This window comes from Pholcus phalangioides, unplaced genomic scaffold (genome assembly GCF_987345545.1).
Source record: "Pholcus phalangioides strain wild (caught in Gottingen) unplaced genomic scaffold, Ppha-v1.0 ptg000012l_1, whole genome shotgun sequence".
Taxonomy (NCBI): Eukaryota; Metazoa; Arthropoda; class Arachnida; order Araneae; family Pholcidae; genus Pholcus; species Pholcus phalangioides.
In genome coordinates this window covers 11,096,576-11,154,008 of record NW_028301605.1, presented here as the reverse complement: position 1 = coordinate 11,154,008, position 57,433 = coordinate 11,096,576, and the positions used below count along the sequence as shown (strand labels likewise).

Here is a 57,433-nt window from a genome sequence, read left to right as displayed (position 1 = left end):
CGAGGGACCAGGTGAGAGTGAGAGCAACTAAAAATATGCCCAAAGCCTGCAAACATGTGAGTGACCGAAACAAAGAATAAGCGTATGAATGACCGAAAGAGTATGGGCATAAGCAGAGGTGGATTTAACGGCGGTCGCACCGGGCGCGCGCCCGAGGCCTCAAAACACCCAAACTTCACTTTTTTCTAATTTAGGGGGCACAATATTTTCTTTTGCGCCCGGGGCCTAAACCGACTATAATCCGCCACTGGGCATAAGAGAGAAAAAAAGTGACCTTGAGAGCGAGGGCCAGGTCAATAAGCATAGGCGGAGATAGACTTGGAAGTCTGGGGGGGGGGGGCACGATGATGTCAATTCATACATATATATATATTAGATCAGTCGACTCCACCTTTGACTCTTTCTGTCACTCGCTTGGGCGGAGATGCGGGGGGCAATGCCCCCACGCATCTCCGCCCATGTCAGTAAGCGACAGAAAATGACAAAAAAAAAAAAAAGTGTGCAAGCGAGTGACAGAAAGAGTGGTTTAAAAACAGAAGCATACTTCCCGGGGTGGGGCTAAGCGGGCTCTTTTGCGAGCTTTGCCCGTTGTGAGACAGGTTTTACAGACAAGGGTGGGGCTTCAGCTTAGCACTGCCGTTACGTAGCGCTAAGCCCTGCGGTCGAAGGCTATGGATCTGTATCTATAGCAGAAACTACATGATGGACAATAAGAGGGTTGGCACCACTCCTCAAACATGGCTCTCGATTCGGGAATTATTTCCGTCTCGCCCAGTCAGATGCCCGAGGGCAATTAGAGGAATTAGTGTTGTAGAAAATTAGACTGGAATGGGAGAAGGACTAGGTCGGTCCCGAGCGTTCTGGGGAATTTATATAGCTACTAGAGAAAAAAACCCGCACATGTAACTTTGTAAACATTACTACAGTATGGGACACTTCTAATAGATTGTTGCATACCGAAAAATGCATTGTATATCTTGTGTATCTAACGCAATGGTTCTCAACCTTGTTTTGTCCATGGCCACCTTTCAACCATTTCTCATTCCTATGGCTCCCTCTTGCGAACATGAATAATTTTCTACCCCCCCCCCCCCGCCCGTTTTTCCATTAGAAGATAGTTATTCAAAAATTGTCTGAAGTATATAAATATGTTTGAATTTAATTTGATTAATTTTTAATTTATGAAAATAACTAAAGAGCAAAATAAGCGTAATAGAATACAGTAAAAAAATAGAATAAATTATTTCCAATCAATGTAAATTCTGCGCTTGAAGATGACACAAAGTCATCAAGTTAATGTACTGGATGAAATTTGTATTATTTCAAAATAGTTTATTTTTGTGATTATGGTTTCGTTGAGAAAATGTCCGTTGTAGCTTCCAAAATACGCATTCTTGTAGTGATAAAAATCGCAAAAAGTGGTAGCAAGCAGTTTTATTAATTTTATTCTCTTCATGCGGATAAAAGTAGTATATAATGAGGGAGTAGCCACACACAAATGAATCACAATTGAAAAATTCAACCTTTCACATCGTTTTCAATAATGTATCAAGGATATAGGTCCATGTTGTAGCCATACTATGAATTTAAAAAAATGAACTAAAATACGTGTGAAATTTTTTTAAATATTTGTTTGAAACATGCATTCCAGAGAAATCATATGCGCAGTCACAGGGTCGAATCAACCATTAAGCAAAATAAGCACGTGCTTAGGGCATCAGTACTAAAAGGGCACCACCAAAAAGATATCATATGGTATTTTTTTTTAATGCACGGATTTTTTTCAACATCCATCATCCGATAGAAGATCCTAAAATTATAAGAACACTTGATTGTATAGTTGAAGATCATTATCACAAGGGATGGCACGAAAGATGAGAATCTAATAATATTGCAAACTAGACTTCACATTATTGCCAAGTTTTTCGATTAGCTTTTCGCAATTTTCATAAAGTATGCCCAGGGCTGTCTTAACATCATCATACGCCCACATACAAAGCGATTTTTCTGAGAGAGGCACTACTACCTATAGCTAAAAATTCTTACCTACCTACCTATTTGGATATTTACTCTTGAAAATCGGAACCAGATCTAATTGTCACTTGGTTGCCAGAAGTGACCAGATGGGCCCCATGCAGCAAATCAAGTTCTACAGAATAAGGACATGATTTTTGTGGGTCATTAGTGGATCAACTGTGTAGTTTGATCTATAGAAGTAAAAGAGATGCTACCAGGTGTAAATTAGAAACTTGACAATGTATCTAAAAAGAAAAAATACCCAATATATATAACGGTGAATCGTCAGAAATAAGATACCTGTTGGCAGGGCCGCAACTGGATACTTGGTTAGCCGGGGCAACTACTCATTTAGGCAACCCCCCCCCCCCGTAATGCTGAAGGATAGGTTGAATGGTTGAATTTGCGCCCCCTTTTATAATGCGCCTGGGGCACCAGCCTCACCTGCTCCCCCCCCCCCCCCCCACTAGTTGCGGCCCTGCCTATTGGTAATATTATGGCCATTATAAGATTCAATGGTTTCTCCTTGGAGTGTTGGTACAGCCTTTATCCATCAACCGTTCGTCGTTAGTGATATGGTTCTAATTTTAAAAATTCTCAAAATATGACCAAAAATCACCCTGTACGAGTTTTGAGGATGAAAGTACAGTGTTCGCAAAATAAAAAATGTTAATTTTTGTACGATCTCCCCCCCCCCTCTAATTTCCAATCAGACAGTTTTTGTTCTTTCTCTTCTGAGCCCAACAAACAAATCACATGTTTTTAACTGCATTATTCCCTGAGATATGTAGTTGTTCCCGACTTACAAACTTTTCGAGTTGCGAACATAAATCGTGGGGGGGGAATTTTTTTTCAGAGAACGCATTTTATTACTCTCATTTTTTTTTCATTATTTCAGGAACGCGTTGATGGTCTGGATCGTAATCAAACACGATCCGTTGAGAGGGAATGACATTTAAACTAATTTTACAAAATTCATAGATTATTAATAATAATTAGCGCGTGGTCCACCTGCTGACACTTCATCGTGGCTCGAATCATATTGAACAGACATAAAATTTTGTCATACTTTTAAAGCGCTTCATCATCTCTTTATCAAATATACGTTGCAATTCGATAACTGATCATTTTTCGAATTTTTTATTGCTATTTTTGTGTAATTAATGTAAATTAATAGAAGTAAAGGAACCAAGTACTGGAATTCCATGACCCCCACAAGAGTAGGGCTGATAGGCAGGATCGTCGTAATAGCATCATAAGTCCTCCCCCCCCCCCCCGAGCCAAGGGATTTTTTGGAGGCCTTACCTGGAAAATTCTCGAAAAATTCAACTACGTCTCGTTTTTCTTAGGCACCAATTCTCTCGAGGACCTTCGGGCATTGCCCGGAGTGGGGGAAGCATGCGTTAAGACGGCACTGCCTAAAGTTCGCACCAGGTGCCCTCCTTTTTCAGTTTTGAATCTGATAACCCTATCTGAAGACCACATAATCCGTGTTTTCACTTATTTGTTCGATCATCCATATTGTCCGAATGTTTTTGTGGAAAGAAATAATTATTATTTCTACATAAAACTGATTATTGCAAATGTACGAAGTTTGTTACCGAAATTTTCGTCTCATAAAAAAATTTTATGCCAAAAAATAACAAAAATAACTCTTCCCGATCTCTCTTTCATCATCTCATGAGTTGCCTGAAATTTCGAGATTAAATGGCAGCACCAACAGTATATAAATCAAGCCTCTGGAGAGAGTATGACGTCAGTGGTCTCCGCCTTGGCAGTACTGTGAGAACGGTGTCCCCCAACATCTTTCGTCGGAACATCACGTGACTCGGTGAAAACAAACATGACACCCCCCCCCCCCCGTTATTTTCTTATGGCATAAATAGGAGTTTGAAACAATAAATTAAAAAATAATTTCAGCTTGTAATAGGCACCAATAGGCAGGGCCGCTTAATGTAAGAGATAACTACAGCATTGATAAAAGTGATAATTCCAAAATTAATGAAAGATATAATAATGAAATTAATGAAAGAGATAATAATAAAATTAATGAAAGAGATAATTCCAGAATTAATGAGATATAATTTCAGAATCAATGACAGAAATAATTCCAACATTAATAAAAGAAATAATTCCAGCATTAATAAAAGAAATAATTTCAGCATTAATAAAAGAAATAATTTCAGCATTAATGGAAGAAACAAATCCAGAATTGATGAAAGAAATAATAATTATTAAAGGAAATAATTCCAGAATTGACGAAAGAAAATTCAAGAATTAATGAAGGAAAATCCAGAATTGATGAAGGAAAAATCCAGAATTGATGAAGAAAAATTCAAGCAATTATGAAAGAAATTATTCCACATTAATGAAAGGAATGATTCCAGTATTAATGAAATAAATAATTTAATCTCCCCCCCCCCCGTTATTTTCTTATGGCATAAATAAGGGTTTAAAAGAATGAATGAAAAAATAATTTCAGCTTGGACAAGATAATTCCAAAATTAATGAAAGTTATAATTTCAGCATTTAAGAAAGATAATGTCAGCATTAATGGAAGAAAATATTCTAGAATTAATGTAAGAGATAATTACAGCATTGATAAAAGTGATAATTCCAAAATTAGTGAAAGAATTAATGAAAGCGACAATAATAAAATTAATGAAAGAGACAATTCCAGAATTCATGAGATATAATTCCAGAATGAAGGAAAGAGATCATTCCAAAATTAATGAAAAAGAGATAATTCCAAAATTAATGAAAAAGATAATTCCAAAATTAATGAAAGAGATAATTCCAAAATTAATGAAAGAGACAATTCCAGAATTCATGAGATATAATAATTAATAAAGGAAATGAAATTCCAGAATTAATGAAAGAATATTCAAAAAATAATGAAGGAAAAAATCAAGAAATTATGAAAGAAATGAGATTCCGGTATTAAATGAAAATAATTTCATCTTTTTTCATCTCTCTTTAGATGAGTTCTTCTCTCTATCCTTTTTTTAAATCTTTAAAACCCAATATTTAGAGACCGAACTATACATTTCTATGTGCAAATTGCCAGGCGGGAAGTTTGTTTTCACCGAGGCACGCGATTTCCTTCCATTTGATGTCGCTGCAGTCGCGGTGGCTGGATGCTCCCTCCTGTAATATATAATCTCTGTCGTCTGCTTCTCTCCAGGTTACTTGTTTTGGGCGTCTCCTTGTGTCCTGAAAAAATAACTGAACTGGCAGTTCGAACTTCCAGTTCTGTTTGTGAGCTTTAGCTTGTAGGGAACCGACTTCTTCTCTGTCGTCTGCTCATTAAGAGGCTCTTTGTTTTGGACATCTCCTCATGCTCAAATAAAATAACCGAACTTATAGTTTGAATTTCCAGTTCAGTTCACGAGCTTCGTTTATAAGGAACTGAGCGGAATAAAGAATATAGTTTTTTTAATTTAAACTTCATCACCACATGAATCGCTTTTAAATTCGACATTAGATGGCAGCACATTACTATAAAGTGCAGCGTGGAAAAATTCACTTTTTACGACCTTACCTGTCGTTTGCTTGTGTGGAGGACCTTTATTTTGAATGTCTCTTTGGGTCTTGAAAAAATTACTGAACTGGAATTTTGATCTTTCAGGCCAGTTTATAACCTTTGTTTATAAGGAGCGTAGCTGAATGAAGAATTTAGTGTTTTATACCAGAGCTTCGTCCACTGAGCTATAAGTAAAAGCTTTACTTATAGCTCAGTGGCTTCGTCATAAGGCACTTCTGATTTTGAAAGTAGGTAGTAGCACCAACAATATTTTTTAAAATGAATTTCTTAAAGTATTAAATTAGTAGAAAATTTTAAAATTGTTAGTGCCATTGTGAATTCGCGGCAAATGCTACAAGGGAAAGAAAGTATGAAAGAACATCATAGTGAAAATTCCTGGATGTTCTGAATGCAGTGCCAAGGATATAGGTGAGTGGCTGGTATGATTCTTTGGACCCTCAATTCCAAATTGAGAGTGACGATGGACTCAAAGTGTGAGAGACGTACACATTGCTGACCCAAAAGATAATGACTACATTTCTACTCAACCAGATATGGGACTGTCACCTAATAAGGCATTCCAAGGGCCTTGACACAGAGCTAAAATGGAAGGCGCGGCAATGTGATGGAGACTATCTACAGCAGGAGTCTTCAACCTTTCTGGAATTGCGAGCACTAACATACCCACCATTAAACGAAAAACACTTCTTGAGGCAACTTTGGCATACGCATGCTTGAAATCCGCATAACTGTAATCCTTGAATACAATTTTTAAAGTGTGTTTAATCGAAACATTATGTGCTCATGAGAATGAAATCAGACACGAGCACTGAGCACTTTTGGTGCTTGTAAGGAACAGGTTAAAGATGGCTAATCTACAACTACTCATCTTCAAGTTGATGCGAGACTTGGCTGCACAGAAACGAGTAGAAACAGCGAAACAACATTGTATCAAGCAATGATATATTTTACTACAGTATGCAAGTACAAAATATGAAAAAAAGAGAAGTTTCCAGAGTCATTAAATTACATTACATACTAAAACAAAATTTGTTTCTTTTTACTAAAAAATAACCTGAATTATCCAATTATCTGGATGGAGTCTGGTCCCAAATGATATGGATAATTTAAGTTCTCAATATTTTAAAATTCATTTTAACTTTAATATCATGAGAGTGTAACTCAGGGGTCTTCAACCTTTTTCTAGTTGCTAGCACTGCCTGTATCCATCATCAAAAGAAGAGCTTTTTACACGATATTTAATTGCAACATTGATCACGCGCTCACGAGCATGAAATCAAATGCAAGCATCAAGCACTCTGGATGCTTCAGGGAGCCCCGTGGTGCTCGTGAGCAACAGGTTGATGATGCCTGGTGTAACTGATGGGTGCATAAAATCTGGCCGACAAGCCCATCTGGTTAATTTGAGAATTTTATCCAGCCGGTAGAGCAATTTCAAAAAACAAAATGATTTCAAAATACGCTCCTAAACGTGTCATTAAGCATAATATACAGAACCATTGATCCTCAAAGCATACTTTGAATTAAGAAAAGTATTCAAATAACTTGTAGACCTCAGATATACACATCATTCACATTGCAAAGAGTTGTATAGTTATTAAAATAAAATAAAAATTACCTTTTTATACGGACACCCTGTGCTCAAGAACCCAATTACAAAGTCCTGTCTCTCATAATGAAAAACAAAAAAGATCCCATGATTCCAAGTGCAATATTCACTGAGATCACTGCTGAATTTATAAAATGGAAAGAAGTAGGGAAAGACCAAGATAAATAAGGGAAAAAGAATTGTTCCCTTTGTTTTCCTGATTTTTTCCAACTTTCCTCTTATTTTCAAATTCTAATATCTCAACAAATATTAAATTTACAAATATGGACGTTTCTTTTGTTGGACAGACACGGCAACTTTCTCATTGGGTTTTTGGGCACAGGGCGTTCGTATAAGCTGATTTTATTTAAATTTTGATAACTATACAACCCCTTGCCATATGAATGACGACTGAGGTCTACACGTCATTTGGATACATTTTCTATTTGGAAGTATGCCTCTAGGATCAACGGTTCTCCAATAAAATGTGGCCTAGGGACTTTCCTTACTATCCTGTATATACGAAATAGAATAATACAATGTGTTATTCAATGGAATGATGACTGTGAAGAATGTATCTCAGGAAATATTAAACAAGTTTGAATTAATTTTATCAATATTTATCATTTATATTTCACCTATGGAGAACTAATTTAGCTATTATAAGGCCCGCCAAAGTTATTTTATACAAAATAGAGGGCTTGTAACAAGGCGCGATTTATCTCCAAAAAATTTACATACCGGCTCGGGCATGCAACTTCAATACATGTCCACATCTCGAATCAATATTTTACATGCCCAAAAAATATTACTAAATATCACTATACTGTATTGACCAATTTCATTGTAAAAATCATTTCCCGCTATTAAAAAATAATGCAAAAAATAGCCTGATGTAATAATTAATATCACATACTCCTCTTTAAAAAAAACAAGCTTAATGAATACACAAATTTTTAATATAAATTATCGGAATCAGCCTTATTGCCAAGATGAAAATCAGTGCAGTTTCCCAATCTTTGTCTCACCCCAACCCTTATCAGAAATATTTTTTCCCTATCACCCTCCTTGTTAAGGCATCCCATTAAACTAAGGGTTGAATTTACCAATTTTTTGACTGTCACTAATTGAAAATCTAAAATTGGCCAAGCATAATTTTTCCTGCTGATTTTGTCTGAAAAGAAGTCTATAAGTTACCATTCCATTCACCCATGGATTCATAGCTGATTCACATTCAAGCACCAGATTTGAGCAGGTATGAAGAATACAGTAGCACCAGGCTGCAAAATATCAAGGGCCGTAAAAGTGAAATAGATTGAAATGAATCGACTACATAATCCATCCTAACTGCTTAAGTTTTAGCTGGAAATCAAATAATAATGATTAGTAGCTCTTAAATAACAATAAATTACAAGCTACCATCTACAAACCTCATTATGCAGCATGCCAGGATGTCTATAATCAAATGTTTTTCTTCTGAATAGGTTATGGAAATATACTTCAAATAGAAAACGTATCCAAATAATGTGTCCATTTTACGTATGTCATTTATATTACAGAGGGCACAAGTAAACTTTTTGGACAAGCTATATATTATAAGCTATAAAAACTCTTATTCACTTTATTAAGCACCTACACAATTACTGTGGTGTCACGGGCATTGACCAAAGCCTTGTGGTAATTTGAGTAACATAAAAAATTAGTCTTTTAAAGCCTTTATTTCAAATGTTACAAAGAAGAAATGTTAGAAAAACACTTGCATTACCGCTGATAGTCAAAACAAGAGTTTTTAAATTTTTTGGGTTTTTTGTACCCGCAACGGACATGTAGTTGAAGAAAATACATGCCCAGTAAGAATTTTTACATGGCCCAGGCATGCCAGGCAATAGATTTGTCCTCGGCTATTATGCAGCGTTAATGGTGGCAAAGCTTGCCTACTCTCGCTTAGCTCTACCATCTCATTTGTGACTATACATAGGATGCAACTGGTGGTTTGCCCCATAAACTTGCAACATCCTGATCTGCCTGTTATGCAATAACAGGCAGTTCAAGGAGTGTGTTTCCCAAAGTTGATAATATTGTCCCCTGGGGAGATAAAAGTTACAAGTACAACATGGGATCCTATGGGTTCAGTTAGGAAGACGATGAGAAAAAAAAAATTGAGAAAGAGACAATGAAACAAAAATTTTTGGAAGCTCTACTCTAACTCCTACTGCACACTATATTGAACACAGCCAATGTTATCAAGCGATTTCAAGATTGAGAAATGATTCAACTTTGTATCTGTATTCTTGTCCATGTAATTGGGCCCATGAAGTAATTGAAAGATTTGAATCAGCAAAAAAACTGCAGAGTAGGTGAACAAATGTACAAGAAAAAGCATGTCAAAGAAGATCTGACTGATCGGAGAGGATCAATATTTGTATAAAAGAAATCAGGTAGTGTGGTATCGAACTGTGCACTCCATGCAGGATAAAAGTCATTTTAATTACAGGACTAAGACAGCGCACAAAACAAGACAATAATTGTCGATTTTGAAACTGTTCAACGCCCAAGCTTTTGCACATCAAATATCATCATATTGGTGTCCCAGAAAAGTAAAGCTTAGGCAATTTTGCACATTACTCTGACACCAAGTAATATAACATAAAATATGCATATCAAATGAGTTTTCCTTGTTAGTTTTAAGCATACCTTTTGCCCATAATCTAGATTTCTCCCAAGTCGAAGTATGTGTGTATACATGACAAAATAAAATACAACTGATATTGATCATAATGCAGTTGATGACTTTGAATCACTAAAAAAATGAACTAAAAGAGTATAAATTATACATATACATTTATTACGAATATTTATATAAATAACAGTTCAATTGATGAACATGAATAAAAACATGTCTGATTTGTGCATTATGAATCCCAATTGGTTTTCCTTAATTTTTTTTCTCGAATGACTGTCAAAGCTCTTTGAAAAAAGATATCAGAAAATGACACAATTAACATTAACATCAAGAACCATCAGCGATTTGCGAAGGTTGATCGAGAGGGCAGGCTGGATTTTTGATTACCTGCTTCTTCACATCCTCTTCATCTACCAGGCCGAGAACTATACATGCAACTAGGGCAGCAGCTTGTTCAGCATACTTCTTGTTTTTCTCCCTGAGATAAAAATAAGAAATAAACATACATTTCAATGTATGGTACATAATTCAAGCAGTGTGTTACAAGATCCATCAGGGCTATGACAGCATTTTGGAGATAAAATGCTAGTGATTCTCAAACAGTGTTAAAAATAATTTAATAATTAATCTCAATTTTTCATTGCCCATGTGCAAAAAATATATATTTTATTTTTTCATAATTTGGTTGCCAGATAATATATGATGCAACTTATATGAAACCTCCAGGCGAATGTCATGAGAATTCAAAGATATATGCAATATCATGAGTTATAACTTAAGTTACTGACTGAGAGTACCTGGATAAGAAATTTTCCACGAATTAGTATTTAAATTATTTTATGTTATTTGATTATTTAGTTCAATTTCTTCATTTTGACATCTACACATGTATTATATTCAAACATTTCTCTTATATACCATCAGACATGCCTTCACTCATTTAGCTTAATAATTATTTCATAAAGCTGTGGAATTATTTTTGAAATAATCAAATAAAATAAAATAATCAAAATACCAATTTCTGGAAATCACTTAACATCCAGTAACTAAAATTGCAGCTCACAGTACCATGCATATCTTTGTGAATTTTCATGACATTCAATTGGAAGTTGCATTTTATATCTGTGGCAACCAAATTTAAAAAAAAAATACAATAGATATTTCCTACGCATGTGCAATTAAGAATTACTTACTAAACATAGTCATATCTCATTGAATAGTTGATTATCAAATTCTAAATTTCTATACATGGTGTCTCATGTACAGTGCCAGATTTTCTGTCAATTTCATAAAAATTGGTTTTAAACTGTAAGTGTTATAAGCAAAAAACATGTGATGAAAATTGGAGTTTTTATAGAAAACATATCTCTGTGAATATGCACGCTATTCTCATGAAAATGCACAAAAATATAGCATGAAGCCAGTACAATATTTTGTGATTGTCACAAATCATTCAGTTTTTTTATCATGCAGTGTTGATAACTTTTTCCTCATTTAATTTTTTGACCCCCCCCCCCCCCCGAGGCTGACAGCAGGCACCAAACCTGTTGTCTGGGTATCCACTCCTATTAAAAAAAAAAAAAAAAATTTGTACACTATAAACTTACTCAGAAACAAATTTAATAAGTAGCAAAAAGTCTGGATGGGAGGAGGGGGGTGGGGCAGCAGGGCATAGGGTCACAAGAAAAAGATTTGGCCTAAAGTGTACCCATGAGGCAAAGAAAGGTTAAGGAACACTGGGTTGTGAGGGAATGGTGGTTGAATTTCAAACAGTAGGATGTGAAAATTTTCTTTCGAAAGAGCTAATCTTTGCATCATTATCCAATTGTTTGTGCAAGGAATATTTCATCATTTATTGATTGTAATAAACAAAACTACTCACAAACATCTGTTAGAATATTTTCTTCCCTGAACAGTAACGATAGATTGGAACATCTTTTCAAATTGCTCCTGAAAAGTAGAAAGAACAAAAAATTAATGACATTTTGTTTGCACATTAAAATTCACAAAAAGTTTTTATATACACAATTTTTTTCTCTATTATTACTTACTGTTTTATACTGTGGCAACTTCAGCCTATTTGTAACAGTCCACTTGCAAAGGACAGTCTTTGGTAAATCATCCATCACGAAAACTGCCCTGGAGGAATATAATGAAATAAACATATCCATTTTTTATCCATTTACTTTTCAAAATAAGTTTGTTATTTTAAGAATAACATTTATATAATTTTTTTTCCCAAAATAAATTCTTGTTTTGTGCTAGGTTTAGATGGGATAATATATGACAAACTTGTAAGGCACAAATTTCTGTCATACTAGAGTACAGATTCATTCCTGGGAAAAGTATATATATTTTTTTTAACTTTTATTGCTCTACTATGTTAATTTTATGTATGTTTTAGTTTGCATTTGAGCCATAAAATTGAAAAGCGAATCAAATCAATACTATTTGGCTACGGGGATTGATCCCACGATTTTGTACCGAGACTCCCATAATCTTGAGTGCCAGTTTCTGCATTAAAATATCCAACCTTTGTAAATGCATAGAAAGATTTAATCAGAGGAAAAAACATCTTTCTCCCCACCCCCATTAATTTTCTGCATTGTATCATTTTGGGTTTTGATTTGCCACCACCTGAGGAATTACCAACAAAGGGCAATATAGCAAAGAAGTTGGCATTTTCACAAAAAATTTCACCAGGAAACTTGTGCATCCCCTAACAGCCATAATAACTGACAAGCTAATTTATAAATTTTTACACACATATTTTTTAAACCCTTTATTTGGTCATGTTGCTATCTTTTTTGATAGCAACATGACTCATAGCTCATGTTGCTTTTTTGCAACATGAGTTTCTTATATTTTTCTAATAAAAACAGTGCATATTTTCAGCTCGTTTTGCCATTAATGCTTCTAAGAAACTTCTAAACATTTAATTTTTCCTTTTGTGTGCTGTTCATGAGGATTCTATAATTACCAGGGTATCAAAGGTACCTTGTGGGCCCTCTGAGCCAGGGGAGAAATAAAAATGTTTAGGGTCACATTTGAAATACTTATGATGCTTCTAAGTAACTTTTAAACATTCAATTCTTACTTGTCAGCTGTTCCTATAATTACCAGTAGTGTGGCTCAAAAGTACACGCCACTTAATTTTTTACAAGCCAAGCAAGAACGATTTTTAACCCTCACATTTTTGACATATTGCGGTGCATTCTTCAACAAGAAAACATAGAAACTTCGTGAACAGCTCACAAGTAAACATTCAAATTTTTAGAAGTAGCTTAGAAGCATCAATGTCAAAACGAGCTCATAAAATGCCTTTACTTCAGCAATGATAGAAAAGTTGACAAACAATAAATGACATATTTATGTAAATCATATAAATACAGTGTGTTCTCTGAAGTGCCATATTTTTTCTTAAATACTGGCAATTTTTTTTTGTCATGTAATAGCATTCAGGGTACTTTATTTGCTTAATATGAGGGCACCTGATAACTTTTCCCATCTGGATATTTCAATGCTCGTCAATTAAAGAGTTAAGCTCTGATTTGCATGAGCCTATCTTCTTGTTGATCTGTAGAATACTGACGTACCTCTCTAGGCTAATCAAAAGAATTTTTATTAGACAAAGAATGTAGACACTTGTGAAAATCTAAGAGAGAATGGGGGGAAAGTTTTTTTAAACAATCTCTAAAGCAAAAGATAGTGATTCTTCCCCCCTTAAAGTTCAAGTCATCATAAAGTTCAGTGGAGGAAAATGGAAAGATACTGAGCAGCTCTCTCATTTTTAATTTTTGGTAAATTATCTGTGAGTGACATTTCTGTTTCAGAAGCTAATCAATTCCCGACTATACTTAAGTAAATATACTAATTCTCACCTTATGAACTTGACATCCATTTCATTTATATCACTATCAGTCACACGCCGTCTTTTCAGAGATGTTTGTAGTTCCAAGTCTCTTTCATCCAGCCTGGCAAACTTTTCGGCTAAATTTTTCATTTCTGTTTGCTTCTTTTCATAGTAATCACGCAGATTCCAAATATCACTGTGACAAAAAAAGAGAAGAGCTTCACATCACCGTCACCATTGTTTGATTTAATAGTATAATTCTAATTGAACCAGACACTACATCAAAAAAGCAATCAAATTAATTGTATTTAAAGAGTCATCTGGGTACTTTTAGCATCACAGCACAGGGATATGATATTTGTAGACATCATACCAGGATGACCATTGGAATAAAACATGGCCGTAGCATACCTTCTCGGCACCCTGGGGCAGACATTTTTTTGTAGGGGCCCGTAGAAAGGAAAAAATTATGCAAAATAAATGTAAATTTTTTGAGGCCCCCATTCAGCTCAGGGCCTTCATTGCTCCAGCCTAGTTATGGCCCTGGAATAAGAACTCAGTAAATTCTGGTACTTCATTTGGCGCAACATCTTACAGATCTATTACAATGTATATGCACCTAGCAATTACAGATCTTTTAACTCTATCTTACAAATCTGCAATGTGAAAGAAATAAATACAATAGCATCACAGTTTTTCTAAATTCTAATTATATCTTACAAAAAAAATGTCTTTGATAATGTAAGTTTGCCTATGAAATACTGCATTCAACAAAGGAATAATGAAAGGCAGAATATAAAGCCACTTTTTAAACCAAGGGTGCTCAATATTTTAGAAAATGCAGGCCACTTCATTGGTTTGAAAACATGTTGCAGGTCAATTAAGTGATCTGTAAACGTGCCGTGTATCACTGAAGTAATCTATAAATGTGCTGCAGGCTACTTAATTGAAATGAGGATCTGCTGCAGGCTACTTAATTGAAATTAGAATGTCCTGCAGGCTACTTACTTGAAATGAGAATGTGCTGCAGGCTACTTAAGTGATCTGTATCAGTGCCCCAGGTCACTTGAGTGATCTGCAAATGTGGTCTGTGAATGTACGCGAGTCACTGAAGTGATATAGTAATGATTAGTATATAGTAAATGTGTCGCACGCTGTCTAAAGGATGCAAAACTACGCAGCTCACAAACTCTAGTGAAGTAACTGTGTCAAAGTGTAAAATAAGTAAGATAAAATAAAAGTACAATAATAATGAAAGCAAAAACCCTTGGTACAAATAAATTACATTAAAAAGATATATCACAGGCATATGGAATATGAATGACCATAAAATATTTGTGAAGTTGCATACTTCAAAAATCAATCTGAAAATATATAACTACCAAATTACTTCCATCTGCTGTGCAGATAACAATATGCGGCCATAGTCTGTGTCTTGCAAGGATCCCAACATCTGTTGGACACAATATTTGGTATTCCATGTGTTGTTGTCATAATCTATTGCCTAGAAAGAAAAAAAAAAATCACACCATGAAGCAATGACAGTATTTCGGTAGTCATATGAGGATTAACAGATTATTAAATTTGGTATTCACCCAATGAAATCATGCACAGTCATACAGATTCAGTCACCAACACGATTATTCCTTATTGAAGATGATTGAGAGATAATTACATATTTCAAATATGCTACAATAACTTCATCGAGGGGCAATTTCCCTTCTTTCCTGAAAATCGAACAGTTCTTCTCAGCCTGACGAGCTATCATCACTGAAGATGCCCCAGTGTTTAAGCGGAATTTTTCAATGTCTTCGTGACACTCTATTTCACCAGAACCACCACTAAAACAGAAAATGTATGACTTATTTACTGCAGAGTAACACACATATACTATATAAATCATTATAACTACATAAATTAACTATATTTTTAAGAAGGCGCATCCTTTAAAAAATGTTAGTTTGGAAAGAAATACCTACTTTGCTATAACAGGTATTGAAAGAGAATCTGCCACAGTGTGAATGACATGATTCCTGTTTCGATGCTGTGGTCTTTCGGCTTTTGTTCGCCCATGTACAGCAATAGCAGAAACACCAGTGCTTTGCATGAGCTTTGCTAAAGATACAGTTTCCTCAACCTACCGACATAATATCAATAATTAGGAATTTCAAAACACTTCAATCACAATTTTTTCAGACGTACACTGAGAAGCCAGAAAACTGGAACAGAAGATATACTGCAAATAAGGGAGAAATGCAATCAACAAGGTGATCAGCAGCACCTATATAAAACAACAGATAGCAAGGGAAGCCATTAGATCAGTTTCTGCTGCTACAATGGCAAATTATTGTGATTTAAGTGACTTTGAAAGATGGCTTAGTAGTCCACATTTGAGGGAAGAGTTACTAAGTAGAGATGAAATTTTGATTTTTGGGCACTATCGCAAGATTAAGCTGTGAAAATAAGAAAAGCGCACCCCCCCCAAAAAAAAAAAACAACAACCAGATCTCTGACAGAGGTGCTGGTGGAAAAAGACCCTGAAGGAACAGAATCACTGACAACTGAGAATAATTATTTTACCAGATAAACATATAGACCGGCAACACTGCCTCAAATTTCTAGATTTCAATGTCTGGTCATCAATAGGTTTCAGTGTCTGTCACGGTCCCTTCTTGATAAGGGCTTTCAGAGCTGAAGGCCCATTCAAGCACCTTTGACTGCAAGGCATAAAACTATGCATCCTGCCTGAGCTCCCCAGCACCGCTATTTGACTGTTGACGATTGGAAACATGTGGTCTGGTCAGACGAGTCATGTTTTCAACTGTACATGGGTGATGGATGTTGGAGCCCCCCCCCCCCCTAGTTTGCCCATTTATATATATTTTATCCAAGCAACAATAAATGGTTAGGTTTCCTGGAAGCACCCGAGTCTCCTCGGACAATGTGTTTACATTACCTAGTGTGACAGAGCCTGGGTGTATCTTGATTCCTATCACTATCTTGGCCCCACATGTCAACAGAGGACTGTTTAAGCTGATGGAGGCTCTGCAATGGTATCAGGCATACCTAATTATCACAATATTGAATCACAGATAAGGCTAGAGATGAATCTAAAACGTGACCAGTACGTAAACATCCTTTATGATCGCTTACACCCATTAATGTCCCGTGTATTAATGTGATACCACACATTAGGAGTTGCAACCGAGTGGCTCCAGGAACACTCTTCTGACTCCAGCATCCTCAGTTGCCCAACTAAACTTCCAGACATGAACATTATTGAACATATATGGGATACCTCGCAACATGCAAGATCCAACCGAAAGAGATCTCTATCACCTTACACGGTTATGGAATTGTGGATTGCTTTGCAAGAATTATGGTATGAATTGTCTCCAGGACGCCTTCACACATTAGTGAAGTCTATGCCACGTCGCGTTTCAGAAATTCTGCATGCCTGAGGAGGAAAAAGTGGGAGGAACCTTCATGATATTAGGAAGGTGTACAAGTTTTTCTGGCACTTCAATGTACATCTATGGCGGCTTGCATTTTAAAATAGCTAATTTATGCTTTTAAGGTTAACTGAAGGGATGAGCTGAAACTAAAATCACAATGGATAACTCAAAAATATTTCTAAATAATCTATGGTGAAAAACTAAGAACAGAACCATTTTTCTTGACCTGAATCTTCAACTGTTTTTGTCTCTGATGTTTTTTAAGCAGCAAAGCAATCATTTTCTTTCTTGTCGAAATTAGCCTAATTTAATATGTTTCAATTATATACCAAAAGAAAAAAAAATAACAAGTTGTCAAAATGACTCCAGCAGTGAAAGTTTACATGTGTTACTGATACGTAGGCCTACAGCATTTAGCGTGAAAAGAATAAACAAACACGTTTTCACCAAAAATAATAAATCGTGAAAAACTTTTTCCCTAATTACAGGAAACATTTTAAAATCTCTTAAAAGTAGAAAAAAAGAGTAATATATGCAATTAAACTTTGTATATATATTTACCTCAGGCAATACACGCATTTTACAGGTGACTGAACATGACAAACCCTCGACTAGCGCAGTCAAAATTGACCTAACTTTCTCTGGTTGAATGAGTAGAGCAGCTCCCATTCCACCCTAAGGTGGAAGAAAAAACAAGAATATTGTAATACATTGTTATAGTAGGAAATCAAAACACAGTACTGTATTGGTTAATTTTTTCTTTTCAAAAATTTATCAATATCATAATCAATTTATCAAATGAGTTTTCAATAACAGAAAAGAATTGACTTTTTTCAAATAATCTACAGCAGGAAAAGAAAAATTTATTTAAAAAAACATTTACATAACATTTTAGTTGAAACAAATGTTAGGAAACACATGACACTAACGGAACAGATATTTTCTGGATTTTATGCAGAGGTTTACTTGGAAAGAAAAGTCATCTGGTCTCCATCAGGACTTGAACCCAGGTCCACTCGCATTCCGGGCAAGATTGCTACAATCTACACCACTGGAGATATGACCCTGCCTTCCTCATTTCATACATTGTACCACGAGGAGCTTAAGTAGAGGCATTAGTAGCCTCTCTTAACTTCAGCAAATGGCCTCCAAGTGATGTGGTAGAGGTAGATGCTTTTTCTCATCCCAATATATCAAGGAAACAGATATTTTCAGGATTTTATGCCAAGATGAATTTGGAGAGAAAAGTCATCTAGTTTCCGAAAGCAATAGGGCCTGGGATCGAGTCCTGGTGGAAACCAGATGACTTTTCTTTCAGAGTTCATTTCATCATAAAATCCGGAAAATATCTTTGACATATTAGGTGGAGTTGTCTGTCTATATCTGTACCGTCCTACCTGGGAGCCCTTTGCTGCAGTTAAGAGAGGCTACTAATGCTTCTACTTCCGCTTCCTGCCACAGTACATGAAATAAGGAAAGCAGGGCTGTGTCTCCAGTGGTGTAGGTGGTGGTATACTTGCCTGGAATGCAAGATGGCCTAGGTTTGAATCCCACCAGAGACCAGATGACTTTTCTTCCCGAGTTCACCATGGCATAATATCCGTTGTCTTAATATATTGGGCTGGGAAAAAGCTGTTTATCTCTATGTGACACTAAATGGGACAAAACAATTAGTTTAAAGCAGGGGTTCTCAAACTGTGTGTCTCCAACCTTTGTCAGGGGCGCCCCTGACAAAGGTTTATTTTTTTTCAAAAAATATTTTTTATTAAACAGCTTCGGGGAGTTGGCGGAGCTCACGGATGAGCATTAAATAGGGGAAAGGGTCGTCCAGGGCTGAAAAAGTTTGAGAATCCCTGGTTTAAAGCATAAAGTTGTGAAACTTGAATATAAATATAGGAAGAATAGACCTTCAAGGAGAATTCTTTTGGACAGCCCATATTGACATCGATACCCGAGACATCCTTTTCTCTGGAAAAGAAAAAAAAAATCTCACTTAACTTAATTTCATATAGAAAGACATTGACGCAAGGCATAAAACAATCAAACTTACAAAAAACAAATTAATCTTCACATCATCATCAAGACAGTGTCGTGATAACACGCCCTTTAATTATTTAGGGCATCAGATTTGAAATAAGTGGGAGAGTATCAGCAGCAATTGTAAATATTATACTGTTCTGAGACAATATCAACCATATACAGTGGTATAAGATGCCACTTAATAATTTTTATTGGGAGAGTACAATGAAGTATACATGCAGCTAGAGAAATTATTAATGGGAAATTTTTCTACACAAGAAAGAAAATCAAGATTCTGGAAATGAGACTTTCTACACGTAACAGCATCTTAAGCACCAGCGCAGTGCACAGGATGCTCATCTTCCACTATGGAGGTTGCCATAAAGGCCCATGGGTTCGAATCTGGGCACAGTTGCATATTCTATTCTTACACGTTGCTGAATACTACTAACAGTTTAGGACACTGGTGAAAATATCATATTATTTAAACTAAGAGAGAGTAAACAAATTATTGAAAGATGTGATATCATTGCAATTTAATTATGAGCAATACAAGAAGGGTTGTAACTATAAGGATATTTTTTCAAGGACTCTTAAAGACTTGAAAATGAACTTTTTTCGCCAAGGACCATACGAACCGTATTTAATCACATTGTCCCACGGTAACTCAGGTGCCTCTGGAGATTTATTGAATATCAAAATTACATATTGATAACCATTAAACTAGCACTCACACAAATTTTGCTGCTTTCAGAGCCCGTTCCGGACAACACGTTCCCTAAGCAGAACAAAAATTGAGAAAATTCACTGATTGATACTAGAAATTACAGAGAAACATATACAAGAACTCTATATAAAAGTTATCATTTGAAAAATAGTTTTCTGTTTTGCACAATAAAGAAGCATAAGCATTAACATTCAAATGATTAAATTCTGAATTAAACTTTCAAGGCCATAACATAACTGGAATATCTGAAAGTCAAAGAAAAACTATTGCCTTCAACACATTGGTTTTTACTTCATCATTACATTATTATTAGGCAAAGGATAACTATAAATATCTAAGTCAGTGGTTCTTAACCAAGGATCCTTGGAGAAGTTCTGAACTTGGAAGAAAACAATTGTTTTTCCTCCAAGTTCAAAACTTCTCCAAGGAATATTTTTCAGCTTGTAATAATATAAAAACAATAAGTCACAATTATAGAGACTTACTGTTTTCATATTATTACATGCTGAAAAACTATTATACATAGGCCTATGCTTTACCTTATAAAGCCTTGCTTTTCCTGGACTTGGTTTCAATGACATCAAGGGTTCTTGGAAAGCAAAAGGTTAAGAACCCCCAATTTAAGTGAAACTATAAATTCTGTTAAAATAAAAATTTTCATTCTCACCAGTTGAAGTACAACATAATCATGTTCTTTGCTACAGGTGCGAAAAATAACATTTTGATCTTCATCAATGTAATCTATGGTACCAAGTATCCCTAAAAACACATTAAAAAACATAGAATTGATCATGGTAAGTACTAAAATACCGAAATGAAAATATTAAAGAAAATTATGTTTCTTACTGTTTTCAACTCTTTGGCATTTGAGAAGCCGATGATCAATAATCTCCTGCAACGAGATGAATATAGTTGAGTATTATCATTCTTTTCTAATTTAAAATATATATTAATATAGTACTTAGATTCCCAACAAATTCTCAACAAACAATATGAAAGCATAAATACAAAGTACGTAAATGGAATCTTTAACAAAATAGTATCAATATTAAGCCTATAGATCCCAGTTTTACAAAATCAAAGAACCAAAGTCGAAATGCATTTATACAAATCTGTAACAGGGTTTAAGCTACGGTCGTATTTTTTGCAAAATGCGAAAGAAAATTGTAGAGTGTAAAAAAAGTAACAACCACTTTCGCAAAAATGCATACAGGAGGTACGCAATGATTAGACGTCCAACCATCCATCATTACATTAGCATTGCAGCATTTTGCTAAAGCTTATCCCCCAATTTTCGCTTTTTCGCGAAAGGAATTTTTTATCCAGCTTAAACCCTGATCTGTATGAACATGAAAAATTGTTGGCGAAATAAAAAGTTTGTACATGGAGAAAGGCATTTGAAGGAATAGCACAGTCATAGCTCGATTTTCCAATTTATAAACTTACGAACTAATCTTCTGGTCCCGAACAATATACAATTCTTTTAAAAATCTTTCCCATTTACAAACTATTTATTAATTTTTGTCCTTATGGGTCTGTAAAAACAAACCGACTGCACGATGGCCAGATTCTTATGGGAGGGCTATCATCGTATAATCTTGTTTATAATTTTGATTGTCTATTGGCATGTGTCGTTTCGATTTTAATCACTTGTTATATGATTTTAGATTGACGATCATCTTCATAATATATATATATATATATATATATATATTTTTTTTTGGTTGCCTTCGTATGAGGCGACATTTTTTTTTTTTTAAATAATAAAACTTTCCAGATACACCCATCCTCCGGGAACGCTTTGATATCTCTATGAGATGGGAAGCGGGGTGTGTCCGGTCTTCAAAGGTCAAAGCATTTGTAGTAATGTTGCTCTCTGTGACTGGACTTTTTAACAGGGGATATCAGCTCACATTTGCACCCTCGAAGTTGGGAACCACAGAATCGAATATCGCTGATAAATAAAATGTTTGCTCTTTAAAAACAGTGACACCAGCAGTGATAAGGAATTTATAACTGAATTGAGATTGAATTTGAACAAATTATTTTGGAAACTCACGCGACTCAAGTTTTGGCCATGATCTAATGGTTGAAAACCCTTGGTTAAGCAGTAGTTAGTGCATAAATCGGAGCAACGTTTACAATGTCCAAATAAAAATAAAAATGCGTCCACAGATCAGGGTTGTATCCTAGCAATTACACTACTTGATTGTTATGATTATAAACAATTTTTTTGTTCACCCTGTCAAATGTAAGCATGATTCCCTTCAATAGTTACAAATTGCTTTGAACATTAGATGACTGCAACAATTGTTTGAAAGCCAATGAACTTAATACGCTGCAAATATTTCATCAATAAAATTATGCAAGGGTTAGAATATACAATCATATTTTCAAAAATAAACAAATTTGTTTTAGGAAGAGACTATTTCTCGAATTGACACGTGCACTATACGTACCTCTGTATACACAATATCGGCTCCATAGTCCAATGCTAAAAGTCTCATGGGCAGCGTCCCAACTCGTACCATTGGAGCAAGTATGAGTTTGTTCCCAGAGTAACACAACATGATTAGTATTTAATATTTAGCTCAAAAAAAAACTAAATAAAACCAACACGTAACCATCAACACATGCTTAGCTATCCAAAGGCCAGAAAGCAGAACTTACGATTTAGTCGTAACCAAACCGCTTGTGGTCGTAACTTTGCGTTATTATTTTACGAGAATTATTTGTAAATAATCAGGAAAAATTTGGATTAAATGCAAGTGAAATGAATTTCTGAGCATATATGTATAGAAATATGAATATTAAACAAAAATACTAATTACCAAATGATAGTTATTTACACATTTATCAATTTTTTTGAAATTAATTTTATTACTTACTCATAGACATATGGTTAATTTTTTCTACAAATTCGTGGCATCACTTATCGTTGAAGGTTTGTTTATTTGGGGGAAAGTTTTTTTTTCTTTCTCCTCATACCAATGGTCAAGAGATATGAATCTTTGTGTTGCTACACACGCAGTGGGGAAAAAAAACGAGGTAAAAAAAAACTTTATTTCGTATTAAATATTTGAATTTCAATTGAAATTTTCTCTTTAAATACAATGTGAACTTGAATTAGATGTTTTTGAATGACAATGATTGTTCCTACGAAATAATTTAATTAGTTACGCTTTTGATTTGATAACTTTTTGTTTCGTATAGAGAATTATTAATGATGTTGAGTTCCGGTGAAGTTTGGCTAACTTTTAATACATTTGAATACACTTGAAACTTTTTATACGTGAATCTATAATATTACTATAATTCAGCTTAATTAAGTTCAGTTAATTACAAGGAAAACTTCAATGGTAAATGTTCAAACTTGAGTGTTGGGGGGAACCCATCCTCTTTTCTTAAATTTGAGGAATTGTTGTTGTGTTTGTACAGGGAAATGTTTTTTATCATAAATATTGCACTGTATATATATTTTAGGTTTCAATCCATAGCTTATACTTACTGTACACACAGTGATTTTCCCTGTAATATCCAGATAGGCTTTATTATTATTTAGTGTCAAAAACTGACATGCATTATTTATTTTTATACCATACATCAAACATTTCAAAGAAATGTGGTGTGAATCGAAAAGTAATTTTATAATTGTATGTATAATTATGTATAGGGGAAAGACACAGATGTATGATATATTTATTGAAATACAGTGAAACTCTGCTGTATAACGATACCCAAGGGACCAGTGAAACATTATTGCTATAATTAAGCGGAGATGTTGTTTGAAAGATTGAACTGCTCATTAAACACAAAATGTAACAGTTAATTAAGAAGCAGCATTAGCACGGCATCATTTAAAGAAGGCTAGGCAATGACTCTCAGGTACACAGGCCAGTGTGATCTTCAGCGAAACCTCATTCGACATTCTTGCTGCTGCTACCGCAATGCCACTACATGTGCAACATACAGAGGGTAAAGAGATCATTACATTACAGTTATATTTCCAGCAAATATACATATAGATGGAATATATTAACACCATGACAAGTCTATCAGTACCACAGAATAATATTGTTATGTAGGTGATTATTGTTATTGATGAATTCCATGTGCCAAGTTGCCATGGTGACTAGAAAATCGATAATGCTGCCTGAAGTTTCTATATGCTATTTCTGAATTGGAGTCCATGGATAACGCAAAATTTTCTGATTTGATGGCAGTGTTTTTTTTAGCTTAGGAAACGATATAAAATCCTGGAAAAGTAAAAAAGACATCATTTAGGACTGTTTTTCTCCAGCAAAGACCATGTGGAAAAAAATTTAATGAACTACAATTTCATAACAAAATGTAATGGGAGTAAATGAAAGTGATTCTGCGGATACCTTACAAAGTAATCCAGTCCCACAGGTTGAAAAACACTTCTCTAATATGAAACATCTAACAAAATCATGTGAGGAAATTAAATGAATAAGTCATTTTTCCAAAGCAGGTAAGTATATTCTGCATCCATGTAGAAAAAAGTCTTATTTGTATTATGTTGCTGAATAATATCAAGTGTATCTTGCCTTTTTCACCCTGATCACTGAAATTTTACGTCTATATCTATATACCTATAATATCTTTTCATTAAAAATTAGTATTTGCAATTATTTTAATGATATGCAGGGTAGCAACTGGGGGGAAGGGGGAACAGGCAGGTCTGGTGCCCTGGGTGCTGCACTAGACGGGTGGGGCACTGGATTCATCCTTTAACTGCCCCTTCTACATTACAAAATGCACACTTGCTCTGCCTAACAAAGTATCTAGTTTCAATCCTGATGCAATGCATCAGATGAGTCAAGGAAATGTTAGTAATTTATCGGTGATATTTTGAATTTTATTTAATTGAGTTATTTATATAGAATTTTTGATTTTCTTCCAGCTTCTTGGCACATATCAAAGACCTGTCCAAGTGACTTTTTTTTGAATATGTAGATTGACTGACAAATTGCCACCATGGGCAGTTCTTCTAGTAAATTCCGCAGACATCTGTTGAACGGAGATGAATACGCAGCTCTCCAGATTTTTCAGAATACACCTGAATTGAGACAGAGCTTAGATCCGAATAGTTCATATGGTGAGGCATTCCAGCACAACAGTCCACTTCATCTGAGCGCCAAACATGGGATGAAACCATTACTAAGGTAGTGAACGGTTTTCAATTTTCAGTTATATTTTCTAATAGAATGTTTAATAAATGGTGATTAACTCATAGTTATACATATTTGACCGATAACCATTGATTATTACTTCTGGTATTTTTAGAATAATTGCAAATTGAGGTAGCACTTATGTTTTTGAAAATGTTAACTGGAGCTTGTAAAAACATTTAGGTCTAGATGTAGTGGGTTTTTAGTTCTAAAAAAATTATTTTTAACTGATGAGTTTTTGAGAAAATGCTTAGGTTATCCATGAATATTATTGAATTACTTTCAAGTAGTTCTTTGCATCGTATTTGAAGTATTTTTATTTGTGATGAGTAATTAAAGTGATAATTTCTAACAAATATTCGCCAGAATATGTGTTGGTAATTGTAGTCACAAAAGTTTTGACATGGGAGTAATTCGAGTTATGAGCAAAAAACTAATAAAATTCAACTTCTGAGTAAATATTTCATTTGTGAGCTTGGAACATTAAGAAAATTCATATACACTGTGTTTGCAAATATGCTTATGTTAATCTTGAAGATTATCATATTTTTTTCCACTGCATAGCATACATTAATATGATTTTTTTTAAATTCTATCTTTTATGATAAACCTTTTCCAGAATGTTTCTCAATGAATTGGGTGGAAATCCTAACAACAGAAATGCTGCTGGTGAAACATCTCTGCATTTGGCTTGCCAGGGTAAACATATGTGTACTCCATCCACACAAAAGAGAAGGCTGTCATGCATACAGGCAATACTACAATGGAAAGGAATAGATGGGTCAGACAAAGTGGACGTTGCTGCTGTTGACAGTGTAAGTTGATGCCAGATGCGAAATACAGATCAAGCTTTTTTGATCACTTCGACAGCCCAGTTCAGAAAGGCAGCAACTCAGAATTCTATGTTTCAAGATATTTGACATATTTATATTATATTTACGTTTTAAAGATTCACTTTGTATGAAACAATGAGAATCAACTCTGATTTAATTACAGTATAAGCACAATTGCGATTTGTTATGTTGCAATATGTAGAGGTATTTTCCACTGTTGTCATGGTATGCATAACTCAAAGTAATTTTCTGAGTTTTTTTTCTAACTGGGCCACCAATTTGCTTTATCAAATGTCTCATTAAATCTCAAAAATGTATCAGTAGTTCATGAAATGAAGAACATAAAAAAGGGACTAATATTTTAATTTCACTCTTAGTTTTATCGTATTTAAATAGGATCAGATGAATTACTGTAAAACCACTTTTAACAGACACCCCTCAGATGCGGTTCCCCCTCTTTTATGGCCAAATAATACTTTCCCTGTGTATAATAAAAGTATATTTTTCTAACCTGTAATTGATGGTCATCCCTTTTTTACAGACAAAAGTTTTGTCCCACCTGTGTCCACGGAAGAGAGGTTCTACTGTATTTCATTATTTGAACATTATATTGAAGTTGAATAGATGTCTGAATCTGTTTTTTCCCTTTCTCTAAAAATGTTCACTAAAACCATACAATAGTAACTTTGTCTTTAAAGTTAATACTAAAAATAACCATTTTGACATAAATAACGAAAAGAGAGGCAAAGTTCCCTGTAATTTTTATTTTTCCCCGTGTGGTAATAGTATAGCATATCACAAAAAACATTGCTCTTAGGTCAATGTATCACTTTTCATTGAATTGTTAATAATATCACTTTGACTAAAGATTTAATTTTGTGAATGTTAACTTGTGATTGGTTGAAATGTCACACAGAAGATTTATTGATATTTACAATGTAAAACAACGAACAGATTTTTAAAAAATATTAAAGGGTTCAGAAATGAATTTTTGTGTGAAGAATATTAGTTTAGATAAGATTTCTTATTACATTGCAGGAAGGAAATACGGCACTTCACAGAGCTGCACTAACAGGATTGCAAAAGTGTGTTGAGGTGAGTCTTGCATATGACATTTATGCTTGTTTTTCAGTTTGCTAAAAGCATTGTTTTTTAACCCTTTTGGGTACAGAGTTTTCTTTCTTTTTTTGGATTGAAGTAAAATATTTACATGTCCTGATTGCTGTATTCAAGTTGAAACTGTGTGTTACGTATGCTACTTTACTGCACACCAACTCCGGTCGCATATTGCCATATGGCATTATTCAACCAGTGGAGTTACGTGGGAAATGAAGGTGCCATCTATCGGTGGTCATCCCAGGCTCAGTAGGCAAAGAACTTTTACCTGATGTTCTTTGCCTGGATTCAAACCCGTGAACCTTAATGATAACCTTCATAGTGGAAGATGAGCATCTTACCACTGCACCACTCAAGCGCTGTGTTATGCTGGTCAATAGCAGAACGCAACGTTTTTCTCATCATTCTTTGTAATAGTGGACCTCTCAATATAAGAATCTATAGTCCTTTATTATGAGTCACCTAAAATGTGTATGTACCATAATAAAATTTTTGATGTGTGAAAATTTCTTTGAATAATAGTCAAAGAAGTTTTGTGAGGAATATTGTATAAAAATAATCATTTATTATGAAACTTTGAAGAATATTGATTGAAAAATGACCAAACATTATTCATGGACACCTTTCATTCTTCAAAAAATAACTTAATCATTTGGAAAAAATCATTCAATATTATTTTGCAGACTTGATTTCAAAGCATTTTTCTCGATATGAGTTATTAATTCATTACTGAAGTTTAAAGTGTCTGTAAAGGTAATTTCTCGGAGCTCTCTAGTTAAGTTGAGACTCTGGCTATCACTAGAATTTAGAAAAACCTACATGATGAATTAAAGTGTTTTAAGGGTTTTGTATTGGGTTGACAGTCTAAAGAATAATATTCATAGACCCTGATAATATGTAAAAAAGTATATGTTAAAACTTGTGGATTTTTTTCCTTTCAGCTACTGGTTGCACATGGTGCCCCATTGTTCACTGAGAATGAGGATGGTGAAACAGCTTGTGATGTGGCAGAAAAGAGCGGTCATAGAAAGATTGCAGAGTTTCTTGAGTCAAAGATGGTATTCTCAGTAAGTATTACAATTATTTATGACGAAATTTCATGGAAGAATGTGACTAACTAGGTTTGTTCTTCCATTTTTCTTGTTTAGTGTGCAATTATTGCATAAGAGATTGCCTTTTTCAAGTTTGAAGATTTTTGTATTTAATACATGTTGAGTTCTGACACAAATATTGCAGAGGGTGATAGAGCACAATATACAATGGTTATTATGTTAGGATTTTTATATGCCAACACACATCACAAAGAATAACCAGGCAAGGCAAAAGACAGTTGAACAAAAGTAGAATAATTAAGTTTTCTAGAAGGCCCACAATACTGAATGACAGAAAAATGATTCACTTTCTCAAGATTAAGGATATGGGGTGGGGGAGTACACAAAGAAATTGAGTGGGTTGAAGTTTCAACAAAGAAAGTGGGGACAAAAAAACTCATTTTATCATTTAAGCAAAAGTTTTCAAGTTGTTAGACTGGTGAGAATTATTACATAATATTCATATAATACATATTTGTTACATCAAGGTTTTTTGAAGGATAATTTTTCTGTGATCTATATTGAGGCACTTGGTAGCTGTGTAATTACAAGGATGAGTCATTAAGTAAGTCACAAATTGATATGATATATGTTAGAGTTGTAACAAATACTTAAAAAATTTTTTTAATAGATGACAGCACATTATTCATTTCACATCAGCTCGTAGCATTTGCACATATGTGTAATTTAGTTTCAAACTGGTGATGGTTCTAGATGATTGCAGGATAGAGGAACAGTGTGCTATTGTCTGATTTTTGTAGGCAATAAAGCTTGATGCAAAAAATATTCGCAAAGAAATATTTACGGTTTATGGAGGGAAATGTTTATTGCATAAAGCAGTGCACAATTAAGTCAAGAAAATTTCTCAAGGACACTAAAAAAATTTGTGACAAAAATCGAAGAGAGCATCCCATTTTGATTGAAACAGAACCAACATGATGCAACAGGTGAAGTAATTGATTTGGGCTGATCGACATATAGCTTTCCTAACACAGGATACAATTAAAAAATTTGGTTGGAAACTTCTTCAACATCCACTTTACAGCCCCCTAATTTAGCCCCAAACGATTTCCATCTCTTTAGTCCACCAAAAACCATCTTGGAGGCAAACACTTTGCAGATGATGAAGAGGTTCAAGATCAAGTCCTAATGTGGCTTAGACAGCAACCAAAATAATTTTATGCAGCTGGTATTGAAGCACTGATAAAACAATGGGATAAGTGCATAAATACTGGTGGAGAAATAAAAATAGTTTTGAAGTGATTATTAAGTTAATTTTTAATTATCTTTGGTGACTGACTTAGACTTGCCTACATATTATATTCACCTCTGATTTTACTGGTTTGGGTTCAGGAAAAGCATGATAGCATAATTGCTGAGAATTGGCTTTAAACCGTTGGCTGCTGCGTAATTAGTTCTTGTCTGTGTGAATGATTGTGGTACAACAAAAATGATTTGTTAGTAATTGTTTTAAAAACCATGTTCATTCCTCTTTTGCAGACTCAGTCTGCAGAGTCATCGTCCGATTCATATCTATTTGGCGAAACTGAGGTGAGTACTATTCTATTTCTTTTCTCACAACTTTGGTGGTTTTTAAAAAAAATGTCTGACTTTCACAGAGTTCTGGTAAATTGCCTAATTGATTTAATATGAATTCATTACAATTGAAACATACCAATTATATTTTTTCTCCATCATTCAAATCCAATTAAACACAGTCACTGCTCGATTGTATACATATGAACTAGTCTTTTCATCTTAAATATTATGTATAATTTCCCTTTGAACGTCTTTCTCATTTACAAACTAATTGTTCAAGTTCATGAAAATAAGAATAGACTTTATAGCAGTTTTCCAATTTCATTATCTGTCTTAAAAATCATCTAGTATAATACTTGATAATCTTAAAATAATATAATTCATTTTCATCGACAGAGGAAAATTTATGGTTTTGCCTCCTTTCTTCTGTTTTAGTCTTTAATTTTTTTGACCACCCGTTCCCCCTACACTATATTTTGTTAAAATCTCAACATTTTATCAAAGTTATTTGGGTTGCCAATATTTTATTTCTTTATGAGTTTTTGGTTCAATTGTTTTGATGTATTTACAACTCTGATAGTTTATTATTATTTTAGGTTTTCAATGGTCTTCGTGCTCAAGACTTGCAAGAAGCAAAAGACCAGCTTTTAGTAGAAACGTCCGATATGTTGCATGTTCCTTTGTTCACTGCAGAAGTACTGTTGAGAAATCATGGTAAAATGAATAACGTTATTACACAATTTTTCAAGTTAATTTGATGTTCATAACAATCACATGTTCACATAATGGTTTATGTTCACTTTTTTTTTTGATTTCTCATTTAAAATAAGTGTCTTGATGACAAACTATTTAGTTACATCAGAATCTGACACTTCTGCTTGCCATCAACATGTATTACGAAATTTGATTTCATTTTTTTCCCTTTTTCTTGATTCACTCCACCTTGATACTCAATCAAACTACACGTGTGTATTATACATGTTTCATGTTTGTGCATTTTTTAATATTTTTTGCATATTGGCATGTTCAAGCTGAATAATTTCTTGTAATCACACCAATATGGTCCATGAGATCCCACGGTGATTCTGACAGTTATTGATGTGTTGTTATATGTCATGATTTAAAAGAGAGAGAAAAAAAATCTTAAAGGCTTGTGACACATGCATCCTGTTTTAATAATTTAACTCTTGAACTGCGCAATTAATAAATTTGGTTTTTAATCTTGTTTCAGATTTCCCTAATTTGAAATCACAGGTGCATATATTGCCAATACCAAATTATTCTGAGTATTTTATATACAGTAATCCCTTATTATATCACCCATGTTGAACGATGAGGAAAAAGCCTGATATTGAGAGTGTGATGTAACCGACAACTTTTATCTATGTTTTAATAAAAGGTGCAGAATATTCGAGAACATAATATAGCAAAAAGGTTTCAGTATTTAAAATATTATGTAAATTGATTATTTTGTACACTCATTTCAAACCATCTGGCTGCCTAATGATGAGCATACTCATCTTATTACATCGGTCCCATCTTACTATGAGTAAAATATCCTTCATATACACCCTTTGTTTACATATCACAATGAAATTCATTTATTCTACAACAAAATTTAACTCTGATACAGTTAAATGAGCATATTTGTTGCAGATATAAAATGGTGAACTAAACTGTGAAACCTGGGTATAGCAATACTGTCTATAATGATAAAAAAAAACCCTGCCTATAACAATATTTTCTTTGGTCCTGGCAGAAATTCGATAGGAAATAGCACTAATGCTTAAACTGTCTGAAACGATAACTTGTCTATAACAATATTTTTTCTAGGTCTCTACAGTATTGCTATAGACAGTTTTTTCTTTATTTTGAAAATTTTTTTGACATAAATGGAAGGAATTAATATTTATTATTTACTTATATCCTTTGATTACTGTGTAAAAGAATAATTAGACTGATAACTAACGATTATAGCCCTCTCACTAGAACTTTTCCATTCTCTAAATATTTTGCCCCTTCAACATCTCTCTATTTCTTTAAGTCAATAGTTGTTTTATTTAAAAAACATTCTTTACCTCTGAACATTTTTTGTTCTTCTGCAAGAATCAACACCTCTATTTACTCCCTAGAATCTATAAAACAATTGGTAAGAAACACTTTTCATATCTTGTCCAAAATTCTATAACTCTACCTAATCAACTTCTTAACAAGAATACTTCATTACTAGCCTTTAAAAAAAAAGAAAAAAAAAATGCTACCTGTTTTCAATAAATAATATTGAAGAGTTTTTAGGTTAATTTTCCCTTCTATAACTATTTTTCTCTCTTACTATCACACATGGACCTACTTAATATTGAAATGATTTTTTCTACAATCTTAATAATATCACCACATGCCTGCAGCCAACATATGATCTATTAATTCATACTGTGTTTACTTTTGTTTTTTCTTTTCTGTATATACATGTTGTGTTAATTTATTTACTTACATGATTCACATACCAAATTGTAATTTGTGATTACTAGTAAAGGCTATTTGGCTTCTTGGTAATTCCCCTCCCCCTCCCCCCATTTTTCTGTATATTCCACATTTCCCACTAATAAAGTGTTAATATTGTGGGGAATATTACACAATGTATTATCAGTTTTTCCACCAGTGAATTTTTTTTTGAGTAAGAAAAATTAATTTTCATACATTTTTTTTTTTCAAATAACAGAATGGTCTAGACAAAGTCTATTAGAAAGTTGGATGAACAATCCTGTTGAATGTTGTGAAGAAGCTGGAATTTCGCCACCAACTAGTGCTCTTCAGTTTTCTATATCTAACAACAGTCTGAAGTTATCTTGTGAAAAAGTCCAAGAGGAATATCAGAACAAGTCCTTAAATAGTCCAGCCAAAATTGTGCCTTTACAAGAAGAAATTACGGTATTTCATTGTGTTATTTATTTAAAAAAATTTTAATGAAAATATTTAATTTCTTTTCAGACAGGCATTAATTTTTGTTTCTTTAAAGTATTCTTAGTAGTAATTACAGTGGAAATTTGCATAACTAGCAAATATTTTGAAAAAATTTTGACTTGGTTAACGAGTGATGATTCGCATTACGAGCAAAAATTTTGCGCTTTGTTCATTTATTTTCATGTTATCACAACTGAGCTGATGATTTTTTGCTTCTGCCCACACGTGTTATGGAATTGTGGATAATATTCTCCCCTAAAGTCTCCAGTAAGTGTGCCTCATTCGGAAAATTAACACACATGAATGTGAATATTTACAATGCAAAACTAGATGTAGCATTGTAGCCATGCGTACGTGCACTTGAAGTTTTTTTTTCTCCAAATTTTGCTTGGAGAGAACTGTGGGATTTCGATTTGAATTATTAAACATGACTTTGAAGGGCTAGCTCATGAACAGGAGCCACTACTTGTCAGAGATTGTGTGATTACCATGGACTGGGAGTGCATGAGGATGACATTCAAGACCTAGTGGTGAAAAATGTGTAGGAGTTGATAATAGATGAAGTGTGTGATGGATTTCTTTTGCATGCACATCCTCATCTGAGGAAGAGAAGGAAGGAGATGTCCCTCTCGCCTAAAATGAGATTAGAGAGATGTGTAGAATATGGGGATCTGTGCAAAACTCTGTAGAAAAGAACCACCCAAATAAAACTGTAGCAGTGTGCGTACAATGAATCTGTTCAACGAACACTGCAATTTCACATTTCCTAGAAATCCTAAAAAAGAGGCAAAAGCAAGTACCATTGGATAAAGCTCTTTTTGAAAGTCATGCAAAAAAATAAGTTTGCAAACAACAAGGAGTCTGTAAATCTGTCTATCTCTAAAGTCTGTCCTAAATGATAGTGAATGCCATTTTTATTAATCATTTTTATGTGAATGAATAATTGTGGAGCAAATTATCAGAGTTTCTATTATTTCCTATGGGGAAGTTTGATTCGAATAATGAGCTATTTGGATAATGAGCACATTAGCAGAATGAATTAAGCTCGTTAACCGAAGTTCCACTGTATTACTATATATAGCACAGTTGAAGCAATTAATTTATATAAGTGTACAACTACATTTCTGGGAATTAGAAAAACTCAATCCTTATTTCACAATAGAGCAGTTGCTATAAATCTTCCTTGAAAGTTTCATTCACTAATATGTATATAGTGTATTCTAGTGTTTGAAAGCTTTTATTTCATGGTATTTCACATTTTGTAATGGCTTCTTTCCTTTCAACTGTTTGTTTATTGTTTTGACAATTAAAAAACTTTCCATATGATTGATAAATCTTGGCACATTCACATCAGGCTATTTTTTGTAAAACTTTCATATAAATTGGTGGTATTTCAGTGATATAAATATATTTCAACATGTGTATTGAAACTGCTATAATTATTTCTGTAATTAATAACTATTGTAATTATGTAATGCAAACATATGTACTAACAAAGACAAGAATGTACCACTAAAAATTCATAATCCTATTATCTAAGAATTTATTAAAAAAGCGTACACATCTCAAAACGCAAATTTTCTTTTCCCGACTAGAACAGTATTTTTTTAAAAACAAGAATTTTCGTTTCTTGATGCAAATGTGTTAACGAGTATGAGGCCCAAGCATTCTCTGGGACTGCTTTTATTATTTTAATAGAAAACCAAATTAAAAAAAATGAGATGAAAAAAAAAAATAATGTATGCAGATTGTATAAAGTAATATAGCAGGCTTGTATTTGGTATAATTAGAGTGAAAAGTGATGTTCAATTGCAGTGAAACCTGTATAAAATGAAAGGTCAAGAGACCGAAATTATTTTCCTTTCCAGACAGGTTTTAGTTTCATAAAGGTGCACATAAAAATATATGCACCGATTTATTTCTATCGTTTACACAACTTGAGTTTTGAGAGCAACACCCTAACTTCTATAAACTAATGAGTGTTAAACAGAGACACGCATATTATCATTTTGAATTTTTTCATGTTTGCTGTTTCAAATAGCTACACATTTGAAATTTCATATTTAATGCTCAATATAAAATTTTTTCGAATGAACACTTCGAATGAAAGTAATAGAATGAACACTTACTTTTGTCAAAAATTAAAATTTTTTAATGCAATGAAACTTTTTAATATAATGATATTATGTGGACCAAGAAAAATATCATCGTAGAGGGATTATCGTTACATCAAGAAGCAAAATTATCCTTGGGTGTGATCAAATTTATGATGTTGTTGTCATCTTTTCTACATCCACACAGTTAATACCATCAGAAAATTCATTCGCCACAAAAAAATGTATTTGATTAATTTATTATAAAGATTCACTAAGATGCATTGCCCTTGTATAGAAGTTCACCTCATTGCACTTTCATGCCTTACACAAAAAGTACCAATATCAATAACTTGCTTCAGCTTTCAGTTATTTTTTAGAGTAAAATATTGATGTTATCAGATGCCTTCAGAAGAAGGGAAACAAGTGACAAAGTTAAAATTAAATTCAAAACGATTTTGAGCAAAATATAAAAAAATATCCTTTTATAGCGATTTCAAAAATCTCCTAAAAATGTCATAGAACAATTTATCGTTGCAAGGGATATCGTTATATCAAGTATCGTTGTAGTGAGTTTTCACTGTATTTAAAAATTTAGAAATTTGATAACTTTTTAAAAAGTGATAATGAGATCAACAGCCAATAACGTTTGTGAAAGAAAGATTCTGCATATCTGTAACACTTAAATTTTGATTTTTTTACGCCTCTATGACCTCCATTTTTGTGTTAAAATTCAATACACGTTTCTTGTTGCTGATGGCCATCTCTACACTAAATAGAAATCTCTGCCGTAGCCAAAACACGGTATTGCTAAATTATGAACAATATCAATATCGAACTTCATCTCCCTTGCGTATTGCTCTCCCAAAATTATCAAACTTTTTCCAAGAAATGGGAGTGTTTTCTAACAAAAGTCACCACTTCTATCATAAATGAAATGCTAAAAAAGCTTTTACTAAATTTTGAATAGTAAATCTGCTTTCTCTCAAGCCCGACCCCCAGAACCAGTCAGATAGATAGATAATAAGCATTCATTGTTTTTGCAAGAAGTGAAAGAGTTCGCCTAACAAAAGGATGATCAGAACTACATAATTTTCCTCTCATCCGAAGGACAAAAACTTGTACTTGGACAAAAATTCCTTCCGTTTTAGCAGGTTTTGTATCTACAAATAGACTAAATATGTCTTCTGTTTCCACGTTAGACAGTTTCTGTCTTAAAGAGGTTTCCTAATATTGAAAAAGCGTTAATTATTCTCTAGACTACATATTTGTTCTGCTTAAGACAAGTTTCCATCTCATACAGTGTCTTAGACAGATTTCACTGTATTTTTCTTTTTCATTTGGGTCAAATGGTTTCATGTAAGCTTTATTGTGATATTGCAATATGTTTTCTTTTAGCAACTAGAAAGGTTACAGAAAAATTGTGTGATACTAATTTTTAGTTTTCTTCCTTCAAAATTTTACACCCTTTCACGTTTTTTTTATAAACTTTATTTTTCTTTTCCAGTGTGTCATTTGTACTTCCAACATTCCAATAGAAGAAGATCCGGTCCAAGTCCCCTGTAGTCATATTTTTTGTAGAAGTTGCTGGAAAGAGTAAGCATTTTATTGTAAATCACCATTCATTTCATACTTTTTTCCCAAAGTAACAAATTATGGTGTCTTTGTTTCTTACATTAAAATTATTTTGGAGGAGGGTGGGTGGGTGTATTTGCTATTATAATTTTTTTCAATAATCCTTTGACAGAAATTACCAAGACAGAAATTTGACTTTATAGTGGGAGGGGGGGGGGGGGGCAGGGCAAAGCAGGTACTACGTACCCGCATGAGCTTCAACCAGCAGATATAAAGTATATGAACTTCACAAATTCAACGCAAAATTAGGGGGTTTGTCCAGCCGAAATTCTAGTCAGTTCTTTTGACCCTTTACAAATTTCGAATCTCAAAAACAGTCCCTTTACAAAATACAAATTAACAAAATCATTAATTTTAAATTCAATTTCTTTCCTACAAAATTTACTAAATTATTTTGCTTCCCACAAAATTACTTTTCACAAAACCGGGCCCTATAAAAATGTTTGGACAGATCCCTGAAAATACAATTTATTGTTCTTATAACCAGTGCTGGACGAATTCAAAGTGCCAGGTCACCATGGTGACTAAAAAATTGGGATTGATGCATGGAATTTTCTATATGTAGTTATTAAATTGGAGTCAAGACAACACTAAATTTTAGGAATTCATATTAGCATACCTATCAATGGGGGGGGGGGGAGGGTTATATCTTGGAAAAGTTCAAAGAAATATTATTTTAAAACTGTTTTTCTATGAAAAAGTTTTTGACTCCTAAAAAATTTTCTGGCATCTAGATTTTTGTGCAATTTTTCAAGCCCTGCTAATAACGATTACACCATTGTTCTAAGGCAGTGATTTTTTGCAGTTTGCAGATTCTTTGGCTAATACAATTAATGACCCAGACTTCTTTTGAGAATAATATTCAGTACATAATATGAAAATCAGGAGTTAATTGTTTTGTCATACAAGCTCACGGACCCACTTAAGTCTTCCCATGGAGTTTGTGGGCCCCTGGTTAAGAACTCCTGTTCTAGGATTATTGTTTGGATATCAATTGGACTGACAGGATTTCAGGGGCCAGTGATTTTTCTGAGGCCCTTTTAGGCAAATTCTTGAAAATTTCAACCATATCTCATTTTTGTGAGACCCCTCTTCTCTTGAGACCGAGGTAGGCCCATGCCTTAAGATGGCACTGGGTGGGACCTAGAATCCTGGTCTACAAGAATACTCCCCAATGTGGAAGTTCTGATTCTACTTATCCATATTTTAAGGTTGTTTTTAAATATAACCAGTTCCACCTTCAAGCATGGAGCCCACTTGGGCATGATCTGGAGGCCTCAAGTGGGTAAGGGCGAAAATTTTTATGTTGTTTATCTTGATTTTCAGAAGGCATTTGATCGAGTTCAACATGATAAACACTTGAAGTGTTTACACAAGATTGGGATTAGAGGCAACTTGTTGAATTGTATAGAATCGTGGTTAAGCGATAGGCCACAACGGGTTATGGTGAACGAGGAATTTTCTGATTGGACAGGTGTTTCAAGTGGATTATGTTAGGAAATGTCCTTGACCCCATACTTTTTTCACTTTTTACTGATAAGCTTGATCAGGATATTGATGGGATTGTTAGCAAATTCGCAGATGGCGTGAAGCTAACAGTGGAATCAAAGTGGTTAGAAGTTGCTCCAGACCAACTTAAACAGGATTGCAGCATGAGCAAATGAATGTAGCATGTCTTTTAGCATTGAAAAGTGTGTAATTACTCATTTTGGTTTGAACAATCCACGCTTCACTTGTGAGTTGAATCGTGCTATATATATATATTCTGGATGCAACTAGTGTCACCAATCTGGATATTCTTATTGATGAGCAGCTTAGGTTTTCTGAATATTGTTCAGAGGTGATCAAAAAATCAAATAGAACGCTGGGTTTCATTCTCAAAAGGGTCTCTTCGCGTTCTCTTAAAGTTATTCTTCCACTTTTCCAAGGATTAGTTTGACCTGCACTGAAGTATGCCCTAATGTTTTGAAGACCATACCTACTAAGGAACATAGACTTGGTTGAGGGTGGGGGCTGTAGAGAAGAGCAAGTGCTCTTGTTGGCACACAAGGCTTGAGCTATGAAGAAAGATTCAATTTCTTGAATATATTTACATTGGGAGAGGGCAGATGTTGGGGGAGGGGAGAAATATGTTGAAGCGTTTAAAATTTTCAATGGGTTGGATAAAATGGATCACATGAGTTAAATACATCGTCAATCAACTGCTTCGATGAGGGGGCACCAGTATCGAGTGGTAAGGGATAATTCTAGGTTGTGGTGTTGCAGGGAGTTCTTTTCTAATAGGGTTGTGAATAAATGGAATAGCTTACCCCCGGGGTTGTGAATTCTAACATGATTGACATGTTTAAAAAGAAATACGATAAACATATTAGGATAAATCGAGATGCCATCCGTACTTAGATGAGACAACCATAATTTTTTATGGACAGTATATTTATATTTTATAATAATTATTGGTTTTTTTTATTGCTCTTATTGGGTGGTTGTATTTTTGATATAGTTTAGATATACATGACATCAATAGTTTTTATGGACATCTTTGTTCAGCCACCTCTGTTGTGGCCTTTGTATTTGTATTTATGAAACTGAAATCTGGTCAAAATTTTCTAGTGTAAGCATGTAAATTGTGAAGGCACAAGTTTATAGTCAAGTAAAGGGGAGGGGGAACTCAGAAAAATAACTTTGCTTGAAAGCACCATGACACTCTTAAAATGGCCATAAATACAACCTCTGGAATATCACAGGGTTATATATATTTTTCTTCAATTTTTTTTTTTTCTGTTTGATGTTTTGATTCATTGATTATGTTGCAAATTATGAAATAGAATTACTTTAAAAAAATTTCATTTTATTTTGTTCAAAAATTGATTCAACAGATATTTGACTGTGAAGATAAAAAAGGGTGATGCTCATAACATACTTTGTCCGGCTTATGCTTGCCATTACTTGGTCCCTGTAGATGTGATAGAACATGTGGTTTCCCCTGATTTGGTCAGAAGATACCTGCAATTTGATATTGAGGTAAGGCATAACAAAATGTGTATGCTGTAGTACATCTATATGTATATATCTTCCTACCATACCAGAATCAGTACTGGGGCATTTCCAAATTACTAGAAAATTATTTTCTGAAGGTTAATAGCACTTTGAAATGAATTTTACACTTTGAAAAGTTTTTTCTCAATCTTAACAACAAACAGCTTCTGATTTTCAGATTTTCATCATTGTTTTCTTACATTTCCACGTTTATTAGTGAGCTATAAACAATTGTGCATTTTATACACACTTATTTCTACATCCTCAAATCCATCAGATTTTATCATTATAACTATATCATGTCTTAATTTCCCAGACCATTTTCGATTTTATTTTATTCGTGCCATCATTAGAATCAAATTTCAGACTGAATTTTACAGGTTTGCGATGTTTTAAATCAACTTTTCAAAATCTTGTTGTAGCAAAAATGTGTAAAGTGAGGGATACCTGTATCTTTAAAATGCAAAACTGTCAGGGAAAGGGACAGTATTTAATTTTTTCTTTTTTTCCCCCAGGCCTTTGTGGAGACTAATCCCAACATCAAATGGTGCCCATATCCTGGTTGTGGTCGAGCTGTTAAATTGCCAGAAACTGAAAGTGTATCTCTAGAAATTCTTTCTCTGACTGGGAGTCATCAACTTGCCGTTTCACATTCTGTTGACTGTGGCAATGGCCATTACTTCTGCTGGTGAGCATCATTGGTTTGAAATAGAGTTATTCAAACTTTTTGCTAAAGCAGTCAGCTTTTGAGCTCTTAAAGTGTACATATGCCTTCCCAGAGCTTCATATATGGACACCTCTCCCATGCTTTACTTTGTTCTTTTACAAAATAGTATCTTAAAATAAGCTTGTTATGGAATAGTTTAAAATATTTAGAAAATTTTAAGCTACTCCTGGGGAAAACTTTGATGCCTCCCAAGTCTGAAAACAATTATTTCAGAAAAATCAAACAGGTTTTTATTTTCTCTGCATAGAGTAAGAAAAAATAACATTGAACCATTTTGAATCTTCGAATCCAGCAAAGTTTACCCTAGCCTTTATCTGAAGAATGGAAGTGTACTTCACAATAATATGGAATTATATATGTATATTTTTCTATTTTTAAAACAGGGAATGTGCTGGTGAAGCACATGCTCCATGCAGCTGTGAAAAATGGAATGAATGGCATGAAAAAATTGCAGAAATCAAACCTGAACAGAGTATATGATTTCTCTTATTATTTGGTTATTATTTTCAGTGTGGGAGCTTTACCAATTTCAATAGTGTAATTAACTATTTTTAAAGTGATATTTTGATTAACAACTCAAACATTCTGATTCAATTTTTGACATCAGTAGCCTCGTTTACTCAGACAAGATTGTCAAAGTAAAGGTGTTCTTTTTGTCTTAATATTGAACCCACTTGACAACTTTTTCTCCTTGTAGGAAGGGGTGAGGAAAGAATACTAAAATTGTATCTCTCTTTTTTTGTGTACATGTATATAGGTTCAAATCTCCTTAGGCATGTGGAATACTGAGCAGAAAAACCAATTTTGTCTTCAAAGTGATGTCTAATCATTGAAAAGATGTGCCATAGGGAATTGCTATTGACTAGTGATGATATTGATGTCACACTTTGCTTAAATATGGTCGATGAACCATCTTGGGATATCTGGGAGCTCTAATACATTTTTCCCCCCTAATATGTAGAATGAAGAAAAATTGTTTGACATTGTAGTACCATGAATGACGAAAAATTGTTAGGCCTGATAGTACCATATAAATGAATTTAATGCAAAAATCCCTATTGCCCACACCAGCTTTTTTTACTTCTCATTTGAACAGGGTTTTTGTGGATTGAAAACTAATTTAAGCTAAGATTTTATGTGCTCTGTTACATTTTGTCACATTTGCATCCTCAATATTAATAACTTTTCCTACAGTGAGAGATGCTTGTTCAGATACTGAAAATGCTGCCAATTGGTTGTGGATGGTCACTAATTCTAAGCCATGCCCAAACTGCAAGTCTCCAATTCAAAAGAACGAAGGTTGCAATCATATGAAATGCACAAAAGTAATTTTTTTTCTTCATAGTTTTTTTGGAACATTAATATTGTCTTGAATACAATTAAATACATTAGAACCTTGATAGCTTAACACCCCAAGGGAATAGAAAACATGTGCACTGAAACAGATGTCAAGTTAGGGAGATTACATTCAATCTCACTCTTAATAATTTTTAAATATCATTTGTACACCTCAGATACCAATATATATTGGAATAATTGGACATTCCATCATCTATAAATTTACAAAAGGTTTTTGGTCAGAAATTTTCTATGAAAAGTTTCTGCATAGAGAAGAATTCTGAGTTAGGTGAAAAAAAAGCAACATATTTTGATTGGATTGGATTTTAATTTTTTTTTTGGTGCAAGGACCAAACTGCGCAAAAACAAATGACCAACTGAGAATAACATATTTTTATTGCCTAAATATCTGTTTGTGAATTAGAAGTGCAAGATCAAAATAAATAAAATCTTTCCTCTTCTGAATTGAAAAATTTAAAATCTTGCTTTCTCAATTGAAAAATTTAAAATCTTGCTTTCTCAATTGAAAAATTTCAATCTTGCTTTCTCAATTACCTTTTTCCTCACTTAAAAAATCCCAAGATTATCCACACCAATCTATTTTTCTTGTAGTCTACTGGTCAGCCACTGTGCAATTGTGTGGGGTCAGTGGTCCTTGTTGTCTAGGTCCTGGGCTGGGCTGAACCTGCTTATTGGAGGACCCAGGTTCAAACCCCTATTGGCTGCATTGTAGTGGTCAACTGAAGTGGTTTTTCTGTAGTTTTCCAACTTTGAGGCATAAATGCAAACCCAGCTCCCATTTGAAGAAAGTCCCTCTCCTCTGAGAGCAGGCAGAACTCCAACATACTTAGATGACATGAAAATTCAAGCAACTTTGCTTTAAAATATGGAAGACAGATGGCAAACACCAGCAAGAACACAAAACATACACAACTCTGACAGCATGAATATGTTGAGAGCCACACACACTCAGAACATACATTTTTGCATGTACTAATTTGTCGGAAATTCTGCAGAGGAATGTGTACGAGTTGCATGTATGGTTAAGTAGTAGTGGGGGTTCACAGGTCAAGTTTCTGATTCGAAACAGCAGGAAGTAGGAGAAGTAACCCTAATTTTCAATTCATGGATGAAGCAAGATGGTGAACCCCCCCCCCCCCCCCCCATTGAATTTAGTATCAGCCAATCATGGGAATAAGGAATTTTGAGTTATTCACATGTTGCATTATCACAGTCTAAAAATAAAATTTTATAGCTTATAAAAAATCTTGAGGAAAGATTCAGGAAAAGGCATTGCATTTTTTGAATGGTAAGAGATTATAAGTATTACATCAGGTTACTTATACTGATAGTTTAACATTTTTTCTTTTGTTTCAGTGTAAGTACGATTTTTGTTGGGTGTGCCTAGAATCGTGGAAAAAACATAGTTCAACAACAGGTGGTTATTTCAGATGTAATCGTCTTGAAGCTGTTCAAATAGCTGAAAACAAATCAGGAGCTCTCATAAGCAAGGTAGGATTTTCTTTGTGCTGTTAATGGTTTTTCTTTTTAAAGTACTAGAAATATGGTACTGAAGCGAGAGAGAGAAGGTAAGAGTAACGAAAGTTTAATGCAATCAAGTCTTGATTCATTTGATTATTTCATTCATTATTTCATTGATTAAATTCATGTGATAAATTCTCGAAACATAATTTACATTAATAATAAACAATGGTATAAGAAAACACACTTCTTTTTGATACCATGATTAACGTTTCTGCAAGAGCATATAATAATCACAAAAAAAAAGAAAAAAGATGAAAGAGTGCTGTAGTAAAGACTAGAGCAACCTTTTTCAACCTTTCAGACATTTCTGGCCAAATTCAACCTTCCCATAAAACCAGCAAGCCACCATACTAACTGTGGTAATTAGAATTATAAGATGGAATTTTTAGATTCAAAATGGCAATGTACTGTGCAGTGGCCTCTTAATGGATTGGCCAACACAGCCCTGGGGGGGGGGGGGGGGAGGGGTCTGAAATAATTGAAGACTATTATTTGTTTTAAAATTATTGCTTTTATTAATTTTAAAATTATTTGTAATTCTGTAATTACTTTGTTCATTAGTTCTGAAATTATTTCTTTTGAAAACTACTCAAATTATTTTTCTTCATTAATTATTTTTAAGCATTTCTGAAAATTGTTTAATTATGTATGCTCACTTTTCCCTCCCAGTTTACTTTGAGACCAGATGTTCGGCAACTCAACTGCAATGAGGCATTCTGCTTCAAACAGAATAATGAGATAACACATTATATCTTTCAGAATAATTATAAATCATTTTAGAATCATAATGTATGATTCTAGAATCATGGTATTTGATTCAATGATGAAAGTTCTGCTTTTGTATATAGCACACCTGAACACTGAGATATTAAAACTAAGTGCCCTAAAAAGTAGTTGGGTCTACCAAACTTGTCAAGATGGCCCCGGTAAAGCATCAACGCTAATTGTAATGGAATGCTGGCATAAATTTTTTAATTTAATCATTTTTCAGTGTTTTTTAGCTATTTCCTGAAAAATGGTTGGAGGGCAAAGACAAAGTTCTGGTGGCTACACTTAGCCCATGGGCCATGTATTGAAGACCCTTGCTCTAGAGCATTTGCTTAACACTCCAGAAAATATATGCTTGAAACTGAATATTTTTTTGTCAAGGCCAAAAACAAGGTCTTTCGCAAACTAGAAGACTGGTTCTAAAAGAGAACAATGATATCTTATTTCTGTGCTGAAGACTTTTATTTGTTTTAAAATTATTGCTTTTATTAATTTTAAAATTATTTGTTAATTCTGCATAAGATTAGGCTGCATAAGATTAGTGTGTGCTATAAGCTGTTTGCTAGCTGGTCATCCACAAAATAATTTAAATAAATGACTAATAAGAAATACAGAAGCCAAATATATTGTCACATAACAGTTTCAACATTTTTTTATTACTTTGGTTGCTCTTGCAAGAGTTTATGCAATATACTGTATTTTTGAAACTGCTGACAGAGTGTTAGTTACATGGTAAGTCAGCTCTGTCTGAAAAAATCTATGTAAAGCATGGCCCCCCACATCTTGTGGGGGAAGCCATTCTCCCACACAGGCCAAGGTTTTTCACTGGTATCTGTGATAGTGAATCTAAGTGTAAATAACTTCTAATGGCTAAACTAAAAACTAAGATTTGTTTTGGGCCCCAAGTCTGAAGCCCTGCCAGCCCCTTTTCTTGTGGAGGCCATGATGTAAAACAGCATTCTTCAATGACTGCGGACCACATGAAAGCTGTTGAAAATTTCACCAGCCAAAACCGGATAAATGAAAGAAATCATTTGAAGATAAAAAACATAATAAATGGGAGAAATAACTTGCAGACTGAAATAACTAAATAAATGAATTGGAGAAATAATTCATGGACTGGCAAAAAATACATGCAAGGAGAAGTAATGTGCAGACCAGCACAAAATAAATACCATAAATTGGAGAAATATTTGCAGAGGAGAAAAAAATAATTTGAAATAATTAATGGGCTGACAAAAATACACAATACAGAAGAGATAATTTGCAGATCAACAAAATATATTAAATCTCAAACTATTTAGCGGCTTTATGAATTGAGTGAAAAAGCAGTTGAACACTGATGTAAATCAACTTCAGTCAGAAAAAATGAATATTTCAAATATATTCATTTATATTCAAATATATTTTATATTTTATATATTCAAATATATTTTTTTAAGGAATTTATTTTCTCGTTTTATGTGATTCACATGTTGTATGATTTGTGGATTTTTCTATCACAGGCAGAAGCTCATAACAAGGAAATGCAAGAACTGAAGAAATTCTTGGATTTTTATTCACGATTTCAATGGCATGAGAGCAGTTATAAAGTGAGCAGAAATTAATCTTTTGCTCAATTGCGATAAAGTTATTGATTTTTCTAAAGATAATTTATTTTATTTATGTTATATGCTATCATGCATTTTTTGTAATGAAACTTCTGAAATTATAAAGGGGAGGAGGATTAATTTTTTTCCCTACTTGTCACCACTCATGTTATTCAAGTCTTTTAATTTTACCAGTTGATTTTATTGAGAATAAATTGTTTAATTCACATGAATGGATTATTTGGCTCAGTTTAAAGTTTTCTTTTTCCTCTCTTTCATTGTTTAGGTGGAGCATTCTTTACTAAAGAAAATTCAAGATAAAATGATCATCTTAGCATCAACAATAAAAAATGGCACATCTTCGGAGGTGAATGTCCAGTTTCTAGAAGAAGCCATGTACGAACTCCTTAGGGCTCGACGTGTATTATGTGGATCTTATGTGTATGGGTTTTACTTAGAAGACAATGGCTATAATAAAACAATTTTTGAAATTATGCAGGTAATCTTTTCACTTTGTATTGCACCATATGCATACCTCTTTCAAGAACCCTTCTTTACTTTTTTTCCTGTTAACATGTTCAGTAAACCTACAACATTAAGAAGAAACGTCAATTTTGATATTACAACCTCTCACTGGGAATGTAAAAAATACATAGCTTCACATATTAACACATTTATTATTGACTTTTATAGTACATTTTTTATTTATATAGTACATTTTAAAAAAAAAATTTCATTGTGCTTTTAACAGAAAGATGTTGAAACCGGAGCTGGGAAACTGTCAGAAATGGTCGCAAGAAACTACTTGAAAACACCTCGTGCCAAAATCATTCAAGTAACAAACATTGTCAAACGTAAGCGAATTGATTTCATAACAGCTGTATTGAAAGGCCTTATCCCTCCAGAAACTCCACCACATATTAGAAGATCTAGAAGACGGAAATATCCTGGAGTGCTTGGAATAGATTCAGAGGAAGATGTGAGTATATTACTGTTTCACTAGCAAACATTAAATATTAAAAAGGGTTTTTGAACATAACTAAATCATGTATCACAAAAATAATTTGTGCATTTTCATATAAAATTTCATCAGTATTGGTTGAATAACTATTGGAAAGGGGGCAATTGGTTCATTCATGTCAGGGGTCTTCAATGCATGACTTTCAAAGCTTTTTGCAGTGGCCCACAAACGAAAATGCTTACGTAGTTATAGAAATACTGAATTCCTCCCCCCCCCCAGAATTGGTGAAGTAATTTTGAAATTACTTTTAGAAAAGATTTCAGAACTAATGAGCAAAATTTCATAATTGATGAAAAATAATTTCAATATTGATGAAAAATAATTTCATAATTTATGAGAAAATTTCAGTATTGATGAGAAATAATTTTAGAATCAATGAGAGAAATTATTTCTCAATTATCAAAAGAAATAACTTTAGAATCAGTAGAAATTCATATTTAAAAAATGTATTAGTACTACTGAAACTTCACATTTAATTAAAAAGTAATCTCAGAATTAATAAATTTTTCCCAATAATATATAGAGTCTCCTGTGGGCCCACCCTTTAAGGCTCCACTGTGTAAATGTGGATACTACAGTATGACTTCTTGGCCCTCTGGCTTCAGAGAAATTGTTTTGGCCCACAATGTCTGAGAGTTTAAAGACTGCTGCATTTATTTAATTCATTCTAGAGAGAGAAAAAAAAAAGAGTTATTCTTCTATACTATTGATTTCTTATTTTAACTTTCTAGAAATTAATCTTCATGCCTATTATTGACCAATTAATTGTTTCATATTTTTACAGGAGCAACTTTCTCAGGCTATTCTGGAGTCCCTTGGTAATTATGACCAGAATGATCCATGGGTTAAAGATCAGAGAGGGAAGCACACCAATCTCGCAGCTCTCTATGATTGGCCTTTTGTAGATAGTGACGAAGAAGAAGATAATGCCTTTTCTGTGGTGGCAGGGTTAATAGGTAAAAGGCTTCTTACATGCAATTATTCATGCAACTGATGTCAGCTAAGTTACATATATGTATGTATATATACATATTTATTTATAAATTAACACCATACCTGCCTCCTTCAGCTTCCAACCATGCCTAACTAAATTCTGAAACTGAACCGAAGAAAGCTTTTTGATTGCGAATAAGGCAATGAAAATGCTTTAGAGAATTTTTTAAAAGACCATGATTGGCTAGAACAGTAAGAAAATTGTAACTCATCAGAACTAATATTGCTGAAGAGCTTTAAGATAGCATTGAAAAATAAAAGATAACAAATTGCAGATGTGTCATAAACTATATGTACATAAAAAATGTTCTCAAAATACAGTATTTTCCTCTGATAAGCCGCTGATCATTTGTAAAAGAAACCAGCAAGATTTCTTAGTGTATTTGACTGCATCTTTCTTTGTAGTTTTCTTCTTTCTGAGAGATTTGAATAGAAATAAATATTTTCAAAATTAATTAGTGACGTAGACAGGGTGAACTGCAAATAATCTGATAAACAAAAATGGGTGATAGACAAGCCCAAGTTGAACATGAAACACCATTGCAACCCTGTCCTATCTGTTTTCGTGTTATGGTGGAAAATAGATTATTGAAGAAAAAGTGTCAAATCTGAAAAAACCCCACAAATTTGTGCAGTTTCTGAAAGACCTACATGCAAACTAAGCATATATTTGGAAAGAGCCATCTAGTTACAATTAGGCAAATTTATCAAAAACTTCTTAATTGTACCAAAACCGTGTCTGTGTTTCTGTTAAGGAGAAATATAGCCTTTGCAATACATCACTGAAATTGTTGTCGACGGAGATATTCAATGAAAATTCTGAATTGGTGGTTAGAGATGTTGGCAACAATTTGATTTTGCAGAAAAAATCCTATATGAGGTGACACCACCTCTATCAGAGTATCTGGATTTAATTGCAAGCTATAAGTGCTGAGAGATTGGCGAAGTGAAAATTCAAAATTGTTGCCAAAATCTATTAAAATATCCACTACGGCAAGCACTGATTTAAATGATGTATTGCAAACAAAAGCCTAATTTCTCCTGAACTAGAACAGAGATATGGTTTATTGTAGGCTGTTTTGAAAGTTGGTGCAATGGAAAAACTTTTTGGTGAACTTGTTCGATTATAGATAGAAGGGTGTTTTCGGCATTGCTGATTAAAAATTTTGGTGACAATTTGATTTTGAACTTCGCCAATATTTCAACGCTTGTAGCTCAAAATTAAATACATATATTCTGATGGAAATGGTGACATCTTATAGGATTTTTTCTGTTCTTTTTCCGAATATGTGCTTAGTTTGAATGTAGATCTTTCAGAAACTGTGGAAATATTTGTTTTTCCAGACTTGAGAGAGAGACTATTTTCTTCCATAATCCATTTCCCACCTTAACTCAAAAATGGTTAGAGATAGGATAGGGTTGCTATGGTATTCTTTCCACTTGGGCTCGTCTACTACCCATTTTTGTTTGGCAGATTATTTGCAGTTCACCCTTCATATGAGAGTAGAAAAATCAATATTTTTTTACAAGACATGACAAATAACCATCTCTACTCCTTGAGATTTCATTATTGATGAATAAAATTTCATCAATAATGAAAATGAAAAAAAAAAAAGATTCACATTATATTTGCAGATAATACATATATTTTTTCTCGAATCACTGACATTAGCATCTGCATATTATATTAAGGAACTTGCGGTAGCTATTACTCAGTTCAAATAGTACATATGAATATGCATATGTTTTACATACATGATATTATTCTAGAAGCTTGCTCAAGACAAGGATGTTCGAAACCACGTGCTCAAAACTGTAGGACCAATGAAATGCATGCATATTGCTCTTTACGATGCAAGTATGCAGACTCTTCTTCTTCAAATGGTGAGCAGGGCTATATGTATTAGTTATATGTTTTGTGTAATGGGGTTCTAGTGTAAGAAATTTTAAAAAGGCTTTTGATAATAGTGCCAAAATACTGAGTTAGCACAACTGAATGACACAATTTTAAACATTTATATTTTTAACACGTAATATAATCTGTAATACATAAAAATAAAGAAAACAGGCAGTTTTTTTTCTATAGAAAGTGACTGAACCATTCTTTTTTTTTTCAGTTGAAAATTTCTAAATGCACGCTGCACAGAAGTAGTGAACTTTGCAAATTCTTGCAAAACCCTTGCATATTCTAATTCACAATTTTTTTTTTTTCTCATTGTGACCATTTTTTATTTGACACTGCATTCTATGGAAGTTCTGCCATCTATTAAGCAATATTGTAAAAAATTTTGAATGCTTTCCTTTATTTTTATGTATCACAAAAATGTGATATATTATGCGTAATTTTGGAAACATGAATTTTTAAAATTGTCATTTATGATTACTTGTGTGACGTTGAATCTTGTCATTCACTTGTGCAAACCTATATTTATTTTTCCGTAAAAATTATGGGTACCCTATATTTTGCCCTCCCTCTTAAAATATTACATTTTAAAAATTATTTTGTTGATCATTATGAATATAGTAGAATGTTTTCTTTGAACATTCACAGGCGAGTTTCCAGAAAGCAACGAAATATTTATTGATCCAGAAATAGACTTACAAATAGCATTGGAAATGTCAAAAATCCAGATGGAATTAGGTCTCAACGATCTAGATTTCAATGATCCTTCACAGATAGCATTGGAAGTAGGGAGCGAAACAAAGATGGAACTAGCGTTGACTGATGTTCGTTACAGTGGTTCCCCATCAAGACCGTCAGAAAAACATATGGAATCAGGGATGAATGATGTAAGTTCTGATGGTTCTTCACCTGAATCATTAGAAGTATCTGAAAGTCAGATAGAATTGGGAATGAATGATATTAGTCACAATTCTTCCTCGTCAATATTACTACGACAGGTGGAATCAAGATCGAATGGTTCTACATCAAAACCATTGGAAATTTCAAAAAGGCAGATGAAACTGGGTTTGAATGATTTGACTTTCGATGGTTCTCCTGCTGGCAGGTTAGAGTTTGATTACAAATTATTTATCTGTGAATTTTTACTATTGATTATCTGTTTGATAACAGTGAATTTATTTTATTTTTAAATTCTCACTCAATCATGCACTATCACTATCTATGCGTGGTGGTCATGTGTGTGAGTGACTTCCTGAGCTCTCCTATAATGTGACCGTGAAACAGTTAAACAGAGCGCCAAACCCAATTTTTAATAAATGGTCTACATCTCCTTCATCATTGTGACCACTATTCGCGTGGTCGATTAAAGGGCACATATGTGAATGGGGGATGACAGGTGAACAGTAAAGCAATGAAGATTGTACTTGCAAGGGTCTGCTTTTTGTCAGTACATCACAGACACTTTCCTTACTCATCTCTGTGATCTTGTATGGAAGAAGGCTGTGGCGATGCAGTCGCAACCATTTTCTACATGGGCAGAAAAGAACAGAAAAAGAAGAAAAATAAAAGTTGTGTGCATTTAATTTATTGTCTTATGAGGAAAACAAGTACACATTCATAGAGATACCTTAAGAGCTAGCGAAATTGTTAGTTCTTTTCTATTTCATTGTATTTTTTCATGCACAAAAAACAAAAACATCTTGCTGCCTGGCAGTCAATTTGTCTTGACAGTCTTTGGCTCCCTCAGTGTTAGACCAAGAGATATTTGGTTTGTGACAATTGAACAATTACTACTAAATTTATTTCAAACATTATTCTTACTTTAGCAAGGCACCCCCCCCCCCATCACGTCATGCCATCATATAATCTGATATATACAGGATGCTTGGTAATCTTGAGGACCCCCTCTCAATAATTTCTTCTTATCAGCGCCTTTGATAATTAGACAAAATTAACAACAATTTATTTCTAATTGACTAATATAGAAGTACTGTATTTAACATGTATAGGGAACCCTTTTTTGGTGAAAATTGGGTCAGAAAAATAAGAGGGATTTCTTATACATGGACAGTATTATAGATATATATTTTAAACTCTTTTCCAAGTTTTAAGCCTGAAAAATTGTGCGGGAGGGGGGTTCCTTATTACATTTAAATATGGTACTTAGGCCGTATTCACTGGCAGAGTTTAAACAACAATCACAGGTAAAAGGATTGGAGATTGAAATTGATTGGTTAAATTTAGGATTTTAACCAGTCTGTGTCAATCTTTAATCCTTTAACCTGGGATTGCAGTTGAACTCTGTCTGTAAATACAGCTGTCTATGTTGTTAAAATATATTTTTCTAATCCCTTCCCTGCTTGTCCTAAGCTGAGCTCGGATATACCTGATCTGTCATTCCTGCTCTTCCTGAGGCATAGATAAATTTTCAGGCATAGGTAAATTTAACAGAAGTAGCATTGCACATTACCTATGGTATCAATTGGGCTATAATGCTCAAAATATTTCAGACAGTGGGGAATTTAAACATAAGAAAGAACAGTCAAAATGTTTTGAAACTCAAACCCAGAATAAAAATTGAGCTTGGAGGGGTTAAAAAGAAAACACATATGTTCACCTGTACCAAGAAAAATATACCGGGTGTCTCAGAAATCTATCCATTAAATGACAGGGCTACTGATGGTACACACATGTCAGGACAAATAATTTTTTCAATGGAACCCAGGATTGTATCCACTTATTAGGAGGATATGTGCATTATCCCACTTCAAAAGTTGTCAGAATATGGCAACCTTGCTCACTTAATGAGAAGCAATGGGGAAAATTTCTTCCTTCCAGTCGCAGACTATTATAGGGAAAAATTCTTTTTTCCCTTCCGACAATACTATGTGTTGTGAAAATATATTTTCCCTCTCACTCCGATGGTTGCTTTTGAACTAGTTTCCCCCTTTATAATGGTGTGTGTATGTGCGCCAATGGTTTAAATTCAATGTATGTGCTGGATATAAAAGCCATTAGCCATCCAGAGTTTGATTGCAAAAATGTTTTGTGTTGACATTTAGGCTACTTCATTTCTCTCATGTTGGTAGAAGAGTACTGAGACACCATATATATATATAATGATGACATATGATCAAGCTTTTCAATGGTCTATCCTCTTATTTTCCCCCCATTATACAGTATTCTTTCTTCTCTCTATATATTTTTAATGGTATAGTATTTTTTAATGCCTTTTATTCTTCCTTCAATTTTTCTTTCTTCTCATATGCTTTTCTACCTCTCAGACAAAAGATCGAATTACAAGATCTATGCAAGATATACACGAGAAAAGAAGTCAAAACGAGTGTCAATGAAGATCATTGTGCCACTCCAACTCCTATTAGTCGTACGTATAGATAGCTAGGCTCTGGAACTTCTCGGGTTTGTGTGCTGTAGAGGTTTAGGTCGGGAGTTTAGCATTTCTTGCATGCATATCACGTTGTTCTGCATGGCTTTGAGCATTTGAGTTAGATATTTTTCACTTTCTTCTGCTTTAAAATCTTTGCTCTAATTTTTTTCTATCAATGAGAAAATTTATGTTTACTCATTTCTTATTTGTTTTTGTACAATAATTGCACAATTTATGAAAAATGATGTGGAAGTCTCACTGAAAATGTCACCCAATACATATCCTTCTTTCAAGCTGCAGCAGCAGCAGCAAAAAAAAAACCCCTATAATATCAACTGTCAGTAACAAGGTGCATGCTTGACTTTTCCTTTGTGCCAGGTATGACTACCAAATTGCCATATAATGATGGTTACAACTACTTTACAGTTAATAAAAACACTGCATATATACTCTCGTATAAGCCCACACTTGAGGACCACCAGAACGGGAGAAAAAGGCATATTTTTGAGGGGAACAATAATGCCTAAGCTACAAAAGTTACAATAGAAAAACGACCAAGACCTCAAAAAATAGTTTTTTTCTTATTTTCTTTCACCCAACAATTTACGAGACAGCAACAACATTTCTATAATATCAGTGACTATATCACATGGCTAAAACACATGAGTGCACAATCTTTTCAGTCACCTGGCCACAGTGGCCTTCAGACACATTGCTAGATACATACTTAAACTGTTAGGTACACACACTTACACTTCCGGCACAACTCACTAGGTAGTAAATTGCCCACAGATGGCGCTAGACCTGAGTTGTGCTCGGTATGAAAGAAAGTAAATCACCTGGCCAGGGCTGCAATGCAACCCTGCTGTTTTATCAGCTGTTGGTGAAACTCTGGCAGAATTTCCTACAAAAACAGTTTCCTTAGAAAACTGATGGATTGATCACAATTATCACATGGATGGATTACATTTAGCCCACAGGCCAGAGTTAATGAAACCCTGCTGTTCTCTAGGCATACTCTGACTTCCATAACATTTCCTCAAAAACTGGTGTGTTTATAAGCCAAACCCCTTCCTCCAATATAGGAACAAATGAAAAAAAAAAATTACTGAGCTTATGAACAAGTATACATGGTAGTAGAAATAACTAGATTTTTTACAGTAAATTTGGATGTTTACACCAGTAGGCATATAAAGGTTGGGAGACTGCTGTATACAATGCATGAAAATCAGGACCGGAAACCAATATGGCATACCTCAACATGCTAGTGTTTCCTTGTTTAATAATCCTAATTTTGAGGGAAAAATATTTGCCACAAATGCACCAACTTGTGAGAAAATAGAACTAATGTGTATGAAATAGGTGAGAAAACTTTGTTATAAATTCATTCAAAATATCAAAGCTTAAGTACTTCGAATAAGTCAAAAGCATTTCCTAATTACAGTTGACGCTCTTTGAACAGCCTGTTAAAGTCATAAATGTTTTTATATAACAGCTATTGTATATATGTTATTTCGAGATAACGTCTGTTTTTGGAAGAACAATGGGGGTCATAAAAACGAACATCATGGTATAATGTAGATTTTCCCAAAGATCCCAGTTGGATATTGCCTGCTAGATGGAATGGTCCAGGGGCGGTAGAAGGCACTACTAAACACGCATGCACCTCGTCCAAATTCCTCTGCAGAATTTCTAATGAATTGGTAGAGATTAGAATGTGCATGTAAGTGTTATGAACCTGACATGACAAGTTTATTTCTGTGTAATGCTTGTTATGTGTAGTGCCGCCATCTGCCATCAGTTTTTCTAACTATGAGTGAAGTGTTATGATTGAATAATTGTATAGTTGTAGGTCTGTTGCTTTCTGTGACGAAACTTTTTAACGGGGAGATCGGCTCGCATTTGCACCTCAAAGTTGAGAACCACAGAAAACCAACTTTCATCAGACCACCATTTTGGCGCTAGTGGGGTTCGAACCTGGGTCCTCACGATACGAGTCCATCATTACGACCACTCGACTGCCACAGTGACGATAGAAGATACTGGTTTTACATGGGATCCTATGGGTTTTCTGAAGTTGGGGAGGGGGTAATAAGACTATGGAACAAAAAGTTTGGTAAAATATGGTACAATGTGTATGCAGGGGGCTGCAACTAGGGGGGAGCAGGCTAGTCTCATGCCCCGGGTGCTAATTTCATTCTGAAACCTCTCCTTCAACATTACAAGGCGACGTCAAAATGTGCGCTTGCCCCAGGTGACCAAGCATCTAGTTGCGGCTCTGTGTGTTTGTGTTCTTTTCATCAGAATAATTTATATTTCATTGCAGAATAAGTTATAGTTAGCCCCTACCCCCAACTCTAGCAGCACAGTGTGAACAAAACCTGCCTGTATAAATTGTGTGTCCTAGTCCAATTGTCCTTCTTATTCATGAAATGGTAGTGACATGATAGATAAGAGCGATAAAAACTTGTTAGAGTCACAAAATATGTGTACATATATTTTATAATGATGGAAAATATTTTCTTTATTTAACTGTACTTGCAGAACCGTTTTTATTAAACTGATGTGATAATGGAATGTATAACTCTGTAAAAATTTCTTTCTAGTTCCTCCAAGCGTCCCAGAGCAAGAGGGAGGAGGAGGGCTGACGGAGGCGGAGGAGGAAACAGCCTGTGATGAATCTAGTGAGGTGAAAGCTAGTCCTAGTGATAAAACCACGCCTGATGATAATACCGAGCCGGTGAATCAATTTTCAAAAACACGGACTGACTCAGATTCTATATCATTCTATCTTAAATCATCAGTGGACGCTGATGAGATAAGCTCTAAAAATATTGACCATTCCTTCAGCGATCACCACAAGACTGAAAAACTGTTGTTTGTGGACGCAGAGAAAGGGAACTTGGCGAAGAAACGCAAGAGATTAACAAGGCACTCGTTATGATATGACCAGTCTCCTCGCATATAAATCATGAAAGTAAAATTTTTGTAATAGTTCTATTCTTCCCCTCTCCTTTTCCCCCAGCATAGTTTTTTTAATGAAAAACTCTTCAACTGATTAGCTCAAATGCTTATCAGGGTAATGGTGCTGGTGACATTTTATATACTTAGACTTTGTTACGTGTTATACTAGAAAAATGTTAACTATGTGTGTTGATTTTTTTTTTTTCTGGTGTATTTGTGTAAATATAACATCACAGATAGGGAAACAGTATTCCAAAATACTTGTGCTAATTTTTTTTCCTATGAAAACAGTTTCTGAATAGTACAAATCAGCATTAACGATGGTTATTGAAAACTTACAAAACCAGTGTTCCATAACTTCTCCCCCCTGCTTTTGGCAGAATTTTTGATAAATATTTTTTAATTAGGGGAAAAAATGAGTAAAAAAATGCATCTTATTTTGAAGGAAAGATATTTCTGAAATCATTGGTAAATTTACCAAAATTTGGATATCACTCTCAAACTCTATGTAAAGTAAATACAGTTGAGCTCAAATATAAGAAAATTGTATGGGGAACGAGAAAAACAGTTGCAATATCTAATATTCGTTATAACCAATTCACAATAAATACTTGGGTTTAATGAGCGGAATCCACAAAGCAGCATTTATCACCAGCGGTCCCTGGACTAGAGGTGGTTTGCAGGGCTGGACTTAGGCAGGTGTGAGGATGTTTTAATCCCGCAAAACAGAATGAAAATACTTTGTTTAAATTTTGACTTTACCGTTCTTAATGTTTGACTCAATGTGAACAAAGCAAATAGCTTGAAATTCTGTTCAAGACCAATGGCCCCCCACAAGGGTGGCTCCAGGCCGATATGATTCTCTTATGACGTTTTTGTTTTTCCATACTGTAAATTCACTACGGTGGGGCTTGGCAAAGATCCTAGCCTAAGGGGCTTTGCCGCAGGATGGGGGCATGCAAGACCTCTAAACCTATAAAATTCAGGTATCAAACCCTCTGGCCTAGGGTTTTCACAGACCCCCCTCCCAAGCCAGGAGAATAATGGAGGTGGATGTAGTGCCCCGAACACTGGTCAAGCAACCAAGACAAGCTGTCAATATTGATGTGCAGTGCTTTGGAGTGGTTCTTTATCAGAATATTCTGGGAAGTCTTGGGATTCAAAAACTGAGAAACGTTGACATTAACAAAACTGTGGTTATGTGATCCCTCTTCATATATATATTCGAGTGTTTCTGAAAATGAATGGAACCAGCCATGGCTTCACATCCTGGAATGAGGCCCTAGGCCCCAGCCTCTGGGATATTCAGCAGGCTCCCAAGCAAGACTTTTCACCCACCCTTCAATGGTGAATTTACAATGTGGAAAAACAAAAAATGAGAATCATCCCGGGTCCTGTCAGTCCCATCCTTGTGGGAAGCCATGGAACCAGGGCTGAATCGTCTTCGATTTCTCCAAAAAAATTACAGTTTGACATTTTGAGGTCCTAGGCTGCAGCATGCAGCAGTCTAGCCTATAGAAAATCCAGCACTGCATGGAACCAGAGCTATGTATAGCTAGAGATCACTAGGGAAACACACCCATAACCATTTTTGAAATAACACAAGTAGTAATTCATATCCACACATTGTTTCTGAAAAAAAAGTAACATTACTGCAGAAAACTTTGTTACATCCAATATTCATAAATATGGCAGTTTCCTATAAGCAAAATTTTTAACATTATTTTGGTATTGCAGGTTCACTGGGATGGAAAAAAATTGCCCTAACTGGATACTTTGTAGTATCCAATTTTTTTATAAGCGGGCTCTACTGTAA

The 57,433-nt window shown here is 34.1% G+C and overlaps 2 protein-coding genes across 5 annotated transcripts; one reads left to right on the top strand and one right to left on the bottom strand.

The window, feature by feature from the left end:
* Positions 1-9,973: 9,973 nt before the first annotated feature.
* Dus2 (Dihydrouridine synthase 2) lies at positions 9,974-22,567 on the bottom strand. The gene is made up of 13 exons (XM_089240177.1): positions 22,345-22,567; positions 20,732-20,777; positions 20,553-20,644; positions 19,893-19,936; positions 19,047-19,107; positions 17,701-17,814; positions 15,664-15,821; positions 15,360-15,525; positions 15,067-15,188; positions 13,713-13,880; positions 11,883-11,970; positions 11,714-11,781; positions 9,974-10,309 (listed from the first exon to the last, which is right to left on the bottom strand). Exons 1-13 carry the CDS (start codon positions 22,453-22,455, stop codon positions 10,159-10,161), a joined length of 1,389 nt encoding a protein of 462 aa, XP_089096303.1. The 5' UTR covers positions 22,456-22,567; the 3' UTR covers positions 9,974-10,158.
* Positions 22,568-22,853: 286 nt separating this feature from the next.
* LOC149079566 (ankyrin repeat and IBR domain-containing protein 1-like) lies at positions 22,854-56,027 on the top strand. 4 transcript variants are annotated; one of them, XM_089240173.1, is made up of 21 exons: positions 22,854-22,933; positions 24,810-25,071; positions 25,697-25,892; positions 26,949-27,005; positions 27,968-28,093; positions 29,618-29,668; positions 30,253-30,370; positions 32,376-32,584; positions 36,218-36,306; positions 39,222-39,366; positions 39,897-40,069; positions 40,492-40,580; positions 41,303-41,433; positions 42,824-42,958; positions 45,265-45,351; positions 45,635-45,847; positions 46,100-46,327; positions 47,154-47,325; positions 49,133-49,246; positions 49,914-50,370; positions 55,260-56,027. In XM_089240173.1, exons 2-21 carry the CDS (start codon positions 24,884-24,886, stop codon positions 55,327-55,329), a joined length of 3,048 nt encoding a protein of 1,015 aa, XP_089096299.1. In that variant the 5' UTR covers positions 22,854-22,933; positions 24,810-24,883; the 3' UTR covers positions 55,330-56,027. The 4 variants fall into 4 exon arrangements, with proteins under 4 accessions (XP_089096299.1, XP_089096298.1, XP_089096297.1 ...); XM_089240172.1 differs by lacking the exon at positions 22,854-22,933 and adding an exon at positions 52,550-52,650 and having other exon boundaries at positions 24,814-25,071; positions 49,136-49,246; positions 55,260-55,684; XM_089240171.1 differs by lacking the exon at positions 22,854-22,933 and adding an exon at positions 52,550-52,650 and having other exon boundaries at positions 24,814-25,071; positions 55,260-55,684.
* The last annotated feature ends 1,406 nt before the right edge of the window (positions 56,028-57,433 follow it).

Bases quoted from the DNA above. Each gene is read 5' to 3' on its own strand.
- Dus2 (XM_089240177.1), bottom strand. From the start codon at position 22,455: ATGTTGTGTTACTCTGGGAACAAACTCATACTTGCTCCAATGGTACGA. The intron at 17,815-19,046 runs GTCTATTCTTCC...CTTCCACCTTAG, and splicing joins CAAAAGAATTCTCCTTGAAG to GGTGGAATGGGAGCTGCTCT. The intron at 15,526-15,663 runs GTAGGTATTTCT...TTTCTGTTTTAG, and splicing joins TCAATACCTGTTATAGCAAA to TGGTGGTTCTGGTGAAATAG.
- LOC149079566 (XM_089240171.1), top strand. From the start codon at position 24,884: ATGGGCAGTTCTTCTAGTAAATTCCGCAGACATCTGTTGAACGGAGAT. The intron at 25,072-25,696 runs GTAGTGAACGGT...AACCTTTTCCAG, and splicing joins GGGATGAAACCATTACTAAG to AATGTTTCTCAATGAATTGG. The intron at 40,581-41,302 runs GTATATGATTTC...CTTTTCCTACAG, and splicing joins AGAAATCAAACCTGAACAGA to TGAGAGATGCTTGTTCAGAT.